General features: G+C 44.2%; 1 protein-coding gene, 1 long non-coding RNA gene and 1 pseudogene across 7 annotated transcripts; 2 read left to right on the top strand and 1 right to left on the bottom strand.

Annotated features, from left to right (window-relative positions):
- The first annotated feature begins 38,176 nt into the window (after positions 1-38,176).
- LOC103653164 (40S ribosomal protein S10-1-like) lies at positions 38,177-39,466 on the top strand (annotated as a pseudogene).
- Positions 39,467-39,974: 508 nt separating this feature from the next.
- LOC103653163 (uncharacterized) lies at positions 39,975-43,570 on the top strand. 2 transcript variants are annotated; one of them, XR_002269074.3, is made up of 10 exons: positions 39,975-40,145; positions 40,355-40,462; positions 40,663-40,948; positions 41,069-41,138; positions 41,233-41,709; positions 41,796-41,914; positions 42,277-42,422; positions 42,691-42,820; positions 42,942-42,980; positions 43,084-43,570. It is a non-coding gene; the product is annotated as an uncharacterized lncRNA (long non-coding RNA). The 2 variants fall into 2 exon arrangements; XR_565291.3 differs by having other exon boundaries at positions 39,977-40,145; positions 40,663-40,768.
- A 231-nt stretch (positions 43,571-43,801) lies between these two features.
- Positions 43,802-47,857, bottom strand: LOC100502318 (putative protease-associated RING zinc finger domain family protein). Of its 5 annotated transcripts, none has more exons than XM_035967081.1 (6): positions 47,440-47,857; positions 46,996-47,218; positions 46,718-46,906; positions 46,076-46,300; positions 45,424-45,828; positions 43,802-44,938 (listed from the first exon to the last, which is right to left on the bottom strand). In XM_035967081.1, the coding sequence occupies exons 3-6, from the start codon at positions 46,857-46,859 to the stop codon at positions 44,214-44,216; spliced, it is 1,497 nt and encodes a 498-aa protein (XP_035822974.1). In that variant the 5' UTR covers positions 46,860-46,906; positions 46,996-47,218; positions 47,440-47,857; the 3' UTR covers positions 43,802-44,213. The 5 variants fall into 5 exon arrangements, with proteins under 5 accessions (XP_035822974.1, XP_020407321.1, XP_008677746.1 ...); NM_001196796.2 differs by having other exon boundaries at positions 43,908-44,938; positions 46,718-46,886; positions 47,440-47,620; XM_020551732.2 differs by lacking the exon at positions 46,996-47,218 and having other exon boundaries at positions 46,718-46,931.
- Between the last annotated feature and the right edge of the window lie 24,232 nt (positions 47,858-72,089).

Raw genomic sequence — 72,089 nt, 5'->3', positions numbered from 1 at the left:
AAGCCAGGCCTTGCTTCTAACAGCCGCCATGCCATCGCCGACATCGCCTTCAGACCCCCTCCAAAGCTCGCCAGCACGACATCGTGGGAGCTCCGCATACGCCATCACCCGTCGGAGTTCGCCTCGGCATCCCTCTCCCGTGACGTCGTCTCCTCGCTACTCATGGCCGCGTCATCGCACCAGCAGCTACGCTATCGTCATCAAAACGTCGTCGCGTCCCCATCAATCCCGTGCTCTGCTCTCTTCGTGTGTCATACGAAGGTAAAAGAAAGGTCTAATTTTTACATGGTACCTCTATCGTCTACGTTTAATTTTAAGCTAACCACTGCGACAATTTTTCCCATTTTTAAATGTGCATGCGAGACTCAAATAAATTAAATATTAATTTGTTAACTTTGTAAATTTATGTTAAACATTTGAAATCAGCAATTTCCATGTTTTCGCAAATAAATTTGAATTACGGTTGATGTAATCTATTTATGTATATTCAATATCTAAATAAATTAAATAGTATTTATATAGCTATGTGTTAGTGTGCTGATCAGTTTGAATTGATAGTTGCAACGATCTACTTGTTTTTGTAAATTAATTTGTATTATATTTGTTGTAATGTGTACTTTTCTAAATAAAAAAAAATTAAAAAGAATTATACCTTTATACTTCTTGTAACAAAAATAAGAGATTGTTATAGTGTTATCTATTCACAAAAATGTAAATGTATTAGCTACGCCTAGCTGGTTATAGATAAATAGAAGGTAGCCTCTATGACAGATTTAATTACGTAATTTTGATTATTTGGAATCTAAACAATTTAGAAACAGTTCGATTAATTTCATAATTATGTGAACAGTTTCAATTGTTATTCACACAAAGGAGAATAGAGTTTTCTAATGATGTAAAATGGCTCAATTAAGTGCTTACATCTTCATAATAATAGTAATAAAATAGTAAATACTGTAGAACGTAGTTTTTTCTTATTAATGAATTAGATCATTTGTTCCTAATTTAAAATGACTTAATTAGCTTTTTAGGTATGATTCTTCTGTCCATCAAATTGAGTCCACATTATTTATGTAAATCATTTAGTTTTTTTTCTAAAGGACAAGATAAATAAATTAGTGTTCATGATCTTTTTAATTAAAATGTAAGTTTATATATTGACCTTAAGTATAGTTTTCTTAAATCATAGACCATGTGTTTTCCTAATCAAACCAAGATAATTAATTGTTTTTGTTTCTTTCTTTTGCATGAAAATCCACTTAAGGCTTATAGCCTAGCTTTTCATAAAATAGGTGTTTAATAATAATAATGATCTTTTCACATAAAACCTATTTAGACTTATATCTTAATTTATCATAAGTGAAGGTTTAACAATGAATTATAATACGTTCCATAATGCTTACAAATAAATGACGTATTTTGTAGCGCATTAACCTTAGATATATAATTTATGTCTTTTCTAAAAGGTTAAAAAGGTTTAATATTGTTATAACATGTTTTATCATCATATAAACCCTTACTCTTAGACTTACCACATATGACATTTATGAATGATTAAAATGGTCAACCTAATTTTTGTATATTTTAATTAAGATATTTATAAGCTCATGTCTTGTTTTATAAAGTATAGATCACACATTTTTGAAAAGAATACCCTCTTATTATAACCATTACTTGCGACGTTTTTGAAAAGCAAACACTCTTTTCGTTAAACTTTCTTTTAGCTTTACGTATGGTGAATGTTGTATGTTATTGAGTGGTGTTTGTTCTCCTTGTTTGTTTGTGTGATATTCAGTGGTTGATCTAGTAGTTAAGAATCAAGATCTATTCCTATCCGTGGAAGAACCTCAAGTTTTCAATAAGCAAGGCAAGTGGATTTCTCCCTCTGCATACTCTGTTTGATCCCAAACAATACATTTAATAAAGTTTACTCTTTTGGATATATATGCATAATTTGACGGGTTACCTATTTAGATAACCTTTCCAACCTTATTCCTTGATCAAACCTGGGAATTATACTTTACATTCGTAGCTATGCTATTGCTACAACTTAACTTTATGCAGTCACTCCCGCTTATGATATTAATGTTCCAAATGGTAAGTTTACATTATTGTTGTTAACCCGATGGTTAAACAAGATTATTGCATATTAATTGGAACATGGAGTGACCACCCGGGAAAACAGTGCTACCATGAGAACTATCATGGCTCTGGTCTTGGCTAAATAACTAGGGAAGTCTTATGTTGGGTGCTGGTCGTGGTCGATAGGAACGGGGGCATCTGGCAAGCTCTTATAGTTCCGGCTCAGGCAGATTGGATACGGGCATAGTTCCCAAAGCTTTACCCTGTAGTCTGGACTATAAGTTGGTTACGGTAGGTGTGCCTTATGCAGTTTGACCATTTCCAGCATTTGCGTAATGAGGACTCTAGGGAGAAGCCTCGTAGTGAGACCCTGGCCATTCACCTCGGAAGTGAATACGGGTCTAGCTAACCCGGGCTTGAAGGGAATCGCGACTCATGGGTAAAGATGCGCCACCTCTGCAGAGTGTAAAACTGATATATCAGCCGTGCTCACGGTTATGAGCAGCCTGGACTCCTCACATGATAATTAAACTTGAAGATGGAAATAAATCGAGATCCGACGATCTGCCAATGGTTTGCTTAAGTGGTTTCACTTAAGTGTTTTTGATATACTCTTATACCTTTGTTTAATGGGAATACTTGGGATTCACATTTATTAGTAATCAGGTGTTGATAATAAAATGTTGACCAACTAAAATGCTTACTGCTCAACCTCAGCCTCACCTTGTTATACCTGCATTAGTTTTTCCCCCACTTGCTGAGCCTCGACCATAAGTGAGCTCACCCTTGCTTAATTTTGATCAGAAGTTTGCAGATGAAGATTTTGATGGTGAACTCCATGGATGCTAGTCTAGTGATACCCCCGGTCATCTTCTTGTGGATGGATGTCCTTGTTTCGCTGTACTTTGATGAATAAAGGTTAAGACATTATGTCTGTTCAAAGTGTAATATGTTAATATAATCGTTATTTACGCTTTTATGCATTGTTCTTTTGATATATTACACTTGTGACGTCAACATATGTGTGGAAATAGATCCTGGCACACATATGCTATGCACCCGGCTCTGCCCTTGGGAAACGGGTGTGACAGAAGTGGTATCAGAGGCAATGTGACCGTAGGTCGCTAGATTAGTTAGAAATGGAAATCCCAGTCAGTCTTTCAAAGCTTGATATATTTTCCTCCATTAAAATTTACTTTATATTAAAATTCGTCTCTTTTATTTTCAACTCTTCTAGTCTGATTTTGGTCTATCAGAAGACTCTACTCGGAAGCACTACAAGATGATCAAGTTAGGATTGTGGAACTTGAAGTGAAGTCTACCGGAAGGAACCCTTTAGAAGCTATGGAAGATGCCCCATTCTCTGTCTTATCCCCGCCCCGCAAGAAGTTTCGTTATAGATCTCTTTGATCTATTACCATTCTTCTTGGTTAGGTTGATAGGATAGTTCTATAGTGCTAAGTTTTCGACTAGATCGGTAAGGACGATGTTATATTGTAGTTGTTTTCTAATCCATAATATTGTTATATAACCCTTGATTTTTTCTACTCTTGTTTTCTTGCCATTGTATTGTCATCCTTGGACAATATCTACCTTGTTATATTAAACTTTTGCCTCTCTACTTTTCTCCTTGATAATGCTTTCTCCCTATTAAATTCTTACACTTTTGCTTTCGTGCCATTGTATTGCCCCCTTTGTGCAATATCTACCTTGTTATATATTAAACCTTTGCCTCTCTACTTTTCCCCTTGATAATGCTTTCTCCCTAACTCACTTTATCTCCTTGGTTGTATCATTTTTCCTGACTTTAATAGTTCATGATTATCTTATTTCACTATTGGTCACCGACAAGTATGTCTTGTCTAACTCCTTGATAATTCTTACCTGACTCCTTGACTTTATAATATCTTTCTTATTCCAAACCTTGTCTCACCTTTTGTTTTGGTTGAATGAGTAGAATTGGATTGTGTTGTGCTGGTATGCTTGAATTCATTGTCCTTTGTGTTCATGTTTGATTTGCTTCTTTGAAATGATTGTTGGTGTATTGTGTGACTTTTGTCCATAATGACATCAGTTAGCTAGGTAAAACCTTAGATAGATGGGTTTACTCTGCTCTCTATAATCTATCTTTGCTCAACCCTTTCGTCCCTCCCATTCTTCCATACCCATACAGATGTCAGACAATGGAATGTCAATTGCAAGTAATGTCACTAAGTGCAAAGAATGCATGGTGTTAGCAACTCCTCCAGCTAAGTCTCAGATGGAACAGTTCAAGAAGGCGCATGCACAGTTTCTGCAAGCAACATCTCAAGTGGTAGTTAGACTCCAACAAGTTGATTTAGCAGAATTTATAGCACATGAGCAGACTACCGATAACCATATGACATCAACCACAACATCACCCTCGATAGTTGACTTAGAAAAGTTGTTACATGCACAAGCTCTGATAATACAGAAAGCATCTCAACTCACCTCCTCATACCAGCAAGTGTTGGCAAGTCGAAACGTCACTAGAAATGAAACAACTGATGAACAGACACAAAAGGATGCACATCATCAGACAAACAATCTTGGAACATGTTGTTGTTGCGAGTACTATGGAATCCCTTGTCGCCAGATCAGTACGAACGAAAGTGAAACTACAAAACAGAAGAACCGGATTTTATTTTCTGGTATAAAAAGTCAATGGTCTTCCCAAGAGCAACTAATAGTAGATGCACTGTCGGACGATGAATTGCCAGGTTTTCCAAAAAGGAAACATCACAAGGATGCCCAGCTCCAAAATGAAGCAAATGAGTGTTACATTGATGGATGGACTATCACCTGCACACAGCTTCAGCCCCGTCGTCGCATCAGTTCCAAGAAACAAAAGTGGAAACATGGAAAAAGTCAAGAAATAACTTCAAGAAAGTCTTGCTATCAATGTGGACGTGAAGGTCATTACTTCCGTAACTGTCCTGAGAAGAGTTCATCTTCGGACACCTCCGAGATAAAGCTATCTCAGACTCCAGACATGAAATATGAACAAAAATGCATAGAAACTTCTATCAACATCGTGAAGAACAACAAAAGGAATATAAAAATGTTTGGATATATGAGTAGTCCACCCCAACCACAAGCAAAAGCCCTGAAACACATGGATACCCAAATGGAAGAATCAAGCCAGACTCAGCTATATGAGATACAGACACCCGGTCAACCCTCACCCCCTGTTGGTCAAGCAAAGTTGACTCACAAAGAACTCAAAGCAAGAGGTGCTTGCTACTACTGCAAAAATGAAGGACATCTTGTTCGCGAATGCCCCAAGAAGCGTCTAGACCGACTAGAGAAGAAAGCTGCCAAGCATGACCTAAGCAATAATCCAGAAGACCAACCAATTTATAAGTACGATGATGAAGATCGCGTGATTAGTATTCATTGCGGAGCGAAGAAACAATAAGTTCCTTAAGTTTGGAAGAGTCTTTTGTGAACCAAGAACCTACAAAAAACCATGTATCACCTTTGTTTTCTTGCTAGCCTTCCCTAATCTCGAGGACGAGATTCTTTTTAAGGGGGTAGATTTTATAACACCCTAAATCCAGCACCTAAAAGCAAACTAGTTTATTTAGAAGTTTCCAATAGATAGGAAAATATTATTTTCAAATAATAAAATGGGGTTATACATGAATGAAATAATTTCATAAATAGATAAATTTCATGAAATGTTTGAGTGCATTCATGCATACGCATATGTTTTGTTTGATTTTCAAATCCATTTTTTTTTAAAATCACATTTCATAAAATAATGATGAGCTGCTAATATTTTTGAAAGTGTGTATTTTAATTTTATAATCAATTTTTTTATTGATTTTTTTAGAAATATATATAAGTGTGTATATTATTTGGATTTATTTCCTGGTATGGAATCTTTTTATAAAATGTAACGAGTTGCTAAATAATTTTTTTTTGAAAACACTATTTTGTATTGAGTCAATAATAATTTTTGGATTTGTGTTAAATTCTAGATATATTTATATACACATTTATATGTATAAAAAGGAATTGTAAAATGAAAACTAAACAGAAAAACATGGCCGTTAAGCCCATTCTCTCTATCCCGCACGTCACACATTACTTCTCTCTCTTACACTTGGACCCCACATGTCATCTATTTCTTCAAAAGCCAAGCAGACGCTTCTCTCTATTGCAGTGCACGCTCGTCTCGCTCGTCTCCTATCTCGTTAGGCTCGTCTCCCAACAACCCCCAGCCGGCGCCCCCTGTTCCCTGACCACGCGTGTCCGACCGAGCCGAGCAAGCCGGCGCCCAGACCCGCGACTCCGCCTGCAGAAGCCGACCCCGGCAGCCACACCCGACCGACCGAGCGCCCGACGCGACAACCGCCTGACCAAGTCTGGAGCTGACCGCGCGTCGTTCGCTCTCCCTCGACGTTATTGGAATTCATTGCTTCCGTTTCCCCTTCCTCTCCCATTGAAGCTGCATAAACGACATCGATGAAATTCATTGCCCTGGCCATTACTCTCTCCCCTCGGCGCCCCTCTGCTTTCCTCTCCTCCCTCTATAAAATCTCGATCGAGCCGGAGCTTCCTCCTCTGCCGAGCAGCCCAAGCCTCTTCCCTTTTCTCTCTCGCAACGCCGCCTCGCCAGAACAGTCTGCCGTCGACCGTGCAGCTCGCCTAGAGAACACCACAGCACGTCTTGCTCGTTGAACACCGCATCGTCAATCACTGTCACCGAAGCTAGTCCGCGCAGCACCTTGGCACCCGCAGCAGTGCCACGCATACGCCGTCGAACCCCTGCCCACGCCTTGCCCAGCTCGTCTTCGGACAGTCCGCATTCATCCGCTGTTCACCGGAGCTCCGCCCGTGCTTGCGCGCCGTTCGCCATCCGTGGAGCCTCGCCAAAGTTCGCGCCCCACCGTCCGAACGCATCGCCGGGACTACGCCGTTCGCCGTCGACGCGACCACGCAGCACACCAACTAGACCATCCGTGCCTCGCCGTCCGAACGCCTCACCTCACCGACGACCGTGTCCGTGCATCCCAAGGTTGAAAATAACCCCAACCCGTTAATGTATTTTCTAAATCGTGTTTGAATTACTTAATTGATGTTATGAATTATTGTTGTATTATTGATGTGATTTGGCGATTCACGCATATGATTTTTAGAGATGCGATGTATACGTGTAGCCAAAATCGAACCCGCGACAACGCTTTAATATGTGTATGATTTTATAATTTTAAAAATGAGTACAGTCACTATGCACTACTTCAGTGGTTTCGTACTAGAAATGTTTATAATTGATTTCGCTTTAGTGTGTATGAAACGATAATTGTTAGTAGTATTTTAAGTGTAAACTTATTTGTATGAAAAATGGAAGAAATACTAAAAATAGAAGAAATACTAAGTCACGTATTTTCTGGTCAAAGAAAAAAAATATAGATTTTACTATTCCTAACAAATGAATTCATAAGTATGGCACTTAAGTACTTAGAATTAGTAAGACATTTATTTATGTCATGATAACCATGAATAGGTTATTAAAAGTCCCATTTAGTAATTTACAATTAATTCTTAGTATATTAGTGTTAGAGGAATTAAATAAACAATTTTTAGTTATACGTATAAATTCTATTTAGAAAAGAAAGGAGAAAAACCGAAAGAGTAAAATTTATAATAATGTAAAATGACTTAACTAGACACTCATGCTTTCCTATTAAAGAAATTGATAGTTAAATTGGTAAATATAGGTTTCTTACTAAAGAATTAGAGAATTTGTTTCTAACTATAAAATGACCTTTTTAATAGACATCATGATTTTAATTTAATGGAATTTGTTATAGATGTTTAAGTATAGACGCACTAAATAGTAATATGTCATATAACTTTTCTAATAATGGCTTAAATAAGTGCTCACATCGTCATAACTAAAACAATAGTTAATAACATACTAATGAATATAATATTCATTTTAAATATCTAGGTCATATGTTTCTAAACTAAATGTAAAGATAAATAATAGAGTAATTATGTCCTCTCATAACCTAGTTAATTAGATTTATATTTGTTTACAACTGATTATATAGGATTAATTAAACCATTTAATCAAAATTAGTTCATATTATTTATATATGTGTCACTTAGTTTTTCCTAAAGAATAAACTAAGGAAATTAGTGTTCATGTTCTTTAATAATAATATTAGTTTATATATTGTTTTGTATATAGCTTTCTTAATAAAATATAGGACATGTACTTTCTAATAAAAATAAAATTGTTGTTCATTGTCTTTTTCATAAAAAGTTCATTTAAGGCATATACCATAACTTTCCATAAATAGGTGTTTAATAATAATGATCTTTTCACATAAAACCTATATAGACTTATATCATAATTTGTCATAAGTGATTGGTTAATAATATTTATAATATGCTCCATAATTAATAACACGTTTCGTAGCCCATTAACCTTAGATATATGACATATATCTTTTCTAAAAGATTATAAAGGTTTAATATTGTTATAACATGTTTTATCATCTTATAAATCCTTAATCGTAGACATATCGCATATGACGTTTTATAAAAGATTAATTTGGTGAACCTAATATTTGTATATTTTAATTAAGGTATTTTTATAAGCTCATGTCTTGTTTTATAAAGTATAGATCACACATTTTTGAAAAGAATACCCGCTTATTATAACCATTACTTGCGACGTTTTTGAAAAGCGAACGCTCTTTTCGTTAGGCTTTCTTTTAGCTTTACGTATGGTGAATGTTGTATGTTATTGAGTGGTGTTTGTTCTTCTTGTTTGTTTGTGTGATATTCAGTGGTTGATCTAGTAGTTAAGAATCAAGATCTATTCCGATCCGTGGAAGAACCTCAAGTTTTCAATAAGCAAGGCAAGTGGACTTCTCCCTCTGCATACTCTATTTGATCCCAAACAATACATTTAATAAAGTTTACTCTTTTGGATATATATGCATAACTTGACGGGTTACCTATTTAGATAACCTTTCCAACCTTATTCCTTGATCAAACCTGGGTATTATACTTTACTTTCGTAGCTATGCTATTGCTACAACTTAACTTTATGCAATCACTCCCGCTTATGATATTAATGTTCCAAATGGTAAGATTACTTTATTGTTGTGAACCCGATGGTTAAACAAGATTATTGCATATTAATTGGAACATGGAGTGACCACCCGGGAAAACAGTGCTACCATGAGAACTATCATGGCTCTGGTCTTGGCTAAATAGCTAGGGAAGTCTTATGTTGGGTGCTGGTCGTGGTCGACAGGAACGGGGGCATCTGGCAAGCTCTTATAGTTCCGGCTCAGGCAGATTGGATACGGGCATAGCTCCCAAAGCTTTACCCTGTAGTCTGGACTATAAGTTGGTTACGGTAGGTGTGCCTTATGCAGTTTGACCATTTCCAGCATTTGCGTAATGAGGACTCTAGGGAGAAGCCTCGTAGTGAGACCTTGGCCATTCACCTCGGAAGTGAATACGGGTCTAGCTAACCCGGGCAAGAAGGGAATCGCGACTCATGGGTAAAGATGCGCCACCTCTGCAGAGTGTAAAACTGATATATCAGCCGTGCTCACGGTTATGAGCAGCCTGGACTCCTCACATGATAATTGAACTTGAAGATGGAAATAAATCGAGATCCGATGATCTGCCAATGGTTTGCTTAAGTGGTTTCACTTAAGTGTTTTTGATATAATCTTGTATCTTTGCTTAATGGGAACACTTGGGATTCACACTTATTAGTAAGACAGGTGTTGTTAATAAAATGTTGACCAACTAAAATGCTTACTGCTCAACCTTAGCCTCACCTTGTTAGACTTGCATTAGTTTTCCCCCACTTGCTGAGCCCCGACCATAAGTGAGCTCACCCTTGCTTAATTTTGATCAGAAGTTTGCAGATGAAGATATGATGCTGAACTCCATGGATGCTAGTCTAGTGATACCCCCGGTCATCTTCCTGTGGATGGATGTCCATGTTCGCTGTACTTTGATGAATAAAGGTTAAGACATTATGTCTGTTCGAAGTGTAATATGTTAATATAATCGTTATTTACGCTCTTATGCATTGTTCTTTTGATATATTACACTTGTGACGTCAACATATGTGTGGAAATAGATCCTGGCACACATATGCGATGCGCTCGGTTCCACCCCCTGGAACCGGGTGTGACATATGCCGAACTATGGAGCAACTTAGTACCCAAGGATTTGTGAAGTGCTTCCCAAAACTTGGCTACAAATTGAGGTCCACGATCCGACACTATGGTCTTCAGAACACCATGCAGACTAAGAATACGAGCAATGTACAATTGGGCATAGACAGTAACCGGGTGATCTGTCTTGACCAGCAGAAAGTGAGCAATCTTCGTAAGCCGATCAATTATAACCCAGATAGAATCATACCCTTTTGCAGTCCTGGGCAATCCCACGATAAAGTCCATACTTATGTCTTCCCATTTCCATGTCGGTATTGGTAATGACTGTAATGGACCGACAGCTTTCAAATGTATGGCTTTGACACGTCTGCAGGTGTCACATCTCGCCACATAGCGTGCAATTTTGATCTTCATCTTTGTCCACCAGTAATGTTGCTTCAAGTCTTGGTACATCTTAGTGCTTCCGGGATGAATAGAGTAGCGGCTAAGATGTGCTTCATCAAGAATTTGCTGGCGGAGCTCTTCATTCTTTGGCACCACTATGCGGTTATTAAACCATACAATGCCTTGATCATCTTCTTTGAAACATTTGGCCTTTCCAGCCCTTAACTTCTCGCGAATGTGTTTCATACCCTCATTATCCTTTTGGGCATCAATTATCTTTTGCAAGACAACTGACTCAAGCTTTAGCTGATTCAGAGTTCCTTATTGGACCATTCCCAGGTTTAGCTTCTCCATCTCTTGACATAAAGTGTTGTCAGAGGTCTTCACCGTAAGACAATGACAGGAAACCTTACGGCTTAGTGCATCTGCCACAACATTGGCTTTGCCTGGGTGATAATGAATTTCCAGTTCATAGTCCTTAATAAGCTCAAGCCATCGCCTATGTCTCATATTCAATTCTGACTGGGTAAAGATGTACTTCAAGCTTTTATGATCTGTATAGATATGACAGACATTTCCCAGCAGATAGTGACGCCAAATTTTCAGGGCATGAACCACAGCAGCTAGCTCCAGATCATGAGTTGGGTAATGCTCCTCATGTCGGCGCAACTGCCTTGAAGCATATGCAATTACTCGGCCTTCTTGCATTAATACACAGCCGAGTCCACTGCCAGATGCATCACAATATACATCAAAAGGCTTGGTGATGTCTGGTTGAGCCAATACCGGAGCAGTGGTTAATAATGACTTCAATTGTTCAAAGGCTTCATCACACTTCGAAGACCAATTGAATTTAACATCATTCTTCAATAAACTTGTGATTGGCTTCACAAGCTTAGAAAAGTCTGGTATAAATCTGCGGTAATATCCAGCCAGTCCAAGGAAACTTTGGACCTGATGAACAGTGGTCGGGGGTTTCCACTCCAAAATGTCCTTGACTTTGCTGGGGTCTACCGCAATCCCTCTGGCAGATAGAACATGACCCAGAAATTGAATTTCCTCCAGCCAAAACGCGCATTTGCTGAACTTGGCATACAACTGATGTTCCCTCAGGCGCGTTAACACGATCCGTAAATGTTGGGCGTGCTCCTCTTCATTCTTGGAATATATCAAAATATCGTCTATGAAGACCACTACGAACTTGTCCAACTCGGGCATGAATACCGAGTTCATCAAATATGTGAAGTGGGCCGGAGCATTTGTTAAGCCGAAAGACATTACCAGATATTCAAATAATCCATATCGCGTAGTGAACGCGGTCTTTGGTATATCTTCGGGCCGAATACGGATCTGGTGATAGCCCGATCAGAGATCAATCTTTGAAAATACCCTTGCTCCAGTCAATTGATCAAATAGAATATCAATCCTTGGAAGAGGGTACTTGTTTTTGATGGTGACCTCATTCAGGGGTCGATAATCCACACACATCCGTAAAGTTTGATCCTTCTTTTTGACGAATATGGCTGGACAACCCCACGGTGATGAGCTTGGCCGGATAAATCCTTTCTCCAGGAGATCTTGTAATTGAATCTTCAATTCTGCCAACTCATTCGGAGGCATACGGTACGATCTTCGAGAAATGGGAGCCGTACCGGGCTTCAATTCTATTACAAACTCTACATCCCGTTCAGGTGGCATTCCCGGCAAATCCTCGGGAAAGACATCAGGAAACTCGCATACTACCGGAATATCCTTGATTTCCGGTACCATAACTTCATAAACTCTGCCAGTAATTTTGTTTGGAATAGGGATGGGCAAAAGAATTTCTTCTTGATTATGACTCAACCTGATGGTTCTTTGATCAGTATTGAGTGTTGCTTTATGCTTGGCCAACCAATTCATTCCCAAAATAACATCTATGTCTTGGCCTTTCAGGACGATCATATTGGTAGGAAAGTCCCGTCCGGCCAATGATACGGGCACTTGATAGGCCACTTCTCTAGTAAAGATTTGTCCCCCAGGTGAGTGTATTTTAAATCCCTCTTTTCATTCATGGCATGCAATGTGATGTTGCTCCACAAATTTCTTGCTAATGAACGTATGCGAAGCACCAGAATCAAAAAGAATGACTGCAGGATGATTGGCCACGAGGAACATACCCATCATTACCGGCTCTCCGTCCGGTGTAGTGGCCACTTGTGTATAGTATACGCGTCCCGTCTTCTTGAAATTTTTGCCCTTAACATTTCCCTTGCCTTGAGCTGAATTCCCCGATCCTTGCTGATTATTCGACTGATTCTGCTTGGGATAGGGGCAATCTTTGATGAAATGCCCAAACTTGCCACAATTGAAACATCCGGTTGAAGAACTGGGCAAAGCAGGGAATCGAGTGCCTGGGGCACCCGGCTGACTTGGGGCAGTGGGGGCATTATTGGGACGAATAATTATTGGCTGCTTGAAAGGGAAGGATGGTGCACGTGGATGAGTCTGGTTAGAAGGCCGGAGAATAAACCGTTGCCTCTTTACCGGGCCCTGACTAGGCCTGTTTTCTCCACTCCCCTTGATCTTTCCCAAACTTGCATATTTCACTTCTACTACCAGTGTTGTACTGACAGCTCTTCCATAAGTCAAGTCAATGCAAGTAGCCATTTTTCTCTACAGTCGATCATTTAATCCTCTCATAAAGCAATTTTTCTTTTTCAGATCAGTGTTCACCTGATCGATTGCATATTGTGACAGATGATTGAACTTATTGAGATACTGGTTAACAGTATCCCCTCCTTGTTTCAGCTTCATGAATTCTTCTTGCTTCATATGCAGAACACCTTCGGGTATATAATGCTCGCGGAAGGCTACTTTGAATTCTTCCTAGGTTATTTGATGATTGGCCGGTTGAACGGCCACAAAATTACCCCACCAAGTGCTGGCAGGTCCGCGCAGTTCCTGGGCTGCGAATAAAGGCTTCTGAATTTCTGAACAGCGCAGCAGTCCGAATTTTTGCTCAATCACTCGAAGCCATTCATGGGCTTCCAACGGATCTTCAGCTTTAACAAACAAGGGCGGACGTGTCTCTGAAAAGTCTAGATAAGAAGTTTCACGGGGGCCCTATTGATAACCCCACCCACCAGGCTGCTGGAACTGTTGGCCCGCCATTTCTCTCAGAAAGCGGGTATTGTCAGCAGTTGCGTTCACTAAGGCGGCAATCGCCTCAGCCAGTGTGGGAGGAACAGGAGGTGGATTTGGTGTGGATTCCCTCCCCCGGGAGGTACCAGCTCCGTCCTGAGCTCGAGTCTTGGAAGGCATCTGTGGCAACAACATTTGAAAACAATATGATATGCCAAAGAAAAAGCCATCCCTTTTACATTACCAAAAGTAATGTTACAGACTCAAGACTCATACAACAGGATATAATACCTAGTATACAATAGCACTACCTATTATACACTAGTACAACCTACAATACACTACACTACTCTACTACCACTAGTCCTGCTTCCCGTTGCTTTTGACGGCCTCGTCATCGGGTGTGGGAGACCATTCGTCGACCAGCCTCATGGAAGGAGGGGGCTGAAAAAGGTCTAACTCACCATCAAGCACGTGTCCTGCAACATGGGAGGGTCCGGCTTCCGCCTCAACAGGGTGCGCAGGTGCACTAGGGTGTAATTGCGAATATAGTACATGGACTTCCTCATGTAAAGTATTGCAATAGACCTGAAGGTTGTCGACAGCTGAGCTAAGTTCCTTGATTCGGGCTTGAGCCCTTGCTTCCTTAGCGCAAGCCAGCAAACGGGACTGAACTGCCCAGTCGAGCGCCAAGTCCCAGTCAGCAAGCTGATCCCGCAGGTGGCGGATGTCTCTTCTTAATTCATTTATTCTATCTCCGTCCGCAACCCATATGTTGGTCCTGTGTTGCAATTCCGCTTGAAGTTGATTTACTCGTGCTTCAAGATCCCCTATTGGATCATTGCTCCCGCTGCTACTGTCCTCATGTCGAGGGGCAAGTTGGTGTCGGGGCACACCGATTGGTCCAGTTGACTTGCGCGCCGTTTTCCTTGTGCGCGGCGGCATCTTCTAAGGGGGAAAATTTTATTAGTATAATTCATAGCATGATGCATGTATAATTACAGAATCAACCTTAGTTGATTCACACCTTCTATACATTGCCCTCTTCCTATCTGGTCTTTAAGATAGACTCTTCAGAATACTTAGGTAAGAAGAGAAGAGAGTTTCTAGGTAAGACTTTTTAGAAAATCCTTTTGAAGATGCCTCATAATATCTGCAAAGAAGGGCTACGCTCCGATACCAGCTGTGACGGAACCTCCCAAGTAATTAGGCCCACCTGCAGTTGTCCTTGTCCAACGGACTTCAGACAACCCTGTAGGTGCCCCTGAACTACTTGACAAGTTCGGTATCTTCTTTCTTACCTTTCCAGGAACGTTTCACCCGTCTTGCAGAGATTACAGAACATCGGAGATAAAGAAATGCGGAAGCGATTACATAACTTACATTTATTAAAAAGTAAGATCGAGTTGTTTATTACAGACCAGAAATATAAACGAGTGCAGAGTAATATTATTACATAACTAAGGGAGGCAAAAACTCCTCCCGATAAGTTTTTCATAAAAGTTTTCTTATGGAGGACCATGTCCTCCCGCATCTTCACTCTTGTTTCTCCTCCTTAGGAACCACCTTGGCACAGAAGCAACAGAAATCTGCTACTTCCTCACCTAAAAACAACGAAGGGATAAACCCTGAGTATGGAATTACTCAGCAAGTCTTACCCGACTAAGGAAAAGACTCTCAAGGGCATGCTGGCTTAAGGGAGTCAAGGTAAGGCTTCTCAATAATCAAAGACTCTTTTTGCAGAAATGCTTACTAAAGTGGATCCTTAAAAATCCAATTTTATTTGTCAAGTTAAGTAAAATTACCTGCCACTAGAGTTCTTTCTACCCTAGTTCAATCACTGGTCCTGCACTAGCCAATTTCTTAACAAAAACCCATCATCTTTAGTGGATTGCTACGTGTAAGTCAGTGACCAAGTCTTCATAACCGCGAAGGTACGGCGATCCAAATCGATTATACTCAGCTGAGGATCTCCAATCACACGACATATGTAGCACTTAACCCTTGCATATGACAACCCGCCACCGGGGTTCTTAAGACCAGATCAGGTTCACGCAAACCGAGAGCACAGATACACCACCGTCCAGCCTCTTGCCACGGAGGGTACACGCTACTCTCGCCACCGCTCCACGCCCATTTCGTGTTATCTTATTCTGGCCTTAGTCTGCCCGAGGCAAAGCTTACCCATGACGAGGCATGTGACCAGTTAAAGGGTCCTCGGTCAGCAGGCCTACATCGACAAGGTCCTTAATCGACTCAGACGGAGACACTACACCGAGACTCTCTTTCTCGTGCAAGTCACCCGCCCGGTCTCAGCTTAATCTTTTCAACCCAAAAACTTAGTACCTGGCAGAGGTACATCTTTTCCGATGTTGAATCCATCACGGCCGTGATGGATTCACCATCAAGTTTTATTTTTGAAAACAACCCTCCCACTTTGCCAAACATCTTTTTTAAAACAAATCCTTTTGTTTTTCTAGAGCAATACTAAGCATAGTAAAACCTTTTTGTAAAAACAAGGTTTCAAGGAAGGTAATCAAGTTCAAGGAAGGTAATGCAGGAATTGTTTAAGCATTCAACTCCTATCACCTAATGCAGCAAACAAGTGAGAAAGATTTTAAAAACATCAAGGGAGGTGGCAAATGCACCGGGGCTTGCCTTCGTTCGTAGGTGAGTCTGGCTCGGATCCACAAATATCAAAGTAGAAGCAGTTTCCTGCCTGAGAATCCGAGGGTGGTGGTGTCTTTTCTTCAGTGACTTCCACTTCTTCTTCATGTTCTAACATAACCATATATATACATATATAAGAATGAATGCCATGTAATGCTCATGAGAGTGCGAAGATAATAAAGATTTATTATCTAAGTCTTGAATATAACTTTCCTTCACGGAACTTCGAGAACTTAGGGTTTCCGGAGTCAGTAAAGGAGTTCAAAGGGCAGGGGGGTTTTGGGTTCTAGTTATCAAACAAGGTCCAAATCAATTCAAACTCTACCCAAGGCTCCTAAATAATGTGGGGAGTTCATATAAAAATTTTGAACATTTTTGGCATTACTATTAATTCTCTAAAATTCCAGAACTATTTCTTTAAGCTATTTTAAATGCCCTAAAATTCCCTGTTTAAACTAAAAATCATGAAACTATTTTTATTAAATTCTATGAAAAATAAGTAATCTAGGAAAATTAGTTTCACAATTTTAGGATTTTTCTACACTTTTCTACAGATTTCTAAAGTTTCTTTGAAAAAGAAAATGAAAAGGTTTGAATAGTGCTGGGCCAGAAGCAGCCCATACGGCCCAGCAGCACAGGAAACGCGCGCCCGCGCCCGCGCGCTGGCGGTTTTGCAAAAAGGGCCTCAGGGTTCTGATTAACAGGAACAAGTTCTTCTACTATTCCTATGTGTCGCTGACGGTTTACAGAAAGCCCCTTCGACTTCTATTTCTTCGCACGGCCAAGTCCCCGACGGCGTCGCGCACGGCAGAGCTCCGGCGAGCATCTGTACTGGCCGATTGAGGCGATGACCGGCGCTCCCGAGCGACAGACACCAAATCGGACCTATCCTAAGCTTTTCCCCTAACTTAATTGCACTAATGACCAACTAAGGAGCTCTGGCCACGGTGACCGAGAGCATAGCGGCTAGATCGTCGTGTTCCCAGCGATTGGTGGTCTCTTAATTTGAATTGATGGCTCGGCAAGCATCACAGAGCAACCAGAGTGCTCAAACAAAGGAGAGTGAGGGATGAACTGACCTGGAAAGGGCTGGCCGCGGTGATGGGTGGTTTACGGTGGCGGAGAGTCAATTTGGGGGAAGTTGGAAATTGGGACTCACTGGTGGACGATGGCTAACGATTCTTCGTAGCTGGGTGGGTAATGACCTAACGCAACCGGCCCGGCCTTCAATTTATAGGAGGAGCGAGCGGTGGTCGCGAATTTGGACGAGACACACGGCGGCTGGAGGAGAGGAAGCTTTACTGGCGCAAGGGATTCGTGGCCCCTACCGTGGCGGTCATTCCGGCGATCAACGGAGAGGCTAGAGGAAGTCATGGCGATGCGGTGGCGCGGTTGAGACACGCGGTGGACAACAGCGATGGCACGACGACGGTGAGCAGCTTTACCCGCGGGCGGTGAGCCAGGGGAGGAGTACCGCGGCTGACCGGGGTGGCTTCCAGCTTGACGGCGGCGAAGATCTTTCTACCCCGAAGCGTTATTCGGTTACCAGCGAGCGTGAATCCTAACGGCGGCGGCGCGAATCTTCGCGCAGGGGGGGTCACCGGCGGCGAGCAAGCTACGCTGGTATTCTGATCCACTTGGTCTACTGTACCATGGCGAGACCTCATCAGAGCACCTGATAGATCATATTTAGGTCACATTTTCTCTAAAATTTGCATGTGAACTTCATCAAACCTCTGTACAAAAGTTGTAGAGCTATAGTTAATCTTCAACTTTGCCACAATGCTTACCATCAAATAGTCACTGAATCCCATTCAAAATCGAGCTCAAAGTTCATCCCATCACACTATTACTGAAAATTCAGCCCAGGGATTGACTGACAGCCCGACTTTGAGCTTAATTATCTCTAAATTCTTCTTAACAACTAGGCTTACATTCTTAAGCAAAGTTGTTCTCCTATGATTGGGCTATAATTTTGATGTGGTGACCTAGGGCAAAAATCCCATAATTTGAAAGTTACAAGGGCTTCAAGTTGAGTCAATCACACTGAAATGCAGACTTAACCAAAAAGGGTCAAGTATGGCTCTTTTGCACTTAAGTCCAAATCTCAAGTTTTGGATTGCAAATCCACCTTCTTGTGAACCATATGACTTAGGATACCCTATTAACCTGGTTTTTGCACTTTAGCCCAAAAGTGGACTAATTTTGCACATAGGTCCCTAGGGTTTGGTTTTAGGGTTTTCCAGGGTTCCAAATGGGGTTTTTGGTATCCCAGGGGTATAAATGTGATTCAACTTTATTTTTGGGGACATTTTATAATTATTTCCCTAAAGCCTTTAGGTTTTCTCAATTTGGGTTAGGTCTTACCCCTTTAATCCCCATTTAGGGTTAAGTCCCCTATCCAGGGTTCTATTTGCAAAATGCTATAACAATACAACTTGTTTGAAATTTTTACCTAGTGAATGCACTCTAGGTATGTCAAACATATGCAATGCCAATGCTGATGATGTCATGCTCAAGTTTTAGTTACAATAACACCAGGGGTGTTACACTCCTCGTCGCCCTCACGACGGAATTGCTCCTGGTACAGCTCATGTTGCGGCTTTGTTTTGACCGCCCTTCTCAGATGGGTCGCGACGTTCTCCGGCAGACTTCACCACAGCGGCCAAGTTTCTCTATCAGCTCATGAGATGGACTCTTCTACCGCGGATGGGTTACCGGGAGGCTGCTACTCATATCCAGCTTTGGCTACTTGGTGCCCTGGTCTCTCACTCAGATTTTGATGTTGTGGATTTCCTCATTTGTGAGATCGAGGACACCGTACTGGATGGTCTACGTGCTCATCGACAGCTATCGTTTGCTCACTATCTTTGTCACATCTTTGCTCAGCTGATTCGACCACCACAGTTTAAGGGTACTCTTGAGGCCTCTCGCCTCCTCTTTGGGTCCTACCGTCCAGCTCCAGAGGATCCTGTGCCGGCACCTGCTCTAGTGATTGATACTTAGGCCGAGGATACCGTCTTTCACCAGTTCGAGACGCAGGGCGCAACAGTCCCTGACGATGATGATGATGATGATGATGATGATGATGATGATGATGACTTTGGGGTTCCACCTCCGCCTCCTATGCCTCCACGCACTCATGATCATGAGGCTGGGAGTTCCAGTGGTGCTGCCCCTCCTGCCATTGACCCTGCTCTTGCTGCGATCCTCCAGACTCTTACTCAGCAGCAGGCTCACTTAGCAGCGGTCCAGCAGCAGATGTCCGAGAGAATGCTCTCGATGTTTCAGATGATTCAGGATAGGCAGGATACTCTACAGCAGCAACTCCTCCAGGACCGGGCGAAGAACAGGGCATTCATGACTCTCATGCTTCAGCATACCGGTGTTCCGGTTCCCCCAGTTCAGTCTGCACCGCCTCCACCTCTTCAGGCTGCTGTTGTGCCAGCCATTCAGGCAGGACATCCTCTTCCTACAGTCGGTCCTTCCTCCTCTCCGCTCTGGCCGGTCACCCTAGTTTTTTCGTCACCAGTCATCAGCTCTCAGCCGCCAGTGCCACCAGCTCCTGCTGTTACCACTGCTGTTGTGGCAGTGTCTATGACTTCTTCAGCTTCTACAGCAGATCTTGGATCCGAGACTGACTCTGACCCACAGCTGGCGTTCGCTCTACTGCCACGACCGCGACCGGATGCGCCCCCGCCACCTCCTCCCTCTTCTGATGTGTAGGTTCGGGTTCCCTTTTGGTGTTTGGCGCCAAAGGGGGAGAGATATGAGTTGTGAGAGCTAGGTGGAATTAGGGAGTTAGTAGAGAGTCATTTTGATGTAATATATGTGCTTGTTAATCTCTGTACTAGCTCCACTTTTGTATGATGCTTTTGGCTCACAAACTCTATTATATACTCTCGATGCTTATGTTGATTGTGTGTGTATTATGTTTTCACCTTATATGTTATCACCAATCTTCTAGTTCTTGTTCATCGATTTGATTTCACTTTTATATGAACAAGAAACTTACGATGTGTATGCGCTCATTCTTATTATTATGGTACACACTCTTTCTGTCAAAGATTACTAAGTATAACTAACCATCTTCTCTATTGACAGAAATTTCAAAACAAACTACTCTCACAAATCTTGTAGGGTTGTCATCAATCACCAAAAAGGGGGAGATTGAAAGCATCTATTCCCCTGGTTGGTTTTAGTGATTAATGACAATGTAATGTTATATGTGACTAACGTGTGTTTTGCAAAGACAAATGGTAAGTTAGGTCGCATTACAGGTAGAAGTACTACAACAGTGAAAACAATCCCGGAGATAAGAACTCGAAGCGACGGCTAAAGCGACGAAACACAAAGTGAAGGTCTACGTAGTCCGAGTGTCAAGGAGTTGCGGACACTCATGATTTAGTTAGGTCTTTTATTTTGTTTTAGCCGTATTATAAAGAGGGGTTGTCGATGAGTAGTTTGACCAAGAGAGTTCTAGTGTAGTGTTGGTGCATATTCACACTCACATATAGTGCTAGGTGACACTCTAGAACATACTCACAAGTTAGAACGAAAACTGATTTGAAAAACAGCAGAAAAGAGAAAATAGGGTTTCTAACTTTGGGGCACCAGACTGTCCGGTGCGCCCTCTGCCAGGTGTGGCCAGGCTAGCCCAGGGGAAGGGTTTCCCCACACAGAAACCCGAGAACGCAAGGTTCCTGAGTGGAATTTTAGTGGCGCACCGGACAGCGCACCGGACAGTGCACCAGACTATCTGGTGTGCACCAGACAGTGACTGTTCACTGTCTGATGTGCCATCAGCCTAACGGCTAGCTGTCAGAACTAGCCGTTGGAGTCGACCGTTGGCGCACTGGTGGCCCACTGGACTGTCCGGTGCGCCCATGCACAGAACATTGCCTGTAACGGCTAGTTGGTGGGTGAGGGCTATTTATACCCCCTCCACCCACCATATTCAATGTCTTGCTGCCCACATTAATTCCTGCACATTGGTAGAGCACTGCAAGCACCAAAAGCCTAGTGAGGAGATTAGAGAATCTTAATCCCGCATTTGGACCTCATTAGCGCTAACGAGAGCCACCTAGAGCACACACCACTTGCATTAGGCTTTTCTTGGTCAAGCGAAAGTCTACGTCTTATTACTCTTGGTGATCGGCATAACCTAGACGGCTTGGTGGCGTTGGAAGCTCGGTGATCACCGTGGAGATCTTGTTGGTGACCCGACTCAAGTTTGTAAGCGGTCATGAGGGATCCATCGCGCCGGAGTGGCAAAGGATCATCTCGTAGTGAGCACTTGGTTCTTGCGAGGACCAAGGGGGAGTGATACCCTTGTGCGGGTGCTCCAACGAGTACTAGTGGAGAGTGCCGACTCTTCGATACCTCAGGAAAAATTGGAGGAGTCTTCTAAACCTTGCTTTACATTCCGCACTTAATTCAAGCATTTTACATTGTGTATTTGTTTAGCAAGTATTTGAAGTATTGTCTTAGGATTGTTGTATTTCTAGTATTATTCTCTTATTGCTAGTTGTTGGGGTGAAGTTAGGCTCTTGCATAGGGTTTAATTAGTGTTGATTTTTAGAAAAGCCCAATTCACCCCCCTCTTTGGCATCGTGATCCTTTCAGTGAGGTTAGGTGATGCCTCATTTTATCACTCCACATACAATAATCCTGACCATCAAAATATGGTGGTTTGCCTAGTGGAACGGAAAGTAAAGGAGCGCGCTTAGAAATACGAGGATAATGAAGTGGCATCTTACTATACTTCTTGCGCTCATGACGCTTAGAAGTGACGGACGCAGCGTCGGAGCCGGATGTGGAGGGCGACGATGAGTCGGTCTCGTAGTAGACCACTTTCTTCATATTTTTCTTCTTGTCGCCACTTCGATGCAACTTGATGCGAGGAGGGGATCCCTCCTTGGCTTTGGTGTCGGACTCCCTTGATGGAGCCTTCCCGTGGCTTGTGGCCTTCTCACTGGTTTCCATCTCCCTCTTGGTGGATCCTCCCGACATCACTTCGAGTTGTTAAACTCTAATGTAGCACCGGGCTCCGATACCAATTGAAAGTCGCCTAGAGGGGGTGAATAGGCGGAATCTGAAAATTATAAACTTAAGCACACACTATAAGCCGGGGTTAGCGTTAGAAATGAATCCGAGTTCGGAAGAGAGGGGAAAACAAATCAACCAAGAAATAAAGCGGGTGAACACGGTGATTTGTTTTACCGAGGTTTGGTTCTAAAGAACCTAGTCCCCGTTGAGGTGGTCACAAAGACCGGGTCTCTTTCAACCCTTTCCCTCTCTCAAACGGTCACCTAGACCGAGTGAGCTTTCTCCTCAATCAAACGGGTCACTTAGACCCCACAAGGACCACCACACACTTGGTGTCTCTTTCTTTGATTACAATTCACTTGGGAACAATAATGAGGAAGGAAGAAAGCTGATAGTCGCCTAGAGTGGGGGTGAATAGGGCGAAACTGAAATTTACAAATATAAACACAACTACAAGCCGGGTTAGCGTTAGAAATAAGAACGAGTCCGAGAGAGGGCGTGAAAACAAATCGCAAGCGAATAATGAAGTGAGACACGTGGATTTGTTTTACCGAGGTTCGGTTTTCTCAAACCTACTCCCCGTTGAGGAGGCCATAAAGGCCGGGTCTCTTTCAACCCTTCCCTCTCTCAAACGGTCCCTCGGACCGAGTGAGCTTCTCTTCTCAAATCACTTGGGAATCAAACTTCCCGCAAGGACCACCACACAATTGGTGTCTCTTGCCTCAATTACAAGTGAGTGTTTGATCACAAGAAAGAACGCCAAAGAAAAGAAGCGATCCAAGCGCAAGAGCTCAAATGAACACTACAAATCACTCTCTCTAGTCACTGAGGCTTTGTGTGGAGTTGGGAGAGGATTTGATCTCTTTTGGTGTGCTTTGCAATGAATGCTAGCTCTTGTATAGTAGTTGGAAGTTGGAAAACTTGGATGCAATGAATGGTGGGGTGGTTGGGGTATTTATAGCCCCAACCACCAAACATGACCGTTGGTGGAGGTTGTCTGTCGTATGGTGCACCGGACATGTCCGGTGCGCCAGCCACGTCACCAAAGCCGTTGCGATTCGACCGTTGGAGTTCTGACTTCTGGGCCCGCCTGGATGTCCGGTGCACACCGGACATGTACTGTTCAATGTCCGGTGTGCCAGCGCGCGCGTGCCTGACTTCTGCGCGCTTCTGGCGCGCATTGAATGCGCCTGCAGGTGACCGTTGGCGCGAAGTAGTCGTTGCTCCGCAGATGCACCGGACAGTCCGGTGTACACCGGACATGTCCGGTGAATTATAGCGGAGCAGCCGCTGCAGTTTCCCGAGCCTGCCAAGTTCCAGAGCCGCGTCCTCTTGGAGCACCGGACACTGTCCGGTGTACACCGGACAGTCCGGTGAATTATAGCGCGCCAGCTTCTGAAAATTCCCGAGGCTGAGGAGTTCTGCGCGAGGTCCCCTGGTGCACCGGACACTGTCTGGTGCGCCATCGGACAGTCCGGTGTGCCAGACCAGGGAGCCTTTCGGGATGCCTTTAGCTCTCTAATTTGAACCCAACTTTGGTCTTTTTAATTGGCTTGTTGTGAACCTTTGACACCTGTATAACTTATACACTAGAGCAAACTAGTTAGTCCAATTGTTTGTGTTGGGCAATTCAACCACCAAAATTATTTAGGAACTAGGTGTAAGCCTAATTTCCTTTCAATCTCCCCCTTTTTGGGGATTGATGCCAACACAAACCAAAGCAAATATAGAAGTGCATAATTGAACTAGTTTGCATAATGTAAGTGCAAAGGTTGCTTGGAATTGAGCCAATATAAATACTTACAAGATATGCATGGATCGTTTCTTCAGTTTAACATTTTGGACCACGCTTGCACCACATGATTTGTTTTTGCAAACAATTTTGTAAATCCTTTTCAAAGTTCTTTTGCAAAAAAGGTTAAAGGTAAATGAATAAGATTTGAAATTTTCTCCCCCTGTTTCAAATGCTTTTCCTTTGACTAAACAAAAACTCCCCCTAAATGAGATCCTCCTCTTAGTGTTCAAGAGGGTTTTTGATGTATCATTTTTGAAATACTACTTTCTCCCCTTTTTGAACACAATAAGATATCAATTGAAAATACTCTTTTGAAAAACTAAGTTTTTGAAATTGGTGGTGGTGCGGTCCTTTTGCTTTGGGCTCATACTCTCTCCCCCTTTGGCATGAATCGCCAAAAACGGAATCATTAGAGCCCTCTTATGCTTTCTTCCCCTTTGGTTATAAATAAATGAGTTAAGATTGTACCAAAGACGAAGTCCTTTTGCTTTCTCCCCCAAAGATGGAGAGTGGCACGGAGCGACGGCGAAGGATGAGTTACGGAGTGGAAGCCTTTGTCTTCGCCGAAGACTCCAATTCCCTTTCAATACACCTATGACTTGGTTTGAAATAGACTTGAAAAATACATTAGTCATAGCATATGAAAGAGACATGATCAAAGGTATACAAATGAGCTATGTGAGCAAGTTAGCAAAAGAAATTGCGAATCAAGAATATTGAGCTCATGCCTAAGTTTGTTAAAAGTTTGTTCATCAAGAGGCTTGGTAAAGATATCGGCTAATTGATCTTTAGTGTTAATGTAAGAAATCTCGATATCTCCCTTTTGTTGGTGATCCCTAAGAAAATGATACCGAATGGCTATGTGTTTAGTGCGGCTATGTTCGACGGGATTATCCGCCATCTTGATTGCACTCTCATTATCACATAGCAAAGGGACTTTGGTCAATTTGTAACCGTAGTCCCGCAGGGTTTGCCTCATCCAAAGCAATTGCGCGCAACAATGGCCTGCGGCAATGTACTCGGCTTCGGCGGTGGAAAGAGCGACCGAATTTTGCTTCTTTGAAGCCCAAGACACTAAGGATCTTCCCAAGAACTGGCAAGTCCCCGATGTGCTCTTCCTATTGATTTTACACCCCGCCCAATCGGCATCCGAATAACCAATCAAATCAAATGTGGATCCCCTAGGATACCAAAGCCCAAACTTAGGAGTGTAAGCCAAATATCTCAAGATTCGTTTTACGGCCGTAAGGTGAGCTTCCTTAGGGTCGGCTTGGAATCTTGCACACATGCATACGGAAAGCATAATATTCGGTCGAGATGCACATAAATATAGCAAAGAACCTATCATCGACTGATATACCTTTTGATCCACGGACTTACCTCCCGTGTCGAGGTCGAGATGCCCATTAGTTCCCATGGGTGTCTTGATGGGCTTGGCATCCTTCATCCCAAACTTGTTTAGAATGTCTTGACTATACTTCGTTTGGCTAATGAAGGTGCCCTCTTGGAGTTGCTTTACTTGAAATCCCAAGAAGTACTTCAACTCCCCCATCATAGACATCTCGAACTTTTGTGTCATGATCCTACTAAATTCTTCACATGTAGACTCGTTAGTAGACCCAAATATAATATCATCAACATAAATTTGGCACACAAACAAGTCATTTTCAATAGTTTTAGTGAATAGAGTAGGATCGGCCTTTCCGACTTTGAATTCATTAGTGATTAGAAAATCCCTAAGGCATTCATACCATGCTCTTGGGGCTTGCTTGAGCCCATAAAGCGCCTTAGAGAGTTTGTAAACATGGTTAGGGTACTCACTGTCTTCAAAGCCGGGAGGTTGCTCAACATAGACTTCTTCCTTGATTGGTCCATTGAGGAAGGCACTCTTCACATCCATTTGATAAAGCTTGAAGCCATGGTAAGTAGCATAGGCCAATAATATACGAATTGACTCAAGCCTAGCTACGGGTGCATAGGTTTCACCGAAATCCAAACCTTCGACTTGGGAATATCCCTTGGCCACAAGTCGAGCTTTGTTCCTTGTCACCACACCATGCTCATCTTGCTTGTTGCAGAAAACCCACTTGGTTCCTACAACATTTTGATTAGGACGTGGAATTAAATGCCATACCTCATTCCTAGTGAAGTTGTTGAGCTCCTCTTGCATCGCCACCACCCAATCCGAATCTTGGAGTGCTTCCTCTATCCTGTGTGGCTCAATAGAGGAAACAAAAGAGTAATGCTCACAAAAATGTGCAACACGAGATCTAGTAGTTACCCCCTTATGAATGTCGCCGAGGATGGTGTCGACGGGGTGATCTCGTTGGATTGCTTGGTGGACTCTTGGGTGTGGCGGCCTTTGTTCTTCATCCTCCGTGTCTTGATCATTTGCATCTCCCCCTTGATCATTGTCGTCATCTTGAGGTGGCTCATTTGCTTGATCTTCTACTTCATCAACTTGAGCCTCATCCTCATTTTGAGTTGGTGGTGATGCTTGCGTGGATGGGAGGATGGTTGATCTTGTGCATTTGGAGGCTCTTTGGATTCCTTAGGACACACATCCCCAATGGACATGTTCCTTAGCGCGATGCATGGAGCCTCTTCATTACCTATCTCATCAAGATCAACTTGCTCTACTTGAGAGCCGTTAGTTTCATCAAACACAACGTCACAAGAAACTTCAACTTGTCCAGTGGACTTGTTAAAGACTCTATATGCCCTTGTGTTTGAATCATATCCTGGTAAAAAGCCTTCTACAGTCTTAGGAGCAAATTTAGATTTTCTACCTCTTTTAACAAGAATAAAACATTTGCTACCAAAGACTCTAAAATATGAAATATTGGGCTTTTTACCGGTTAGGAGTTCATAGGATGTCTTCTTGAGGATTCGGTGTAGATATAACCGGTTGATGGCGTAGCACGCGGTGTTGACCGCCTCGGCCCAAAACCGATCCGAAGTCTTGTACTCATCAAGCATGGTTCTTGCCATGTCCAATAGAGTTCTATTCTTCCTCTCCACTACACCATTTTGTTGTGGCGTGTAGGGAGAAGAGAACTCATGCTTGATGCCCTCCTCCTCAAGGAAGCCTTCGATTTGAGAGTTCTTGAACTTCGTCCCATTGTCGCTTCTTATTTTCTTGATCCTTAAGCCAAACTCATTTTGAGCCCGTCTCAAGAATCCCTTTAAGGTCTCTTGGGTTTGAGATTTTTCCTGCAAAAAGAACACCCAAGTGAAGCGAGAATAATCATCCACTATTACAAGACAATACTTACTCCCGCCGATGCTTATGTAAGCAATCGGGCCGAATAGATCCATGTGGAGTAGCTCAAGTGGCCTGTCGGTCGTCATGATGTTCTTGTGTGGATGATGGGCACCAACTTGCTTTCCTGCTTGGCATGCGCTACAAACCCTGTCTTTCTCAAAATGAACATTTGTTAGTCCTAAAATGTGTTCTCCCTTTAGAAGCTTGTGAAGATTCTTCATCCCAACATGTGCTAGTCGGCGATGCCAGAGCCAGCCCATGTTAGTCTTGGCAATTAAGCAAGTGTCGAGTTCAGCTCTATCAAAATCTACTAAGTATAGCTGACCCTCTAACACTCCCTTAAATGCTATTGAATCATCACTTCTTCTAAAGACAGTGACACCTACATCAGTGAAAAGACAGTTGTAGCCCATTTTGCATAATTGAGATACAGAAAGCAAATTGTAATCTAATGAATCTACAAGAAAAACATTGGAAATAGAATGGTCAGGAGATATAGCTATTTTACCAAGACCTTTGACCAAACCTTGATTTCCATCCCCGAATGTAATAGCTCGTTGGGGATCCTGGTTTTTCTCATAGGAGGAGAACATTTTCTTCTCCCCTGTCATGTGGTTTGTGCACCCGCTGTCGATGATCCAACTTGAGCCCCCGGATGCATAAACCTACAAAACAAGTTTAGTTCTTGACTTTAGGTACCCAAATGGTTTTGGGTCCTTTGGCATTAGACACAAGAACTTTGGGTACCCAAACACAAGTCTTTGACCCCTTGTGCTTGCCCCCAACATATTTGGTAACTACTTTGCCGGATTTGTTAGTCAACACATAAGATGCATCAAAAGTTTTAAATGAAAGACTATGTTCATTTGATGCACTAGGAGTTTTCTTCTTAGGCAACTTAGCACGGGTTGGTTGCCTAGAGCTAGATGTCTCACCCTTATACATAAAAGCATGGTTAGAGCCAGAGTGAGACTTCCAAGAATGAATTCTCCTAATTTTGTCCTCAGGATAACCGGCAGGGTATAAAATGTAACCCTCGTTATCCTGAGGCATGGGAGCCTTGCCCTTTACAAAATTAGACAATCTTTTAGGAGAGGCATTAAGTTTGACATTGTCTCCCCTTTGGAAGCCAATGCCATCCTTGATGCCAGGGCGTCTCCCATTATAGAGCATACTTCTAGCAAATTTAAATTTTTCATTTTCTAAGTTATGATCGGCAATTTTTGCATCTAATTTTGCTATGTGATCATTTTGTTGTTTAATTAAAGTCATGTGATCATGAATAGCATCAATATCAATATCTCTACATCTAGTACAAATAGATACATGCTCAACGATAGATGTAGAGGGTTTGCAAGATTTTAATTCTACAACCTTAGCATGTAGTATGTCATTCTTAGTTCTAAGGTCGGAAATAGTAGCATTGCAAACATCAAAATCTTTAGCCTTAGCAAGCAATTTTTCTTTTTCAATCCTAAGGCTAGCAAGAGAAATGTTCAATTCTTCAATCCTAGCAAGTAAATCATCATCATTATTTCTAGAATTGGTAACTGAAACATTACAAACATGAGAATCAACCTTAGCTAATAAATTAGCATTTTCACTTCTAAGGTTGTCTATTGTCTCATGGCAAGTGCTTAGCTCACTAGATAATTTTTCACATTTCTCAATTTCTAGAGCATAAGCATTTTTAACCTTAACATGTTTCTTGTTTTCCTTAATTAGGAAGTCCTCTTGGGAATCCAAAAGGTCATCCTTTTCATGAATAGCACTAATTAATTCATTTAATTTTTCTTTTTGTTCCATGTTAAGGTTGGCAAAAAGGGTACGCAAATTATCTTCCTCATTACTAGCATTATCATCACTAGAGGATTCATATCTAGTGGAGGATTTAGATTTAACCTTCTTCTTTTTGTCGTCCTTTGCCATGAGGCACTTGTGGCCGACGTTGGGGAAGAGAAGTCCCTTGGTGACGGCGATGTTGGCGGCGTCCTCGTCGGAGGAGGAGTCGCTAGAGCTTTCGTCGGAGTCCCACTCCCGACAAACATGGGCATCGCCGCCCTTCTTCTTGTAGTACCTCTTCTTCTCCTTTCTTCTCCCCTTCTTGTCGTCGCCCCTGTCACTATCACTTGATAATGGACATTTAGCTATAAAGTGACCGGGCTTACCACACTTGTAGCAAACCTTCTTGGAGCGGGGCTTGTAGTCTTTCCCCCTCCTTTGTTTGAGGATTTGGCGGAAGCTCTTGATGACGAGCGTCATTTCCTCATTGTCGAGCTTGGAGGCGCCGATTGGTTGTCTACTTGGTGTAGACTCCTCCTTCTTTTCTTCCGTCGCCTTGAATGCGACGGGTTGAGCTTCGGATGTGGAGGGATCATCAAGCTCGTTGATCTTCCTCGAGCCTTCGATCATGCACTCAAAACTCACAAAATTCCCGATTACTTCCTCGGGGGTCATTAGTGTATATCTTGGGTTGCCATGAATTAATTGTACTTGAGTGGGGTTAAGAAAAATAAGAGATCTTAGAATAACCTTAACCATTTCGTGATCATCCCATTTCTTGCTCCCGAGGTTGCGCACTTGATTCACCAAGGTCTTGAGCCAGTTGTACATGTTTTGTGGCTCCTCCCCTTTGCGAAGCCGGAACCGACCGAGCTCCCCCTCGATCGTCTCCCGCTTGGTGATCTTTGTAAGCTCATCTCCTTCGTGTGCAGTTTTGAGCACATCCCAAACCTCCTTGGCGCTCTTCAACCCTTGTACTTTGTTATACTCCTCTCTACTTAGAGAAGCGAGGAGTATTGTTGTTGCTTGAGAGTTGAAGTGCTCGATTTGGGCAACCTCGTCCTCATCATAGTCTTCATCCCCTACGGATGGTACCTGTGCACCAAACTCAACAACATCCCATATATTTTTGTGGAGTGAGGTTAGATGAAATCGCATTCAATCACTCCACCTAGCATAATCTTCACCATCAAATGTTGGTGGTTTGCCTAATGGGATGGAAAGTAAAGGTGTATGTTTAGAAATGCGAGGGTAGCGTAGGGGAATCTTACTATACTTCTTGCGCTCTTGGCGCTTAGAAGTGACGGATGCCGCGTCGGAGCCGGAGGTGGAGGTTGATGAAGAATCGGTCTCGTAGTAGACCACTTTCCTCATCCTCTTTTTCTTGTCCTCACTCCGATGCGGCTTGTGGGAGGAGGATTTCTCCTTCTTCTCTTTGTGTGAAGAAGATTTCTTCTCCTTCCCTTTGGAGGAGTCCTTCTTCTTCTCCTTCCCTTTGGAGGAGTCTTTCTTCTCCTTCCTATTGGTGCGGGACTCTTCCGATGAAGTGCTCCCGTGGCTTGTAGTGGGCTTTTCGCCGGTCTCCATCTCCTTCTTGGCGTGATCTCCCGACATCACTTCGAGCGGTTAGGCTCTAATGAAGCACCGGTTTCTGATACCAATTGATAGTCGCCTAGAGGGGGGTGAATAGGGCGAAACTGAAATTTACAAATATAAACACAACTACAAGTCGGGTTAGCGTTAGAAATAAGAACGAGTCCGAGAGAGGGCGTGAAAACAAATCGCAAGCGAATAATGAAGTGAGACACATGGATTTGTTTTACCGAGGTTCGGTTTTCTCAAACCTACTCCCCGTTGAGGAGGCCACAAAGGCCGGGTCTCTTTCAACCCTTCCCTCTCTCAAACGGTCCCTCGGACCGAGTGAGCTTCTCTTCTCAAATCACTTGGGAATCAAACTTCCCGCAAGGACCACCACACAATTGGTGTCTCTTGCCTCAATTACAAGTGAGTGTTTGATCACAAGAAAGAATGCCAAAGAAAAGAAGCGATCCAAGCGCAAGAGCTCAAATGAACACTACAAATCACTCTCTCTAGCCACTGAGGCTTTGTGTGGAGTTGGGAGAGGATTTGATCTCTTTTGGTGTGCTTTGCAATGAATGCTAGCTCTTGTATAGTGGTTGGAAGTTGGAAAACTTGGATGCAATAAATGGTTGGGTGGTTGGGGTATTTATAGCCCCAACCACCAAACATGACCGTTGGTGGAGGTTGTCTGTCGTATGGTGCACCGGACAGTCCGGTGCTCACCGGACATGTCCGGTGCGCCAGCCACGTCACCAAAGCCGTTGCGATTCGACCATTGGAGTTCTGACTTCTGGGCCCGCCTGGATGTCCGGTGCACACCGGACATGTACTGTTCAATGTCCGGTGTGCCAGCGCGCGCGTGCCTGACTTCTGCACGCTTCTGGCGCGCATTGAATGCGCCTGCAGGTGACCGTTGGCGCGAAGTAACCGTTGCTCCGCAGATGCACCGGACAGTCCGGTGTACACCGGACATGTCCAGTGAATTATAGCGGAGCAGCCGCTGCAGTTTCCCGAGGCTGCCAAGTTCCAGAGCCGCGTCCTCTTGGAGCATCGGACACTGTCCGGTGTACACCGGACAGTCCGGTGAATTATAGCGCGCCGGCTTCTGAAAATTCCCGAGGCTGAGGAGTTCTGCGCGAGGTCCCCTGGTGCACCGGACACTGTCCGGTGCGCCACCGGACAGTCCGGTGCGCCAGACCAGGGAGCCTTTCGGGATGCCTTTAGCTCTCTAATTTGAACCCAACTTTGGTCTTTTTAATTGGCTTGTTGTGAACCTTTGACACCTGTATAACTTATACACTAGAGCAAACTAGTTAGTCCAATTGTTTGTGTTGGGCAATTCAACCACCAAAATTATTTAGGAACTAGGTGTAAGCCTAATTCCCTTTCAAAAGCGATCCAAGCAACAAGAGCACAAAAAACACGAACAAACTCTCTCTCAAGTCACTAAGTGGTTGGAGTGGATTTGGCACTTGGAGAAGCTTTGATTCTTTTGATTTGTGTCTAGGAGTGAATGCACTAGCTCTTGTATTGAATGAGAACCTTGGAAAACTTGGATGCTTGGAGTGGTGGTGGTTGGGGGTATTTATAGCCCTCAACCACCAACAAACCGTTGGGGGTGGCTGATGTCGATGGACGCACCAGACAGTCCGGTGCGCCAGCCACGTCACCCAACCGTTAGGGTTCTGGAGCTTTTGACCGTTGGAGGCTTTGTCCTCTAGTGACACCGGACAGTCCGGTGCCGCACCGGACAGGCACTGTTCAGTGTCCGGTGCGCCTCTGACCTCTGTTCTGACTTTTGTCGCGCACTGTAGCGCTGTCAGGGGCACTATTGCAGTCGACCGTTGCGCTGCTAGCAGTTACTTCGCTGGTGCACCGGACAGTCCGGTGGCACACCGGACAGTCCGGTGAATTATAGCGGAGAGCGCCTAAAGAAACCCGAGAGTGGCTCGTTGGACTCTGTACGGTCCTAGTGCACCGGACACTGTCCGGTGGTACACCGGACAGTCCGGTGCGCTAGATCAGAGCACACTCGGTTTCTTTGCTCCTTTGTATGTGAACCCTAACTTCAATCCTTTATTGGTTTGTGTTGAACCTTTATGCACCTGTAGAACATATAATCTAGAGCAAACTAGTTAGTCCAATATTTGTGTTGGGCATTCAACCACCAAAATTAATACTGGGAAAAGGTTAACCCTATTTCCCTTTCACATCCTTCTTCTGTACAAATAGTACCGGTGCTCCCCAAGGTGAGGAACTCGATGAATGTACCCTGCCTCCTGCAACTCCGTTAACTGCTTCTTAAGTTCTTGTAACCCTTCTATGAACATTCGGTAGGGTCGTTTAGAAATAGGAGCAGTCCCAGGTAAGAGATCAATGACAAACTCAACTTCCCTCTCCGGTGGCATCCCTGGTAACTCCTCTGGAAAGACATCTGGAAAATCCCTAACCACACGGATGTTATCACCCACAAACTCCTCAGCTATAAAGAATGTCACACGTCTGGTAGAGGTAGTTACTGCAATTTCAACTTGAAATCTTTCTCCTTTAGGGCTGGTGAGTTCTACAATACCCCTACCACATAGTATAATGGCCTTTGCCTTTCTTAACCATGACATACCAAGGATCAGATCTATACTGCTTGCCTCTAATATTATAGCAGTAGCCCAGAATTCTCTTCCCATAATTATTAATGTCAATCTATGTGTCATATGATTTGCCTCAACATGCCTTTTAGATGTAATTACTATCATTGGTGTTTTCATATTTTGTAGTGGTATCTCATTGTGTTGGCATATCGAGCAGACATAAATGAATGTGTAGCACCAAAATCAAATAATATGGTTGCAGGAATTGCATTAATATAATACATACCAAGTGCGATGTCAGCACCTTCAGGAGTAGCATCAGCGCTGACTTGATTAACCCTGGCAATAGAGTATCCCTTGCCGGGAGTCTGTTGCTTGTTCTGAGCTGGTGTACCAGAATTCCCCAGCGGACAAGTATTAGCATAGTCCCCAACCTGATTGCACTTGAAGCATGTAGGGCCGGTCTTCTGTCCTGTAGGCCTCGCCGGGGTGCCAGTGGGGGCAGCCTGACGAGTGTGGGGTGTCTGCGGAGTCCCCTGTGGAGCATACTGAGCTGGACGTGGTCCTCCTCCTAGACGAGCTGGGGTACCCTGAGGTGGAACGTAGTGAGGACGAACACTGCTGCTACCCTTCCCTTGGGTAATGGCCTTCCTCTTCAAATCTCCCAATTGAACACGCTTATGTTCAATAGCAAGAGCCTTATCAAGCAGCCTCTAGAATGATGGAAATGTGTGAGCAACCAGTGCGTACTATAGGGGTCCATTGAGTCCTTCTATGAAGTGTTCTTGCTTCCTTTCATCATCCGCCACCTCATAAGGAGCATATCTTGACAGCTGAATGAATTTGTCACGGTACTCGCTGATAGACATGCTGCCTTGCTTCAATGACAGAAACTCCTTCTTCTTGATCTTCATTAATCCAGCAGGAATGTGGTAGTTTCTGAACTGAGTTGTGAATTCCGCCCAAATAATAGTGTCAGTAGCATCATGGGCACAGGGTCGGCCCTGAGGGGTTGCGAAGGGTGCGGTCGCACCGGGCCCCCAAACACAGAGGGCCCCTAACCACTGGACACTAGCATTTTTTGTTAAACCTATTCTAGACACAAATATGCAAAGAGCGATGCGATATCGAGTTATCGACTAGTCTCGTTTATATTGTTAAGCTAATGTCACAATTACTTATCGAATATTCCATCCGTTTCAAAATAGTATTTGTTTTAGCTCTTAATTTTTGTGTTTATATTGATGATGATAAATCCACTAAATAAGCAAAACAAATTTTATTTTGATCAAGAGAGGTTAAATGGCTTGGCGATTCTATATATCGAAAAAAGTTGTTGGATGAGATTGATCTCGATGATATAAGCGATGACTTAGTATCACAAAATGATAGAGATATTTTTAACAATATCATATAACAAGTAAGTGCTTTTTGTTATATTTTACATATGTTTTCTTATAAACTTTAAAATAGTGCATAATGATTTTTATACTTCAAATATTCGGTTATATATATATATAATTATATATATTTGTGTATGGATGGGGCCTCTATATCAAATTTCGCACTGGGCCCCTGAAGAGCCAGGAACGGCCCTGCATGGGCAGCAACATAAGAATCCCACCAGTCAGCAGCAGGACCAGTCAGACTGCCAGAAGTATATAGAACCTTATCCCGGTCAGAGCATTGGGCGATGTTGAGCATCTTCTCAATTGATTTCAACCAATCATCAGCATGGAGTGGATCTGGCGAGCTGGCAAAGGTAGGCGGCTTGTGGCTCATAAATTCCCGGTGCCTGTCCCGGGGTAGAAGTGGAGGTGGTGGTGGTGGCAGTGGTGCTTGCTGCTGTTGCACCCTCCTTTCCTAGCGTATCTCCTCTCTCTCCTGGCGCATCTCTTGGCGTTCCTGCCGCATCTATGCATGCATATCTGCCATAGTATCTGCCATTTGCTGCATTATCTGCATCTAGGCAGTAACTACGGGATCAGCTCCGACTGGTGGAGGCTATGGAGGATCCAACTCAGGTTGTTGTCGTCATGGGTTTGTGTTGGTCATCAACCACCAAAATTAATTATAGGAAATTGTTAACCCTATTTCCGTTTCAGGGAGTCGTGATCCCCAGGCAGAAAGGGAATCACGACTCATGGGTAAAGTGTGCAACCTCTTCAGAGTGTTATGAACTGATATATCAGTCGTGCTCACGGTTATGAGCGGCCTTGGGACCTCCTTTGATTAGAGATACAGATAATCTGAGATACAATGGTTCTATTAATGGTTTTGGTTCGATGATGATAATGATATTCCTCGATGAGGAAAGGATTCACGGGTTGGTTATTGCTAAAACTTGGCTTCCAATAATAATAAATACCTGACCAACTAAAAACAACTTCTTTAAGCTTAACTCCACATAAAGTTAGTCCACCTTAGCCAAATAGGACATTTGCTGAGTACGTTGATGTGTACTCACCCTTACTTTCACAAAACATCAGGTGCCTTTGGTGCAACCTATTCTCAGGTGAAGAAGAAGAAGAAGGCGTCGAGCCGGATCTCCAAGAGTTCTAGAACTTCGACGAGTTCGCAAATTAGGCTAGCGACCTCCCCTAGTCAGCTGCATGTGGTGAGTTTGTTTACGTTGGCTACATTTCTATTATGTGCACTTTGATTTATATTATGTAAATGACTCTAGTCTTTAATATTATTACTTACTCTTTATTAATATTCGAAGCATTGTGCTATGATGAGTCATTTATGTAATCGCTATGTACGTGAATTTCTGATCCTGACACGTAAATGGTTTGCATTCGGTTTACCTTCCAAACCGGGTGTGACATTATCATTCAAAGTTTTTTTGAGCACATCCTTCTTTGGGTATCCTTTGTGCATCCCCAAGGTAACTTTGTAATAGTTTGTAATCACATAAATGATAACAAGCAATTGAAAACCCATTACATGACACCTCATTTTCATATTTAGTCATGTGTGTTAATTTCATCCATTTACCCTTCTCATCTTGCCTTCTTCTCCACAAATGGCAAAGGAGAGAATGTATTATCGATTTAATTATGTTGCTACGTTTTGTTCCCCTGTAGGAACCTTGACAGGTAACCAACAAGGGAAGTTACATTTTTTTAGTCCATTCAGTTTACCATAGAATGGTATGCTTGGTGGAGAGGATTGAGAGCTGAGTCACGTTTAAAACCTCATAGTATTTGCAGAGGAAGATTTGTCTCGTTTTATTCCTTTTCTATACCCCACTCAGGGCTTGTTCATTTTAACTCCAATCCATATAGATTGAGGGAGATTCAATCCCTAATAAGTCAAAATCTCTCCTAATCTATATCAATTCTCTCCGATCCATATGGAATGAAAAATAACCAAACAAATCCTCAGGTGGCAACCTCCAGCACTATCTGCTCATCCATACAGTTTATCTTAACCATGACAATATCAATGCTTACTTATTGTTGATCATACATGTAGGTTTTTCTCTAGTTGCATGTGCCCCTTTTTGTTCCTCACTGTTAGAGATGGCAATAGGTAAATACCCACCGGGTATTACTACCCCATACCCATACCCACGACATAAAAATAACCCCATCGGGTAACCCATATACATTGGCGGGTATGAATTTACCCCTATACCCATACTCATGTGGGTATGGGTTACCCATCGGGTCACCCGTACCCACAAAAATTAAACATCTATCAAAATATTATATTATACAAATGTCAAGTATATTCATCTAAATACCATTACAAAATTTCTAGCATCATTTAACCATCCATTCAACACACCAAAGATAATTGGATAAAGTAGTAACAGTAGGATAGTACTACATAGCACATTATATGTTCCATTACATGGTCATTAAATTGTCGTTAAGCCTTCTATTACATTATGGCCTAAAAGGTTGTTAAATAGTAAAAAGGATGGATGACTAAAGTCCAAGTTCACGCTTGGGCTATGTTTATATTGGGTATTTTATACCCACGGGTTAACGGGTATGGGTGAAGGCGGAACGTTCTAATACCCGTTGACCCATTGGGTGAACATTTTTGCCCAATAACAGACACACGGGTAGAATATTTAGCCCACATACATACCCTAATAGAGTAAATACCCATCGGGTATCGGGTCATAGGTACTCATTGCCATCTCTACTCATTGTTGTTCATAATAAATCTCTGTCCTAACATGTACCACGTCTAGTTAAAAAAAAAGTGGCGATTTTGGATTGAACTGGTCGGACAGATTAACTTAACCCATTGTTCTAGAAATCCTAAGACCATCGACATTCGTGTGATGCACTAACCATTACCCTTTGGGCAAAGTCAAGGGTAAATTGCAGTACGTTATACAGCTGGGTTTCCTCTTCAAATTCAACTACCATGCATAGTTCTTCCACATTAGTTTCTTGTGCTTGTCTAATCCAATTTCTTTTCGTGACATTTCTCAGTACAGTTTTCAGTATTTCTTTCAACTCATCATACTAATAGGGAGAGTGAGTGCCTCAGCCCCAAGGCTATATTCTATGCCGATATGAACTTAATTCAAAAATAAAAAAGGAAACGTTACAGGCTCAAACCTCAATCGACAAACAGCAACTAGGATTCCTACAAAGCTGTATCTAAGTTATTAAAACTTCCCCTTTTGAAGCCCCGTCCGCACTTCACGGGATCGTTTCGTATCAGGCTTTGACACCTGTTAGAGCGCGGACCCGAAATCGGATTCTAATTGAGCTCTGAGCAGCGGTGTCCTGAGTCCGTCACCGTGTTCTCTCCCCCGCGCTTCCCTTCAACGCCGCCTCCCTAAAGATCCGCCGCTTCTCTGCCCTCTGCTCGTCGATTCGGCGCCTCCTCTCCTTCACGCGCCCACGCTGCCGTCGCCTCCTCCTCACTGTCGTCCATGCCGCTGTAGCCGCCTACGGCCATGGCCGCTAGAGCCAGCGACTATTTGACGGTGGAGTACCACTCCAGAGAGCTCCCCTCTTTCCCCTCCGACGACGAGGGAGGCACCGCCGGCAGTGGCGTCCTCGTATGCAGAACAGCAGAAGACGCTCGCTCGCTCTGCGCGCATCGAACCAAAAACCACACCTCGGCGGCAGCTATATAAAAGCCTTCACCTGACCCGGGCGCTAGGGTTTATTCGCTCCTCCCACCCGCCGCCGTCGCCGCCTCCTCTCCCCAGCACCCGGAGCTCGCTCGACCGCCGCTCACCATGGTAAGGATTACGCTCGAGGCTGCTCCACGATTTTCGTATGTTCCCTTTTGCCGGTGTTAATACTGTATTTGCTACCGCAGATCATCCCCAAGAAGAACCGCAATGAGATCTGCAAGTACCTCTTCAAGGGTATGGTCCACTAGACTCGCAGTAGGGTAACCTGGGCTGATTGGTTGTTTCGCCTTCTAGGAGGTGACAGATCTTCAAATTATTTTCGTATTACTAGGAGGGAGTGCTCGTGTATTATTTTGAGTTCACTTTTTTGGTCCAATTTCAGCATCTCACAAGCTTACGATCTGATATATTATAGGCTTGACACAGCAAGCATTGTCAAATATTTTTGTGCTCCAAATTTATTTGCCCCTTAAACTATGGATTCCTTGTTATACATTCATCTGCGTTATGTTCATACGATTTCTGTTAGTTTGATGTATTTGCTGCTGCAGAGGGCGTGTTGTATGCCAAGAAGGACTACAACCTGGCGAAGCATCCGCAGATCGATGTGCCCAACCTCCAGGACTCCAGGTGATCAAGCTCATGCAGAGCTTTAAGTCCAAGGAGTATGTTAGGGAGACCTTCTCCTGGCAGTACTACTACTGGTACCTCACCAACGATGGCATTGAGCACCTACGCAACTACCTGAACCTCCGGTCTGAGATCGTGCCTGCCACGCTCAAGAAGTCTGCCAAGCCACCGGGCCGCCCATTTGGCTCTGGCCCTCCTGGTGACCGCCCAAGGTAAAAGCCTTAAATCTTGTGTTGCTGAGGCAATAATGTAACAGAGCATGGGGGTGGTGGGATTAAATTATCCGCCATGACAGGGAGAGGCGAGATCTTGTTTGGGGAAGACGGGAAGAGATGAGGGGCTAAAGTTCGCCACCTGGTTTTGTGCTTCTTCAGGTTTATTGCCTCCATTCACTTCACGGCTTAAACTACCCAATTTTTTGCAATTTAGTCATTTTTTCGAAGAAAAAAAATCATGTTTCGGCTGACTTCGAGCAGGTGTTCAGGATCCATGATAGGTTGTACATCGTTTTCTCAAGGCTCACCACTGACGCTCGGATGCTATGAGTTGTAGTTGCTGAATTTTCCCTGCCCACCACCACCTATTATCTTCTGTTCGGCTGCTTTTCGATCCCTCTGCAGGTACCATTGGTTGTTCTTCAGGCACAACATGTATCAGCTGCGTCAGGAGAGGGACATGAAGCATGAGACTTTTGCCATCTTGTCTCTGGGAAGGTGAGAATTTTTCTAGGGCACTTTTGGAGAAACTGTGTAGGCTTCTAGGATAAGCCTACTAGAAACCTTATGATATTATTTTTCCACAATAAATTCTTGGTGCTACTCCCTGTATATCAGAGGTTATAATCACTCCTGAGCACAACGAAGAAGGGATTTACACGATCAGATTCTACATTCAGGTATTTATTGTTTAAACCATTTGACCGATAAGTTTGAGGCTGCTTCTGATTGGCTGACATGATGGCTAAATCTGCATTAGCTCTATCTGATCATCTCCTTTACTGGCATTCAATGGAACAACCTACTACCTTTGTGTTCATTTATTTAGTCTTTTCATGTGGTCCTCTAGCTGAATCTAATAGGTGCTTTTTTCCTCTTTGGAGTGCAGATTACAACGTCAATAACAGGCCCAGTGAATGCTGAAAGATGCGCTTTCATAGAAGAAACTAAGCTCTCAAGATGGTGGCAGAATTAACTCCTTTCCTGTTATGTTTAGGTAGAGAATATCTTATCCTTCACCTGTCTCCGGGAGCTTGTTCTAGAGTGATGAACTGAAGGTTACTCTTTTAGTAAATATGTCTAATTTGAGGGATACATTGTTTAGACTTACTCTGTAAATAGAAGCCAAGGAATAGTTTTGTATGCCTAAATATATCATGACAAAGATAATTCATGCTTGCATTTTCTGTTAGACAGGTTTCAAGGACAGCCTCTGTATAAGCTCAGACCAAGCAAATTCCGTGCAGCAATTGAGGAGGCTTTCCTTGCTGAACGTGGTTTTTTTTATCTCCAAACGGATGAGGTATGCTCACCGCGAAAGTCTGTAAATAAGCAGTCTGATCCTATTGGTTTTCAGGAAGAGGCTGCTTCAAATAACGAGCAAGAATGCCAATCTGAGTCTCAGGTTGTTGGCAAAGGGAAAGATCATTCCTTACTTAACCCATCCATAGTCCCTGCCATGCCCGTTAGCAGGATTTTGATTGTATGTTCACCGCGAAATTTTTGATTGTATGTTGACTGGCAGGATTTTGTTATGTATAGACTTCTATTAATCAAGGCAATTCATTTTGGATGCATTTAATGTGCTTATCTCTATTGTCAGGTGGTTGCAGGACTGTGGATCCTTTCTGTCCATGGGAGCTGCTGCAATTTTCTCACCTTGTCTTACATAGGTAATTGTTGTTCGTTGTTAACGTTCTTTGATGTGTTATGAAGTGTTATCCAGTTATGGCTTTCTTCATGCAGTTTTTGTGGTATTGTACACAGTGCTGGTCTTGTACGAGGTCACCCTCAGATGAACTTTAGTGATTGCTCCCAGGCGCGGCATGCATGCTTTGCTTTATTCACATGATCGAGTTCCCCTCACGTCCACGCTCTATCCGATGCCACGAGAGTTTTCCAGAAGCAAGTCCACGGATTGTGTGTTCAGCAAATAAGTAAACCACATTGCCGCCGGGTCCACGAGGGAGAAAGGAAACACGAGCATTGTTTCCTCCGTCGACGACAGAGCTCCGTTCGTCTCCCCCTCAGTTTGACAGCCTCGCTCTGTCTTCTCTCCTCAATCGCGTGCTTACTCTTCAGCATTTACTCCTTAGTAGAAATTGCCGACCACCGCCGCACCTTGAAGACCGCCGTGCTGTTCGTCGTGGTGGCCCGTCTCAGGCAACGACGACTACGTCGGTCGTGGCCTCAAAGACCTCCCGCCACCGCTGTGACTTGAAGCCCTCCTCCATGCCAATCAAGGTCTGTGTTCTGGTCGTCTTCCTCCCCCATGCATTCGATGGTCCCCGCTCCATCTGCTCTACTCCACTCGTGTGCTCACTCTTTAGGAATATCGGCCACCGCTGTGCCTTGAAGAGGTACCCCCGGTTACCACATGTCGAAGACCTCTCGGAGCACTTTGCCTACTTGCTTAACATCTTCCTGGCATATTGAAAGTGATGCAGCGGTAATGATAATATACTTTATTTATGTCCATGTTGTTCTTGCTTCCTATACCCAAACACCTCTGCACTTTTGCATCTGGAGCACCTTGGTTATTTGCATATTGCCTTCACAGTATACTGAAAGTTATATGGTGGTGCTCCAATAAACTTTATTTATGTCCATGCTTGCATTGTGTTCCCATCGCTTAATATTGGACGATTACAAAGATTCATGCTATATGATTTCACGGGCGTTGGTTTGTACCGAGAAAAATGTTTCTCCATCAAATACCATATATATCACATAATTATGGTCTAGCTGCATCCAAGTCAGCTTATAAATTCTAAAAATACTGTACTATCTGTCACTAATATATTATTACAGATTCATGGTGAACGACATCCATAACAGAGACGGGTTTGTCCTCGGAACCTCAAGAGGAGGGCATGACACTGCGAAAATCATTGATTGTCTTCAGGACCGTGATACTAACCAGATTTATATTATCGAAGGCGATGGCATTCAGAAAGGTGCTTCTGTAATTTTTTGAGATAACACATGCATCTAGATGATTATGTGATAGTTTTCAAATGAAGATACGATGTGTAACGCAAAATTCCTGAAACATGGTTTTAAGAAGTCTGGAGACAAGTCTCAAGTGTTCTATTGTTGGTGTCCCAAAGAATATTGATAACAGCATTGCGATACTTTCTGCATTCTGCTCCTCCCGCATCTTTGAAAAAACAGCAACATATTGTTTATTCGTGAATGTAGCTTCATCTTGAACTGCTTGTGCAGGTGATTGACAAGTCATTTGGATTTCACGCTGCTGTGGAGGAGGCCCAAAGGGCCCTCAATGCCGCTCATGTCGAGGCTGAAAGTGTAGACAATGGCATTGGTGTTGTGAAGCTAATGGGTCACAACTGTTGTATGTTTATCTCCCTATTCAAACTTACTGCAACATCTACTGTCAATTCATGCATATTTTGCAGTACTATGATAATTACATAATTAACTAAATTGTTTTAAATCCTTTTCAATTGATGCAGGTTTTACTGCAGTGTGCTTCTCTAGCTAGCCGTTATGTGGTATGCTATTAACACTCCTAATTCGATTTATGTTCAACATGAGAAAACAAAAGAGGAATATTGTGCCAAATATCTGACCACTTGATTCTACTTGGTACCTCAGGATTGTTGTTTAATCCCAGAGTCACCCTTCTACCTCGAAGGGAAGAGACGACTCCTCGAGTTCATTTAGAGACGACGTGAGGACAAGGGTCATGTGGTTCATCGTGCTGGCTGAGGGTGCTGATCAGGACCTCATCGTGAGAAGTATGAATTTCATGGACACCTAAGATGCTTCTGGAGATAAACTGCTTCTAGATGGCTGCCTTTGGCTATTCTAGAAGATAAAGGCTAGGCTTATGGTCCAAACCTTCGTCTCCTTCTCAATGTGGTGGCAGAGAACATTGTTATTGCCTTCATCTACCATTCAGTTTGCTTTATTATTATTATTATAAAATAGATGATCCCTATTGATCAATATGTCTTGACTACTAATATCTCTATATGTTTATATCAACAACCTTTATAGTGTTATATATATATATATATATATGTGAACACATTGACCACAGACTCGCGCTTCGCGCGAGCCCATGTGGGGATTTCAGCTCTCTTTAATTTCTTAGGGAGTTTTTTTTGTAGACTATTGATCGAGAGAAAACCAATGACCAGGTCTCCATAGCCTAACATGATTATGTGTTGGGAGAGCTCATCATTTATCATGATTCAACTGCTGACCGGCACTTGAGACATTGTTAATAAGCTGGTGATTGTTAGCACCTTCATAATTCGCATGCACTTATTAGCGGCCAAACGAAATAGCAAATGTCTACTTTGAATCGTACTAAATAAAGTTTGTTATTGCATTTGACTAATGGAGGTAGGGCGCCGCGAAGCGCGCCTCCTTTTCTAGTATCGGTAAAAGCTAAACGCTTGAGAAACCAGACAGAGGCAACACATAAACTATTGAGCAGAAGTAACCTATGACTGCAATACATGCCTCAAAATAAGCAAGTCCAAGACTACTCCAAACCCCTGTACACTCAAGCATGTAAAATTGCTCACACTCTGGGGCTGCACATTCTCTCTTCTTACAAGCAGTTTTGTTTCCACATGTAAAACTACTCCAAACTTCTTTCTCTTTTTTTTATCATCATGGTGAACTATGCTGACGAGCTCAAAATCCACATGTCAATTCAGCACCAGGCAAGATTTCTCATGGGCGCAAGAATCAGTGAATATTGCAGCAAGAGATCAGCACCCTGGAAGTGACTGAGACGACGTGTCAGAATCAGGGCAATGCTGCAGGTAGAGCTGACGGAATGATTGAGCCGATGCGGCAGCCGACAGATTTGTTTCCGAGTATCCACCATGCTGCAACTGGTTCTGTTGCGGTGACTGGGGCACCATGGTGAACAGGCTCGGGCCTGACAATGTGCAGTGCCTCAGGTGAGGATGCTGCTGCCCTGAAGATCCATGGGACATGCGTGATGAGCCTACGTAACGACTGGGAGATCCATTGGCAGAACGCGAGACATGTGCTGAGGTATTCCTGATGCCGATCGGTGGGGACAAGTAGCCCCTGCACAAAGAGTGAGCAGACGCACGGTGCCAAGTGCCAGACCATGGGGATGGTACATTTGCAAGGTCCAAGTTGCTTCCACTTGTGCAGATAGATGAGTTTGCATCAAACCTAGAGTCGGGGGTGCGAAGGATACTGGAACCTGAAACAGAGTAATTGCGGGATATTGACCGCAACAAAGGATGCCGGCTGATCGTCCTGGGGGGAGACGCTGCTGCTGTAGACCGCAAGGAAGCCAACACAGTTGATTCCGGCAAGCGTGTGGCGGATGATGAAAGCAAAGGGGTAGACTCTGATACAGGGGGGTCTGACGTTCCAGCACTTGCGTCCCGCTTGCATACAGGGCAGAATGTTCTCCATGAGGTGAGCCATAGGTCCACACAAGCCGCATGGAACTCTGCAGAGTGAAACAACCGAGCCTCAGGTCATGAGTTAAGGAGGGATTTATAATTAATTAATTATAGAAGAGGGATTCATGACAATGCAGTTAACAATGATACCAGGTGATGTTCTAAATGCATGCACCACTAGTTACATAGTAGAATCAAATTTGCATCTAAAATTCAATATATGCAGTGTCATTAGATCAGAAAGCAAGATAACGTTGTTGAATGCATGTGAGACATTGTATGATGATATAAAATCCAGCTGAAATCTCCAGCTGACAAGAAAATACATAACTACTGTGATTAACTTGTTTGCCCTCTACCATGCTTGTAGTGCTATATTGCATTTGCGCCATCACAAAGGAAGCAGTAAAGAGTAGTAAACAATGCATGGACAGTAATGGCTAGTAAGCCAGATTCAGCTCACACATAAAATGAATAGACCACAAACTCCCAATCCCAAACCATCAGTTAAATAGGTGTGAGAGAAACATACTGTGTCGACAAGGTAGCACTCTTATCTTTTCTCCAACACTGTAGTCTTCCAAGCAAATGGCGCATGTTGCTGATGTACAGTTGTCTTCTTGCACTTTTGTGAAAATAAGGCTTGGTATTGCCTTAACTAATTGACTGCTCATTCCATGGGACTCCTGAGCTCGGGGAAGTCTTGCCCTGTCCCGTCTGATCTGGTGTCTCCTCGCAAAGAAACATGCAACTAGGATAGCAGACATAGCAAGCAGTGATACGAATGAAATTGCCATGATTGGCCAAGCTGAGTTCTCATATGTTGGTATTATCCATAACTCTGCATCAGTTTGGCCTGAATATTTCTTCAGCTCCTCCCCTGATGCCTTAGAGATGAACACTGCATATATCTGGACACCAAGCGAGCTTCCAGCCACTGCAATAATCCTTGCTTAATTAATATTGCAAATATATATGCACTCCCCCAAGCACTCTAAAATGGTAAGTAAAAGTTTCAATGGAACTGATCTAATAGTTTAGAGCTGCTTGAAAATTTTGTTTTTCCTCTTCTCAACAGTTTAGTGATTTCCAGCATTATGAACAAGAACACCTCTTTATGCACACTGATAAAAGAATTACATGTAACCGATGCTATGGTAAAAAAATGATGCCTAGATCATTACTTGAAACAAGGATGTCATTATCTTCATTATTATATACTACAGCAGCCTTGAATCCAGCATTCTGTGCATTTCTAATTTTGTCATCAAATTGGCAACCGCCTCTTATAATCAACGCAAAAGGTGAGACAGAGCCTTGAATCGCTTTCGCTCTCAATGGACTGCATGCATCCTTAGGTTCCACAGCATAAAGAACGCCACTTACACCTGAACCTTCCACTGCTGGAGCTGCAGGAAGAATGAAAAGGGTCAGATAAGCCTTGCATTAACCAGATAGATTGGTTCAGGCACCAAAGTAACATTGCACATTATGGATCATAAAGATACAAGAATGATGCAACTATATAAGAAGAAACTGGAGGAGACATCTAACTAACAGCGCAAAAAAAGATGAAGACCTGTCATTCAATAATCACTAAAAACAGGGCAACTTGGTATTAAAGAAAACAGATCATAACATCAACAGGTAACTAACAATGTACTGGAGAGTGTGTTTAATGACCGGGTTTCTTATACTGTTTTTCATCTTCTTAATATAATGGCATGCAACCTACTTTTGTGTTTGATAAAAACAACAGCTAACCAGATTTTTAATTGACATGTACAGAGATACATGGAGATAGTGTAATAATGTGTAACACCCACTAAAAGTTGCCTCGACATCATCCAACGACAAGGTAGTGTTGTTCGCCATGAGTACAACATTGGAAGCTCCCAGCTGAGCCATGAGGCAAATCATCAGAAAGAAACAAAGGGGAAATGGTGTCCTTCCTCTTGGGCATGCCATCTTGACAGAACTCTGATCCTTTGGAGCCTGCAATCGAACAGAAGGTACTAATGCCGAGTATCAGGCCGAGAGCTGCAATCATATTACTAGAATTAACAAAACTGAAAAAAGAAAAAACAGGAGTGCCGCGCGTAACTTCACAGCAACACGAACAGTCTGCGCAGTTGCATCATCACTCAGGTAGCAGAGTAAATGGTAGAGAGGCCTAGAGTAACCAAATCACAGGTCAAAGTGATTTCGTTTCTTTTCACAGCCTGCTTTCAAAAAAGGAGGGATTTCTTTCCCCCAGTCATGGGAAAAGAGCACTTCCATGGCCCGAAATCCAGAGTCGTCTCCAGGGGTACGGAAAGTGCATTGGCCTGTTTAAAAGATAGGCAATTTGACTATTTGAACACGAAATCAACCCCCACCCCCCTACCCCCAAAAAAAACTCTGAAATCCCGCCCCAAATTCAGCGGAGGGATCCCACATCAAATCGGGTACAGACGGCATCTCCACGAAGTTATCACGATTAACAAGCCAAATCTTTGCGAGAAGATTGCGTCAGAACGAATGCACCGAGGAGGACAAAAGACCGCACCTTTTGACGGGATTTGATCTTCCCGGCAGCAGCAGCAGCAGGGGAGTGACACGAGGAAAAAGATGAGTCGGCGCAGGAGAGAGGGGACTAGAACTAGGAGGAATTAGCGGGCGGTTGACGCGGATCGAGTTGGGATGGAAACGTCAGCTGCCATGAGAAAATTGCAGAGGAGGATTTGGAATGGCAAGGGGGGACGATATCCCACACCCGCAGAAATCAGAATTGAAGGTGGTTTGGAATGGAAGGAAACAATCAGAATTGATCGAATGAATCTCTAATTTGATCTTTCCTTCGCACGGAGTATATTATAATTTGTGTAGATGAATCTTGTATTGATAGGGAGGATGGTGAAAGTTCTTTTTTCTGCTCTTGCTTTGTCATCCGTCCCTATCCCACACCCGCGGTCCCAGCATGCGATGTCCCACAGATGGATTACGGTCCTATAACTATTTCATCCTATATTTTAAACTTCATTCTACAAATAATATTCTCTATATTTTTTTATTTATCACGGTATAAATCTCTTATTTATATCATCTGCTGCGAACATCTGCTATGACAACCTATCATGTTTCATTTTTATTGTAACACATAGGTATATATCTGTACGTTGCGACGGGAGTAAAAAAATTATACGAAACATAGATACAGAACGCAAACATCACTATGATATGCAAAATTTGTGTGGCAAACATTATCAATATCGTAAAACAATTCTATATGTTTGTTGACGCTTTTTTGAGCGTCAAATACTCAAGAAGAACCGGCGGCGGTGCTCTCTGGTCAGGCGCGGACGGTCTGCGGCCTGAAGCCGGACGGTCCGCGACCTGGCACAGGGGCTAGGGTTTTCTGCCTGACGGCCGGACGGTCCGCGCCCTAGGGCCGGACGGTCCGCGCGTGCGTAGGGGCGGCGGAAGATCGCCGGCGGCGCCTAGATCTCGCTCCCGGGAGGGACCCCGTCGGGGAGGAGAGATCCTAGGAGTTGTCTAGGCTCGGGCAGGTCGACCTAGACTCCTCTAATCGACGTAGAGTCGAGGAGAGGCGGAGAATTTGGGGATCGAGAGGCTAAACCTAAACTAGACTAGAACTACTCCTAGGATAAAATGCGAAATATAAGTTGTATTGATTCGATTGATGATTACAAATCGGCCGTATACCTCTCTATTTATAGAGGAGGGGGGCTGGACCCTTTACAAACTAATTCCCGAGCTTATCCCGCGATTTTAGCTAACAACCGTAGCACAAAACTCGGAACCCTAATCTGCTCTGCGCACGCGCGGACCGTCCGGACCGCGGACCGTCCGGCCTTAGGGCCGGACAGTCCGCCGGCTCATTTTGGTGTCAAACATATGCCCCCCTGCCTTTTGGTGGAGCTGAGCGAACCAAAAGCAACTAACTCGATGTGATCACATCAGTTTTCTTAGGCATCTTGACACTTGCTAGGATGATACGTAGTGGTCTTAGTCCCGATGGTTGACTCAACGGACGTGACTCTTTTAGCTTTGATCGAACTGTTAGTCCCAACACCGTCGAGCGTCATAGCGATCCTGACCAATCCGTCACCTTACTTTTTCTAATTTTCCAAGTATTCTGGCGTAGCTTCGTAGTTGACCAGGTCTTCCCCTTGTAGGTCATCTTCCTCCATGGGTGTCGGTACATCGTTGGTGGTGTCTTGGTGTAGTGCGGATGGTTCGGCCTCAGGGGTCGGATGGTCTGCGTCCTGTACGGTTGGTCTGGTCTTTATAGCCGGACTGTCTGCTATACCTGCAAAGAGCTGCACAGTTGCTGTTTTATTTTCTGTCTTTATGGCCGTTTGATTTTCCTCAACGGCCTTTGGTCTCCATCTCTTTTGTGGTGGCGGATACTGCGGATGTGTGTCATTAAATATTTTTTCCGCCTCCTTCTCCTGATTCTCCTTTGCTCTAAGGCGTTGTAATTTTCGCTTTTGCGATCGTGTCAATCCCGATGGGCACCATCGGGGCATGGAGTATTTTGGATCGGCTATTTTATTGACAGTCGTACTTTCCTTTTTGTTTGTGTTGGCCGATTCACCAAAAATCATCGGCCCTTCGTTATTTTGTTGTACGACGACATCTGTCGTTCCTATTTTAATGATGTCTCCCTTTTTCGTATTGTTGGAGGTTGTAGTTGTATGCCCCCCTGCCGGATTAGTCAGCCTTTAGGGCCGAATTGTTCGGCAATCTTGCTGGGCCTGTGCTTGTGGACCAGATTGAGGGGCTCTCAATCGGTCTTGTACTGGAGGTGTCAACCTATTGAATACAGATGTTTGGGGTGCCCCCCAAGCGGGGTACTGTGGCATCCTAAATGGGTATGGTGGCATGCCCCACATTTGATTTGGGACATATGGTGGAGGTATGTATGTGTATGAATATGGCATAGGTAGATATGGTGGTGGAGGTGTCCATGCAGGCACGTTAGGTCTTAATTGAACATTATGACCTCCCGTCCTTTCCGATTGGTGTGGTGGTCCAATCGGCCTAACCTGTCGTCGCACCTGGGTGGGTAAGCGAGGTCCCTTTGGTGGCCGGTCGCTGGAGCCAGCCTTCTTTTTCACATATTTAGACAATAATTGATCAAAGGTCGGGCTAGATTTTACCAACCGACCAGTTGCCTTGAACGTGTTAGTTTTCCACGTACCTATTTCTGGTCGTCGTGGTTTGAAGGTACGTGGTCGCCGCGGCTCTTCGATGTTGCTGGGCCGTCCGTCGGAACGCTTCGGACCGTCCGGTGATGTTACGGACCGTCCGCGCCTAGACACCGGACCGTCCGCGATGCGTAGTATGGGTTCTCGCGCATATCCCCTTGTCTGTGCTTGCCCCCCAGCGCTGGAGTTTGTGATGGTTACCTTCAGTGTCTCCCCTCTATCAGGAGTCTTCTCGGCCATCACTTTCCTGCAAGAAATTTTGTTGTTTCCATCGGCCTCCCGTGCATTGCCAATGATGACTTCTTTGTCTTTGCCCTTATCGGCTGTGTTGGGCCGAATTAGGACCTTTTTGCCATTAAAGTCGATCACATTCATTGGGAAGGGCTCCGTGTCCTCCTGAAATTTCAATCGTCCATCATTAATGGCCGATTGAATTTGTCGTCGGAACACATTACAATCATTAGTGGCATGGGAAAATGAGTTGTGCCACTTGCAGTATGCGCGACGATTTAGTTCGTCGGCAGGTGGAACGATATAATCAATTCTAATGTTACCATTTTTTAGTAATTCATCGAATATCTTATCACATTTGTCGACATTAAATGTAAACTTAACCTCCTCCCGTCGTTCCTTTTGAACTGACTGCAAGGAAGAGCAAGCCGAAGATTTGGCCTGCTCGGGCCAAACTATTTCGGCAGTGTAAACTTTCTTTGGTTCATCGTCTGAACTAATTTGATTGTGTTCTACTATAGGGACATTATGATGAACTGTTCTAACTAGTTCTTTGCTTCGGCTTTCACAAGCCAAAGCTCTCTGATGTAATTGTGCTAGAATAAAGAACTGGATGCCTTCTAATCTCTCTTTTAAATAATAGCGCAATCCATCAAAGGCTATTCCCGCCAGTTGTTTATCTGTTAAATGAATTTGAAAGCATCGGTTTCTCGTATCCTGGAATCTCCGGATATAATCACTAACCGATTCATCCTTTTCTTGTCGTAGGGTCACTAAGTCTACTAAATCTAGCTCATAATCACCAGAGAAGAAATGTTCATGAAATCTTTGCTCTAAGTCTCCCCATGACAGAATGGAATTAGGAGGGAGCGTGGCATACCATGTGAATGCAGTCCCTGTTAAGGACAATGAAAATAAACGCACACGGAATGCTTCGGTGTCGGCCAATTCTCCTAATTGTGCTAGGAACTGGCCTATGTGCTCATGCGTGCTCTTTCCTTGGTCACCCAAAAACTTTGCAAACTCGGGTATCCTGGTTCCCTGTGGGTATGGGTGGTGATCAAATCGGCTGTCATAAGGCTTCCGATATGATTGCCCCCCAGGGATCATGCTTACTCCGAGCTTATCTTGGAACGCCCCGGCTATTTCTTCCCTCACTATACCAATGGCAGTCGGTGCAAGACCACCGGCTCTCTGGTCAAACATAGGTGGGGTTGGTTGCATGTTAGTATGTTGTCGTTCCCCCCATTGGTTTGAGCTACGTGGTGCATTTCCATTTGCCCTATATGGCTCATATGTTTGATCGTTTCTTTCCGGCCTTCTAGGTGGGGCCAGAAAGCTTTCCTGGGCTCTGGATCCTGAATTAATGGGCTGGTGCATTGCATAATGTGATGGGAAGTGTTGCTGGGATGGGCGAGGATTCAGGTAATAATCCCCCTCAAAAGACTCATGCGCAGACTGTCCGGATATGTACCCGGACCGTCCGTGATTATATGCGGATCGTCCGTCGTTGTATGCAGACCGTCCGACTGGATAGTTTAAATTTGGTGCCCTATGTGGTGGCTCGGGTGCGTGTCTAGGTAACTCATTAAAAATGGGCCCGGCTGTGGCTGACCCGGACGGTCCGCGCTCGCGAGCGGACGGTCCGGACATGTGTAGATCGGCTGGTTTACTGCCGATTTGCGTTTGCTCAGGGTACGTGTCCATCGGCATCCCATAAGGGGGTTGTGACTGGTCGTGACAACCTTTAACCGATGTATTACGTGTATTATCTCCTAATTCAACTTCGTGTGAAGGAAAATTTGCTATACTAGATTTATCAAATGCACGTACTAGTCTCTTACAATCGTTTTGCATAACCCCTATGATATTTTGCATCTGTTCTCGATGTTCGTCTATGTAAGCTTTAAGAGATTGGAGTTTGTTGGTGCTACTTACATTTGGGGTAATCGTAGTAGGTCAGAGCGAAGCCAGATCTGTCGCCCATTGCCGAACGACTTTGTTGTTCCTGTCCACTTTGAAGTCAGCCAGGAACTTCGCCTTTGCTTCTTGGATTAGCTGCTCCTGGCGCTCCTCGAACAGGAGCTGTTCTTCAGCCGGCAAGGCTTCCCATGTCGGTGTGATGATATTGCTGGTGGAAACCTCAGAGCTATCTCTTGAATCAGCCATTGAGGGCCGATTTGATAGGTCTATATGTGTTGTCCCCAGCGGAGTCGCCAAAAAGTATGTTGACGCTTTTTTGGAGCGGCAAATACTCAAGAAGAACCGGCAGTGGTGCTCTCTGGTCAGGCGCGGACGGTCCGCGGCCTGGGGCCGGACGGTCCGCGACCTAGCACAGGGGCTAGGGTTTCCTGCCTGACGGCCGGACGGTCCGCGCCCTAGGGCCGGACGGTCCGCGCGTGCGCAGGGGCGGCGGAAGATCGCCGGCAGCGCCTAGATCTCGCTCCCGGGAGGGACCCCGTCGGGGAGGAGAGATCCTAGGAGTTGTCTAAGCTCGGGCAGGCCGACCTAGACTCCTCTAATCGACGTAGAGTCGAGGAGAGGCGGAGAATTTGGGGATCGAGAGGCTAAACCTAAACTAGACTAGAACTACTCCTAGGATAAAATGCGAAATAGAAGTTGTATTGATTCGATTGATGATTACAAATCGGCCGTATACCTCTCTATTTATAGAGGAGGGGGGCTGGACCCTTTACAAACTAATTCCCGAGCTTATCCCGCGATTTTAGCTAACAACCGTAGCACAAAACTCGGAACCCTAATCTGCTCTGCGCACGCGCGGACCGTCCGGCCCACAGGCGCGGACCGTCCGGACCGCGGACCGTCCGGCCTCAGGGCCGGACAGTCCGCCGGCTCATTTTGGTGTCAAACAGTGTTGTTACTGTTGACCTCGCAAGAGTCATGACTGTGTTCCCCCACCCGGGGTTGGCCTCGAGCCTCGGACGAGTCATGACTGGATCTCTCGCTCGAGGTTGGCCTGGGGCGAGGCATGACTGTGTCTCCCGCCCGAGGTTGGCCTCGTTCGAGCCGTGACTGCTGAAAGGGAATTAGGCTTACACCTGGTTCCTAATTGATTTTGGTGGTTGAATTGTCCAACACAAATAAATTGGACTAACTAGTTTGCTCTAGTGTATAAGTTATACAGGTGCCAAAGGTTCACACTTAGCCAATAAAAAGACCAAGAAATGGGTTCAACAAAGAGAGCAAGGGATAACCGAAGGCACCCCTGGTCTGGCGCACCGGACTGTCCGGTGTGCCACTGGACAGTGTCCGGTGCACCAGGGGACTTCACGATGAACTCTTCACCTTCAGGAAAATCTAGAAGCGCTCCGCTATAATTCACCGGACTGTCCGGTGTACACCGGATAGTGTCCGGTGCTCCAAGGAAGAGCATCTCTGGAACTCGTCAGCTTCGGGAATTCGCTCCGCTATAATTCACCGGACATGTCCGGTGTGCACCGGACTGTCCGGTGAGCCAGCGGGCCAACGGCTACTTCGCGCCAACGGTCACCTGCAGAGGCATTAAATGCGCGCCAGAGCGCGCAGAAGTCAGGCACGCGCGAAGTGGCGCACCAGACACTCTACAGTGCATGTCCGGTGTGCCACCGGACATCCAGGCGGGCCCAGCAGTCAGAGCTCCAATGGTCGGAACCCAACGGCCTAGTGACGTGGCTGGCGCACCGGACAGTGTCCGGTGTGCACCAGACTATCCGGTGCGCCATGCGACAGCAGCCTTCACCAAACGGCTAGTTTGGTGGTTGGGGCTATAAATACCCCCAACCACCCCACATTCAAGTCATCCAAGTTTTCACACTTCCATCCACTTACAAGAGCTAGGCATTCATTACAAGACACACCCAAGTGATCAAATCCTCTCCCAATTCCACAAAAGCATAGACTAGTGAGAGTGATTTGTCGTGTTCTTTTGAGCTCTTGCGCTTGGATCGCTTTCTTCTTTCTCATTCTTTCTTGTGATCAAACACTCACTTGTAACCAAGGCAAGAGACACCAATTGTGTGGTGGTCCTTGCGGGGAAGTTTTGTTCCCGGTTGATTTGAGAAGAGAAAGCTCACTCGGTCCGAGGGACCGCTTGAGAGAGGGAAAGGGTTGAAAGAGACCCGGTCTTTGTGACCACCTCAACGGGGAGTAGGTTTGTGAGAACCGATCCTCGGTAAAACAAATCCGCGTGTCACACTTCTTATTTGCTTGCGATTTGTTTTGCACCCTCTCTCGCGGACTTGATTATATTTCTAACTCTAACCCGGCTTGTAGTTGTGATTAACTTTGCAAATTTTAGTTTCGCCCTATTCACCCCCCTCTAGGCGACTTTCAATTGGTATCAAAGCCCGGTGCTTCATTAGAGCCTAACCGCTCGAAGTGATGTCGGGAGAACACGCCAAGAAGGAGATGGAGACCGGCGACAAGCCCGCTACAAGCCACGGGAAAGCCTCATCGGAAGAGTCCCGCAAAAAGGGAAAGGGGAAGGAGAAGAAAGCCTCTTCCCACAAATCGCATCGGAGTGGGGACAAGAAAAAGAAGATGAGGAAGGTGGTCTACTACGAGACTGACACCTCATCACCATCTACCTCCGACTCCGACGCGCCCTCCGTAACTTCTAAGCGCCACGAGCGCAAGAAGTTTAGTAAGATTCCCTTACACTATCCTCGTACTTCTAGACATACTCCATTACTTTCTGTTCCATTAGGCAAACCGTCAACCTTTGACGGTGAAGATTATGCTAGGTGGAGTGATTTAATGAAATATCACCTAACCTCACTCCACAAAAGTATATGGAATGTTGTTGAGTTTGGAGCACAGGTACCATCCGTAGGGGATGAGGATTATGATGAGGACGAGGTGGCCCAAATCGAGCACTTCAACTCCCAAGCTACAACCATACTCCTCGTCTCTTTAAGTAGGGAGGAGTACAACAAGGTGCAAGGATTGAAGAGCGCCAAGGAAGTTTGGGACGTGCTCAAGACCGCGCATGAGGGTGATGAACTCACCAAGATCACCAAGCGGGAAACGATCGAGGGGGAGCTCGGTCGCTTCCGGCTTCGCCAAGGAGAGGAGCCACAAGATATGTACAATCGGCTCAAAACCTTGGTGAACCAAGTGCGCAACCTCGGGAGCAAGAAATGGGATGACCACGAGGTGGTTAAGGTTATTTTAAGATCACTTATTTTCCTTAACCCTACTCAAGTACAATTAATTCGTGGCAATCCAAGATATACACTAATGACTCCTGGGGAAGTAATCGGGAATTTTGTGAGCTTTGAATTTATGATCAAGGGCTCATGGAAGATCAACGAGCTTGACGGTCCTTCTACGTCCGAAGCTCAACCGGTCGCATTCAAAGCAACGGAGGAAAAGAAGGAGGAGTCTACACCGAGTAGAACACCCATCGACGCCTCCAAGCTCGACAATGAGGAAATGGCGCTTGTCATCAAAAGCTTTCGCCAAATCCTCAAGCAAAGGAGGGGGAAAGATTACAAGCCCCGCTCCAAGAAGGTTTGCTACAAGTGTGGTAAGCCCGGTCACTTTATAGCTAAATGTCCTATTTCTTGTGACAGTGACAGGGGCGACGACAATAAGGGGAGAAGAAAGGAGAAGAAGAGGTACTACAAGAAGAAGGGCGGCGATGCCCATGTTTGTCGCGAGTGGGACTCCGACGAAAGCTCTAGCGACTCCTCCGACGACGAGGACACCGCCAACATCGCCGTCACCAAGGGACTTCTCTTCCCCAACGTCGGCCACAAGTGCCTCATGGCAAAGGACGGCAAAAAGAAGAAGGTTAAATCTAAATCCTCCACTAGATATGAGTCCTCTAGTGATGATAATGCTAGTGATGAGGAAGATAATTTACGTGCCCTTTTTGCCAACTTAAACATGCAACAAAAAGAGAAATTAAATGAATTAATTAGTTCCATCCATGAAAAGGATGACCTCTTGGACTCCCAAGAGGACTTCCTAATCAAGGAAAACAAAAAACATGTTAAAGTTAAAAATGCTTATTCTCTAGAAGTTGAAAAATGTGAAAAATTATCTAGTGAACTAAGCACTTGCCATGAGACTATAGACAACCTTAGAAATGAGAATGCTAATTTGTTAGCTAAGGTTGATTCTATTGCTTGTAATGTTTCAATCCCCAATCTTACAAATGATAATGATGATTTGCTTGCTAAGATTGAAGAATTAAGCATATCTCTTGCTAGCCTTAGGAATGAAAATGAAAAATTGCTTGCTAGGGCTAAAGATTTTGATGTTTGCAATGCTACTATTTCCGATCTTAGAGATAAAAATGATATATTGCGTTCTAAGATTGTTGAACTAAAATCTTGCAAACCATCTACATCTACCGTTGAGCACACTACTATTTGCACTAGATGTAGAGATGTTGATATTAATGCTATACATGATCATATGGCTTTAATTAAACAACAAAATGATCATATAGCTAAACTAGATGCAAAAATTGCCGAGCATGAAATTGAAAATGAAAATTTTAAATTTGCTCGTAGTATGCTTTATAGTGGGAGACGCCCTGGCATTAAGGATGGCATTGGCTTCCAACAAGGAGGCAATGTCAAACTTAATGCCCCTCCTAAGAAATTGTCTAATTTTGTTAAGGGCAAGGCTCCCATGCCTCATGATAACGAGGGTTACATTTTGTACCCTGCCGGTTATCCCGAGAGCAAAATTAGGAGAATTCACTCTAGGAAGTCTCACTCTGGCCCTAATCATGCTTTTATGTATAAGGGTGAGACATCTAGTTCTAGGCAACCAACCCGTGCTAAGTTGCCTAAGAAGAAAACTCCTAGTGCATCAAATGATCATAGCATTTCATTTAAAACTTTTGATGCATCTTATGTGTTAACTAACAAATCCGGCAAAGTAGTTGCCAAATATGTTGGGGGCAAGCACAAGGGGTCAAAGACTTGTGTTTGGGTACCCAAAGTTCTTGTATCTAATGCCAAAGGACCCAAAACCATTTGGGTACCTAAAGTCAAGAACTAAACATGTTTTGTAGGTTTATGCATCCGGGGGCTCAAGTTGGATCATCGACAGCGGGTGCACAAACCACATGACAGGGGAGAAGATGTTCTCCTCCTATGAGAAACCCCAAGATCCCCAACGAGCGATCACACTCGGGGATGGAAATCAAGGTTTGGTCAAAGGATTGGGTAAAATTGCTATATCTGCTGACCATTCTATTTCCAATGTTTTTCTTGTAGATTCATTAGATTACAATTTGCTTTCCGTTTCTCAATTATGCAAAATGGGCTACAACTGTCTTTTTACTGATGTAGGTGTCACTGTCTTTAGAAGAAGTGATGATTCAATAGCATTTAAGGGTGTGTTAGAGGGTCAGCTATACTTAGTAGATTTTGATAGAGCTGAACTCGACACATGCTTAATTGCTAAGACTAACATGGGTTGGCTCTGGCACCGTCGACTAGCCCATGTTGGGATGAAGAATCTTCATAAGCTTCTAAAGGGAGAGCACATTCTAGGATTAACAACTGTTCATTTTGAGAAAGACAAGATTTGTAGCGCATGCCAAGCAGGGAAGCAAGTTGGTGCCCATCATCCACACAAGAACATCATGACTACTGACAGGCCACTGGAGCTCCTACACATGGATCTATTCGGCCCGATAGCTTATATAAGCATCGGCGGGAGTAAGTATTGTCTAGTTATTGTGGATGATTATTCTCGCTTCACTTGGGTATTCTTTTTGCAGAAAAAAACTCATACCCAAGAAACCTTAAAGGGATTCTTGAGACGGGCTCAAAATGAGTTCGGATTAAGGATTAAAAAGATTAGAAGCGACAACGGGACGGAGTTCAAGAACTCTCAAATTGAAGGCTTACTTGAGGAGGAGGGCATCAAGCATGAGTTCTCCTCTCCCTACACGCCACAACAAAATGGTGTAGTAGAGAGGAAGAATAGAACTCTATTGGACATGGCAAGAACCATGCTTGATGAGGACAAGACTTCGGATCGGTTTTGGGCCGAGGCGGTCAACACCGCCTGCTATGCCATCAACCGGTTGTATCTACACCGAATCCTCAAAAAGACATCTTATGAACTCTTAACCGGTAAAAAGCCCAATATTTCATATTTTAGAGTCTTTGGTAGCAAATGCTTTATACTTGTTAAAAGAGGTAGAAAATCTAAATTTGCTCCTAAGACTGTAGAAGGCTTTTTACTAGGATATGATTCAAACACAAGGGCATATAGAGTCTTTAACAAGTCCTCTGGACAAGTTGAAGTTTCTTGTGACGTTGTGTTTGATGAGACTAACGGCTCTCAAGTAGAGCAAGTTGATCTTGATGAGATAGGTGATGAAGAGGCTCCGTGCATCGCGCTAAGGAACATGTCCATTGGGGATGTGTGTCCTAAGGAATCTGAAGAGCCTCCAAATGCACAAGATCAACCATCCTCCTCCACGCAAGCATCTCCACCAACTCAAAATGAGGATGAGGCTCAAGTTGATGAAGGAGAAGATCAAGCAATTGAGTCACCTCAAGATGACGACAATGATCAAGGGGGAGATGCAAATGATCAAGACAAGGAGGATGAAGAACAAAGGCCATTGAAAGGGAATTAGGCTTACACCTAGTCCCTAATTAATTTTGGTGGTTGAATTGCCCAACACAAATAATTGGACTAACTAGTTTGCTCAAGTGTATAGATTATACAGGTGTAAAAGGTTCACACTCAGCCGATAAAAAGATCAAGTTTTGGATTCAACAAAGGAGCAAAGAGTCAACCGAAGGCACCTCTGGTCTGGAGGCACCGGACTGTCCGGTGTACACCGGACAGTGTCCGGTGCACCACCGGACAGTGTCCGGTGCACCAGAGGACTCCAACTCGAACTCGCTACCTTCGGGAATTTCTCAGGCCGGCGCGCTATAATTCACCGGACTGTCCGGTGTACACCGGACAGTGTCCGGTGCTCCAAGGAAGCGCGGCCTCCGGAACTCGCCAGCCTCGGGAACGCGCAGCAGCCGCTCCACTATAATTCATCGGACATGTCCGGTGTGCAACGGACTGTCCGGTGCATCCTCGGAGCAACGACTATTTCGGCGCCAACGGCTACCTGCGGTGTATTTAATGCGCGCGCAGCGCGCGCAGAAGGCAGGCACGCCCATACTGGCGCGCCAGACAATGAACAGGGGATGTCCGGTGTGCACCGGACATCCAGGCGGGCCCACAAGTCAGGAGCTTTAACGGTCAGAATCCAACGGCAGTGATGACGTGGCGGGGGCACCGGACATGTCCGGTGTGCACCGGACTGTCCGGTGCACCATCGAACAGACAGCCTCCACCAACGGTCAAGTTTGGTGGTTGGGGCTATAAATACCCCAACCACCCCCACATTCATTGCATCCAAGTTTTCCACTTCTCAACCACTTACAAGAGCTAGGCATTCAATTCTAGACACACCAAAGAGATCAAATCCTCTCCAATTCCACAAAAGGCTTTAGTGATTAGCGAGAGAGATTTGTCGTGTTCTTTTGAGCTCTTGCACTTGGATTGCTTCTTTTCTTTCTCACTTGCTCTTGTGATCAACACTCAATTGTAATCAAGGCAAGAGGCACCAATTGTGTGGTGGCCCTTGCGGGGAAGTTTTATTCCCGGCTTTGATTTGAGAAGAGAAGCTCACTCGGTCCGAGGGATCGTTTGAGAGAGGGAAGGGTTGAAAGAGACCCGGCCTTTGTGGCCTCCTCAATGGGGAGTAGGTTTGAGAGAACCGAACCTCGGTAAAACAAATCCGCGTGTCTCACTTCACTATTTGCTTGCGATTTGTTTTGTCCCCTCTCTTGCGGACTTGATTATATTTCTAACGCTAACCCGGCTTGTAGTTGTGATTATTTTTGAGAATTTCAGTTTCGCCCTATTCACCCCCCCCCCCTCTAGGCGACTTTCAATTGGTATCAGAGGTCGGTGCTTCATTAGAGCCTAACCGCTCGAAGTGATGTCGGGAGATCACGCCAAGAAGGAGATGGAGACCGGCGAAAAGCCCACTACAAGCCACGGGAGCACTTCATCGGAAGAGTCCCGCACCAAGAGGAAGGAGAAGAAGAAGAGCTCCTCCAACAAAGGGAAGGAGAAGAAATCTTCTTCTCACCACAAAGAGAAGAAGGAGAGATCTTCCTCTCACAAGCCACATCGGAGTGGGGACAAGCACAAGAGGATGAGGAAAGTGGTCTACTACGAGACCGACACTTCATCAACATCGACCTCCAGCTCCGATGCGCCCTCCGTAACTTCTAAATGCCAAGAGCGTAAGAAGTTTAGTAAGATCCCCTTACACTATCCTCGTACATCTAGACATACTCCATTACTTTCCGTTCCATTAGGCAAACCGCCAACCTTTGACGGTGAAGATTATGCTAGGTGGAGTGATTTAATGAAATTTCATCTAACCTCACTCCACAAAAGTATATGGAATGTTGTTGAGTTTGGAGCACAGGTACCATCCGTAGGGGATGAGGATTATGATGAGGACGAAGTGGCCCAAATCGAGCACTTCAACTCCCAAGCCACAACCATACTCTTGGCCTCTCTAAATAGAGAGGAATACAACAAGGTGCAAGGGTTCAAGAATGCAAAGGAAATTTGGGACCTCCTCAAGACCGCGCACGAGGGTGATGAACTAACAAAGATCACCAAGCGGGAAACGATCGAGGGGGAGCTCGGTCGCTTTTGACTTCGCCAAGGGGAAGAGCCACAAGACATGTACAACCGGCTCAAGACTTTGGTGAACCAAGTGCGCAACCTCGGGAGCAAGAAATGGGATGACCACGAGGTGGTTAAGGTTATTCTTAGATCACTCATTTTTCTTAACCCCACTCAAGTTCAATTAATTCGTGGTAATCCTAGATATACTCAAATGACCCCCGAGGAAGTTATCGGGAATTTTGTGAGCTTTGAATGTATGATCAAGGGCTCCAAGAAGATTAACGAGCTTGACGAACCCTCCACGTCCGAGGCGCAACCGGTGGCCTTCAAGGCGACGGAGGAAAAGAAGGAGGAGTCTACACCAAGTAGACAACCAATTGACGCCTCCAAGCTCGACAATGAGGAGATGGCTTTAATCATTAAAAGTTTTCGCCAAATCCTCAAGCAACGGAGGGGGAAGGACTACAAACCCCGCTCCAAGAAAGTGTGCTACAAATGTGGTAAGCCCGGTCATTTCATTGCAAAATGTCATATATCTAGTGACAGTGACAGGGGCGATGACAAGAAGGGAAAGAGGAGAGAAAAGAAGAAGTACTACAAGAAGAAGGGCGGCGATGCCCATGTTTGCCGGGAGTGGGACTCCGACGAGAGCTCCACCGACTCCTCATCCGACGAGGACGCCGCCAACATCGCCGTCACCAAGGGACTCCTCTTCCCAAACGTCGGCCACAAGTGCCTCATGGCAAAGGACGGCAAAAGGAAGAAGGTAAAATCAAGATCCTCCACTAGATATGAAACCTCTAGTGATGAGGATGATGCTAGCAATGAGGAGGATAACTTGCGCGTTCTTTTTGCCAACCTTAACATGGAACAAAAGGAAAAACTAAATGAGCTAATTAGTGCCATCCATGAAAAGGATGACCTCTTGGACTCCCAAGAGGACTTCCTAATCAAGGAAAATAAAAAGCATGTTAAGGTTAAAAATGCTTATGCTCTAGAGGTAGAAAAATGTGAAAAATTGTCTAGTGAGCTAAGCACTTGCCATGAGACCATTAACAACCTTAGAAATGAAAATGCTAGATTAAGTGCTAAGGTTGATTCTCATGTTTGTATTGATTCAATTCCCGATCTTAGAAATGATAATGATGATTTGCTTACTAAGATTAAGGAATTGAATGATTCTCTTGCTAGCCTTAGAGTAGAAAATGATAATTTGATTGCTAAGGCTAAAGATTTTGATGTTTGCAAAGCTACTATTTCCGACCTTAGAACTAAAAATGATTTGTTGCATGCTAAGGTTGTTGAACTAAAATCTTGCAAACCCTCTACATCTAATGTTGAGCATGTTTCTATTTGTACTAGATGTAGAGATATTGATGTTAATGCTCTTTATGATCACATGTCTTTAATTAAACAACAAAATGATCATATAGCAAAACTAGATGCTAAAATTGCCGAGCATAACTTGGAAAATGAAAAGTTTAAATTTGCTAGAAGTATGCTCTATAATGGGAGACGCCCGGGCATCAAGGATGGCATTGGCTTCCAAAGGGGAGACAATGTCAAACTTAATGCCCCTCCTAAAAAATTGTCTAATTTTGTTAAGGGCAAGGCTCCCATGCCTCAGGATAACGAGGGTTACATTTTGTACCCTGTCGGTTATCCCGAGAGCAAAATTAGGAGAATTCACTCTAGGAAGTCTCACTCTGGTCCTAATCATGCTTTTATGTATAAGGGTGAGACATCTAGCTCTAGGCAACCAACCCGTGCTAAGTTGCCTAAGAAGAAAACTCCTAATGCATCAAATGAACATGCTATTTCATTTAAAACTTTTGATGCTTCATATGTGCTTACTAACAAATCCGGCAAGGTAGTTGCCAAGTTTGTTGGGGGCAAACACAAGGGCTCTAAGACTTGTGTTTGGGTACCCAAAGTTCTTGTGTCTAATGCCAAAGGACCCAAAACCGTTTGGGTACCTAAAGTCAAGAACTAAAATTGTTTTGTAGGTTTATGCATCCGGGGGCTCAAGTTGGATACTCGACAGCGGGTGCACAAACCACATGACAGGGGAGAAGAAGATGTTCTCCTCATATGAGAAAAACCAAGATCCCCAAAGAGCGATCACATTCGGGGATGGAAATCAAGGTTTGGTCAAAGGTTTGGGTAAAATTGCTATTTCACCTGACCATTCCATTTCCAATGTTTTTCTTGTTGATTCATTAGATTACAATTTGCTTTCCGTATCCCAATTATGTCAAATGGGCTACAACTGTCTATTTACTGATGTAGGTGTTACTGTCTTTAGAAGAAGTGATGATTCAATAGCATTTAAGGGAGTGTTAGAGGGTTAGCTATACTTGGTAGATTTTGATAGAGCTGAACTCGACACTTGCTTGGTTGCTAAGACTAACCTGGGCTGGCTTTGGCACCGTCGACTAGCCCATGTTGGAATGAAGAATCTTCATAAGCTTCTAAAGGGGGAACACATTTTAGGACTAACCAATGTTCATTTTGAGAAAGACAGGATTTGTAGCGCATGCCAAGCCGGGAAGCAAGTTGGAACCCCACATCCACACAAGAACATCATGACGACCGACAGGCCGCTTGAGCTACTCCACATGGATCTATTCGGCCCGATTGCTTACATAAGCATCGGCGGGAGTAAGTATTGTCTTGTAATAGTGGATGATTATTCTCGCTTCACTTGGGTATTCTTTTTGCAGGAAAAATCTCAAACCCAAGAGACCTTAAAAGGATTCTTGAGACGGGCTCAAAATGAGTTCGGCTTAAGGATCAAGAAAATTAGAAGCGACAATGGGACGGAGTTCAAGAACTCTCAAATTGAAGGCTTCCTTAAGGAGGAGGGCATCAAGCATGAGTTCTCCTCTCCCTATACGCCACAACAAAATGGTGTAGTGGAGAGGAAGAATCGAACTCTATTGGACATGGCAAGAACCATGCTTGATGAGTACAAGACTTCGGATCGGTTTTGGGCCGAGGCGGTCAACATCGCTTGCTACGCCATCAACCGGTTGTATCTACACTGAATCCTCAAGAAGACATCCTATGAACTCCTAACCAGTAAAAAGCCAAATATTTCATATTTTAGAGTTTTTGGTAGCAAATGCTTTATTCTTGTTAAGAGAGGTAGAAAATCTAAATTTGCTCCTAAAACTGTAGAAGGGTTTTTACTAGGATATGACTCAAACACAAGGGCATATAGAGTCTTTAACAAGTCCTCAGGACTTGTTGAAGTTTCTTGTGACGTTGTGTTTGATGAGACTAACGGCTCTCAAGTAGAGCAAGTTGATCTTGATGAGATAGGTGAAGAACAGGCTCCATGCATAGCGCTAAGGAACATGTCCATTGGGGATGTGTGTCCTAAGGAATCCGAAGAGCCTCCACATGCACAAGATCAACCATCCTCCTCCATGCAAGCATCTCCACCGACTCAAAATGAGGATGAAGCTCAATTTGATGAAGGACAAGATCAAGAAGATGAGTCACCTCAAGATGATGGCAATGATCAAGGGGGAGATGCAAATGATCAAGAAAAGGAGGATGAGCAAGAACCAAGGCCGCCACACCCAAGAGTTCACCAAGCAATCCAACGAGATCACCCCGTCGACACCATTCTCGGCGACATTCATAAGGGGGTAACCACTCGATCTCGGGTTGCACATTTTTGTGAGCATTACTCTTTTGTTTCCTCTATTGAGCCACACAGGGTAGAGGAAGCACTACAAGATTCGGATTGGGTGGTGGCAATGCAAGAGGAGCTCAACAACTTCACTAGGAATGAGGTATGGCATTTAGTTCCACGTCCTAATCAAAATGTTGTAGGAACCAAATGGGTCTTCCGCAACAAGCAAGATGAGCATGGTGTGGTGACAAGGAACAAAGCTCGACTTGTGGCCAAGGGATACTCCCAAGTCGAAGGTTTGGATTTCGGTGAAACCTATGCACCCGTAGCTAGGCTTGAGTCAATTCGCATATTATTAGCCTATGCTACTTACCATGGCTTTAAGCTTTATCAAATGGACGTGAAAAGTGCCTTCCTCAATGGACCAATCAAGGAAGAGGTCTACGTTGAGCAACCTCCCGGCTTTGAAGACAGTAAGTATCCTAACCATGTCTATAAGCTCTCTAAGGCGCTTTATGGGCTCAAGCAAGCCCCAAGAGCATGGTATGAATGCCTTAGAGATTTTCTTATTGCTAATGGCTTCAAAGTCGGAAAGGCCGATCCTACACCCTTTACTAAAACTCTTGAAAATGACTTGTTTGTATGCCAAATTTATGTTGATGATATTATATTTGGATCTACTAACGAGTCTACATGTGAAGAGTTTAGTAGGATTATGACACAGAAATTCGAGATGTCTATGATGGGGGAGTTGAAGTATTTCTTAGGATTCCAAGTGAAGCAACTCCAAGATGGCACCTTCATTAGCCAAACGAAGTACACTCAAGACATTCTAAACAAGTTTGGGATGAAGGATGCCAAGCCCATCAAGACACCCATGGGAACCAATGGGCATCTCGACCTCGACACGGGAGGTAAGTCCGTGGATCAAAAGGTATACCGGTCGATGATAGGTTCTTTACTCTATTTATGTGCATCTCGACCGGATATTATGCTTTCCGTATGCATGTGTGCAAGATTCCAAGCCGACCCTAAGGAAGCTCACCTTACGGCCGTAAAACGAATCTTGAGATATTTGGCTTATACTCCTAAGTTTGGGCTTTGGTATCCTAGGGGATCCACTTTTGATTTAATTGGTTATTCGGATGCCGATTGGGCGGGGTGCAAAATCAATAGGAAGAGCACATCGGGGACTTGCCAGTTCTTGGGAAGATCCTTGGTGTCTTGGGCTTCAAAGAAGCAAAATTCGGTCGCTCTTTCCACCGCCGAAGCCGAGTACATTGCCGCAGGCCATTGTTGCGCGCAATTGCTTTGGATGAGGCAAACCCTGCGGGACTACGGTTACAAATTAACCAAAGTCCCTTTGCTATGTGATAATGAGAGTGCAATCAAGATGGCGGATAATCCCGTCGAGCATAGTCGCACTAAACACATAGCCATTCGGTATCATTTTCTTAGGGATCACCAACAAAAGGGAGATATCGAGATTTCATACATTAATACTAAAGATCAATTAGCCGATATCTTTACCAAGCCTCTTGATGAACAATCTTTTAACAAACTTAGGCATGAGCTCAATATTCTTGATTCTAGGAACTTCTTTTGTTAAATTGCACACATTGCTCTTGTATATACCTTTGATCATGTCTCTTTCATATGCTATGACTAATGTGTTTTTCAAGTCTATTTCAAACCAAGTCATAGGTGTATTGAAAGGGAATTGGAGTCTTCGGCGAAGACAAAGGCTTCCACTCCGTAACTCATCCTTCGCCATCGCTCCAAGAGACTCTCCATCTTTGGGGGAGAGAGCAAAAGGACTTCGTCTTTGGTATAATCTTAACTCATTTATTTATGACCAAAGGGGAAGATAGCACTTCGAGGGCTCTAATGATTCCGTTTTTGGCGATTCATGCCAAAGGGGGAGAAAGTATGAGCCCAAAGCAAAAGGACCGCACCACCACCAATTTCAAAAACTTCGTGTTTCCAAGAATATTATCAATTAGTATCCTATTGTGTTCAAAAGGGGGAGAAAGTAGTAATTCAAAAATGATATATCAAAACCCTCTTGAACACTAAGAGGAGGATCTCATTTAGGGGGAGTTTTGTTTAGTCAAAGGAAAAGCATTTGAAACAGGGGGAGAAAATTTCAAATCTTGAAAATGCTTCTCAAAATCTTATTCATTTGCCTTTGACTAGTTGCAAAAGAACTTTGAAAAGGATTTACAAAAGAGTTTGCAAAAACAAAACATGTGGTGCAAGCGTGGTCCAAAATGTTAAATAAGAAAGAAACGATCCATGCATATCTTGTAAGTATTTAGATTGGCTCAAATCCAAGCAACCTTTACACTTACATTATGCAAACTAGTTCAGTTATGCACCTCTATATTTGCTTTGGTTTGTGTTGGCATCAATCACCAAAAAGGGGGAGATTGAAAGGGAATTAGGCTTACACCTAGTCCCTAATTAATTTTGGTGGTTGAATTGCCCAACACAAATAATTGGACTAACTAGTTTGCTCAAGTGTATAGATTATACAGGTGTAAAAGGTTCACACTCAGCCGATAAAAAGATCAAGTTTTGGATTCAACAAAGGAGCAAAGAGTCAACCGAAGGCACCTCTGGTCTGGAGGCACAGTGTCCGGTGCACCACCGGACAGTGTCCGGTGCACCAGAGGACTCCAACTCGAACTCGCTACCTTCGGGAATTTCTCAGATCGGCGCGCTATAATTCACCGGACTGTCCGGTGTACACCGGACAGTGTCCGGTGCTCCAAGGAAGCGCGGCCTCCGGAACTCGCCAGCCTCGGGAACGCGCAGCAGCCGCTCCACTATAATTCACCGGACATGTCCGGTGTGCACCGGACTGTCCGGTGCATCCTCGGAGCAACGGCTATTTCGGCGCCAACGGCTACCTGCGGTGCATTTAATGCGCGCGCAGCGCGCGCAGAAGGCAGGCACGCCCATACTGGCGCACCGGACAATGAACAGGGGATGGCGGGCCCACAAGTCAGGAGCTCCAACGGTCAGAATCCAACGGCAGTGATGACGTGGCGGGGGCACCGGACTGTCCGGTGCACCATCGAACAGACAGCCTCCACCAACGGTCAAGTTTGGTGGTTGGGGCTATAAATACCCCAACCACCCCCACATTCATTGCATCCAAGTTTTCCACTTCTCAACCACTTACAAGAGCTAGGCATTCAATTCTAGACACACCAAAGAGATCAAATCCTCTCCAATTCCACAAAAGGCTTTAGTGATTAGCGAGAGAGATTTGCCGTGTTCTTTTGAGCTCTTGCACTTGGATTGCTTCTTTTCTTTCTCACTTGCTCTTGTGATCAACACTCAATTGTAATCAAGGCAAGAGGCACCAATTGTGTGGTGGCCCTTGCGGGGAAGTTTTATTCCCGGCTTTGATTTGAGAAGAGAAGCTCACTCGGTCCGAGGGATCGTTTGAGAGAGGGAAGGGTTGAAAGAGACCCGGCCTTTGTGGCCTCCTCAACGGGGAGTAGGTTTGAGAGAACCGAACCTCGGTAAAACAAATCCGCGTGTCTCACTTCACTATTCGCTTGCGATTTGTTTTGTGCCCTCTCTTGCGGACTTGATTATATTTCTAACGCTAACCCGGCTTGTAGTTGTGATTATTTTTGAGAATTTCAGTTTCGCCCTATTCACCCCCCCCCCCCCTCTAGGCGACTTTCAGCCGCCACACCCAAGAATCCACCAAGCAATCCAACGAGATCACCCCGTCGACACCATCCTCGGCGACATTCATAAGGGGGTAACTACTAGATCTCGTGTTGCACATTTTTGTGAACATTACTCTTTTGTTTCCTCTATTGAGCCACATAGGGTAGAGGAAGCACTACAAGATTCGGATTGGGTGGTAGCGATGCAAGAGGAGCTCAACAATTTCACGAGGAACGAGGTATGGCATTTGGTTCCACGTCCTAATCAAAATGTTGTAGGAACCAAATGGGTCTTCCGCAACAAGCAAGATGAGCATGGTGTGGTGACAAGGAACAAAGCCCGACTTGTGGCCAAAGGATACTCCCAAGTCGAAGGTTTGGATTTCGGTGAAACCTATGCACCCGTAGCTAGGCTCGAGTTAATTCGTATATTATTAGCCTATGCTACTTACCATGGCTTCAAGCTTTATCAAATGGACGTGAAGAGCGCCTTCCTCAATGGACCAATCAAGGAAGAGGTCTATGTTGAGCAACCTCCCGGCTTTGAAGATAGTGAGTACCCTAACCATGTCTATAAACTCTCTAAGGCGCTTTATGGGCTCAAGCAAGCTCCAAGAGCATGGTATGAATGCCTTAGAGATTTCCTTATCACTAATGGATTCAAAGTCGGAAAGGCCGATCCTACTTTATTCACTAAAACTCTTGAAAATGACTTGTTTGTATGCCAAATTTATGTTGATGATATTATATTTGGGTCTACTAATGAGTCTACATGTGAAGAATTTAGTAGGATCATGACACAAAAATTCGAGATGTCTATGATGGGGGAGTTGAAGTACTTCTTGAGATTTCAAGTGAAGCAACTCCAAGAGGGGACCTTCCTAAGCCAAACGAAGTATACTCAAGATATTCTAAGCAAGTTTGGGATGAAGGATGCCAAACCCATCAAGACACCCATGGGAACCAATGGGCATCTCGACCTCAACGAGGGAGGTAAATTCGTCGATCAAAAGGTATACCGGTCGATGATTGGCTCTTTACTCTATTTATGTGCATCTCGACCGGATATTATGCTTTCTGTATGCATGTGTGCAAGATTCCAAGCCGACCCTAAGGAAGCTCACCTTACGGCCGTAAAACGAATCTTGAGATATTTAGTTTATACTCCTAAGTTTGGGCTTTGGTATCCTAGGGGATCCACATTTGATTTAATTGGTTATTCGGACGCCGATTGGGCTGGGTGTAAAATCAATAGAAAGAGCACATCGGGGACTTGCCAGTTCTTGGGAAGATCCTTGGTGTCTTGGGCTTCAAAGAAGCAAAATTCCGTAGCTCTTTCTACCGCCGAAGCCGAGTACATTGCTGCAGGCCATTGTTGCGCGCAACTACTTTGGATGAGGCAAACCCTTAGGGACTATGGTTACAAATTAACCAAAGTTCCTCTTTTATGTGATAATGAGAGTGCAATCCGCATGGCGGATAATCTCGTTGAGCATAGCCGCACTAAGCACATAGCCATTCGGTATCACTTTTTAAGGGATCACCAACAAAAGGGAGATATCGAGATTTCATATATTAACACTAAAGATCAATTAGCCGATATCTTTACCAAGCCACTAGATGAACAAACTTTTAACAAACTTAGGCATGAGCTAAATATTCTTGATTCTAGGAACTTCTTTTGTTAACTTGCACACATAGCTCATTTATATACCTTTGATCATGTCTCTTTCATATGCTATGACTAATGTGTTTTCAAGTCTATTTCAAACCAAGTCATAGGTGTATTGAAAGGGAATCGGAGTCTTCGGCGAAGACAAAGGCTTCCACTCCGTAACTCATCCTTTGCCGTCGCTCCAGGCAACTCTCAATCTTTGGGGGAGAGAGAGCATAAGTCCCAAGCAAAAGGACTCCGTCTTTGGTATAATCTTCACTCATTTATTTATAACCAAAGGGGAGAAAGTAATTCAAAGGGCTCTTATGATTCCGTTTTTGGCGATTTATGCCAAAGGGGGAGAAAGCATGAGCCCAAAGCAAAAGGACCGCACCACCACCTAATTTTAAAACTAAGGATTTTCAATTGTGTTCACCAGGGGGAGAGAGTAGTTTTTCAAAATTAATATATCAAAACCCGCTTGAACATTAAGAGGAGATTTCATTTAGGGAGAGTTTTTGTTTTAGTCAAAGGAAAAGCATTTGAAACAGGGGGAGAAAATTTCAAATCTTGAAAATGCTTCGCAAAATATTATTCATCTACCTTTGACTATTTGCAAAAGAACTTTGAAAAGGATTTACAAAAGAATTTGCAAAAACAAAACAAGTGGTGCAAGCGTGGTCCAAAATGTTAAAAATGAAGAAACAATCCATGTGTATCTTATAAGTATTGATATTGGCCCAATTCTAAGCAACCTTCGCACTTACATTATGCAAACTAGTTCAATTATGCATTTCCTTACTTGCTTTGGTTTGTGTTGGCATCAATCACCAAAAAGGGAGAGATTGAAAGGGAATTAGGCTTACACCTGGTTTCTAATTGATTTTGGTGGTTGAATTGCCCAACACAAATAAATTGGACTAACTAGTTTGCTCTAGTGTATAAGTTATACGGGTGCCAAAGGTTCACACTTAGCCAATAAAAAGACCAAGAAATGGGTTCAACAAAGAGAGCAAGGGATAACCGAAGGCACCCCTGGTCTGGCACACCGGACTGTCCGGTGTGCCACCGGACAGTGTCCGGTGCACCAAGGGACTTCACGATGAACTCTTCACCTTCGGGAAAATCCAGAAGCGCTCCGCTATAATTCACCGGACTGTCCGGTGTACACCGGACAGTGTCCGGTGCTCCAAGGAAGAGCATCTCTAGAACTCGTCAGCTTCGGGAATTCGCTCCGCTATAATTCACCGGACATGTCCGGTGTGCACCGGACTGTTCGGTGAGCCAGCGGGCCAACAGCTACTTCGCGCCAACGGTCACCTGCAGAGGCATTAAATGCGCGCCAGAGCGCGCAGAAGTCAGGCACGCGCGAAGTGGCGCACCGGACACTCTACAGTGCATGTCCGGTGTGCCACCGGACATCCAGGCGGGCCCAGCAGTCAGAACTCCAACGGTCGGAACCCAACGGCCTGATGACGTGGCTGGCGCACCGGACTGTCCGGTGCGCCATGCGACAGCAGCCTCCACCAAACGGCTAGTTTGGTGGTTGGGGCTATAAATACCTCCAACCACCCCACATTCAAGTCATCCAAGTTTTCACACTTCCAACCACTTACAAGAGCTAGGCATTCAATACAAGACACACCCAAGTGATCAAATTCTCTCCCAATTCCACAAAAGCATTAGTGACTAGTGAGAGTGATTTGTCGTGTTCTTTTGAGCTCTTGCGCTTGGATCGCTTTCTTCTTTCTCATTCTTTCTTGTGATCAAACACTCACTTGTAACCAAGGCAAGAGACACCAATTGTGTGGTGGTCCTTGCGGGGAAGTTTTGTTCCCGGTTGATTTGAGAAGAGAAAGCTCACTCGGTCCGAGGGACCGCTTGAGAGAGGGAAAGGGTTGAAAGAGACCCGGTCTTTGTGACCACCTCAACGGGGAGTAGGTTTGCGAGAACCGAACCTCGGTAAAACAAATCCGCGTGTCACACTTCTTATTTGCTTGCGATTTGTTTTGCGCCCTCTCTCGCGGACTTGATTATATTTCTAACTCTAACCCGGCTTGTAGTTATGATTAACTT

Source organism: Zea mays, chromosome 4 (assembly GCF_902167145.1).
Source record: "Zea mays cultivar B73 chromosome 4, Zm-B73-REFERENCE-NAM-5.0, whole genome shotgun sequence".
NCBI lineage: Eukaryota > Viridiplantae > Streptophyta > Magnoliopsida > Poales > Poaceae > Zea > Zea mays.
This window is presented reverse-complemented; position numbering and strand designations above follow the sequence as displayed.

Coding starts and splice junctions, on each gene's coding strand:
- LOC100502318 (XM_035967081.1), bottom strand. CDS start 46,859: ATGGCATGCCCAAGAGGAAGGACACCATTTCCCCTTTGTTTCTTTCTG. Junction 46,301..46,717: donor TGATGTCGAGGCAACTTTTA/GTGGGTGTTACA, acceptor TTCTTCCTGCAG/CTCCAGCAGTGGAAGGTTCA. Junction 44,939..45,423: donor AGTGCTACCTTGTCGACACA/GTATGTTTCTCT, acceptor TTCACTCTGCAG/AGTTCCATGCGGCTTGTGTG.